The sequence below is a fragment of the Rutidosis leptorrhynchoides genome, chromosome 7 (genome assembly GCF_046630445.1).
Source record: "Rutidosis leptorrhynchoides isolate AG116_Rl617_1_P2 chromosome 7, CSIRO_AGI_Rlap_v1, whole genome shotgun sequence".
In the NCBI taxonomy this organism is placed as follows: Eukaryota; Viridiplantae; Streptophyta; class Magnoliopsida; order Asterales; family Asteraceae; genus Rutidosis; species Rutidosis leptorrhynchoides.
The window spans coordinates 38,443,692-38,515,780 of NC_092339.1; the positions used below are offsets into that span (position 1 = coordinate 38,443,692).

The 72,089-nt window shown below is 33.8% G+C and overlaps 1 protein-coding gene and 1 pseudogene across 1 annotated transcript; one reads left to right on the forward strand and one right to left on the reverse strand.

The window, feature by feature from the left end:
* The first annotated feature begins 28,999 nt into the window (after nucleotides 1-28,999).
* LOC139858553 (pseudouridine kinase-like) lies at nucleotides 29,000-32,007 on the forward strand (annotated as a pseudogene).
* A 3,013-nt stretch (nucleotides 32,008-35,020) lies between these two features.
* On the reverse strand, nucleotides 35,021-40,369 carry LOC139857908 (protein trichome birefringence-like 19). The gene is made up of 2 exons (XM_071846759.1): nucleotides 39,791-40,369; nucleotides 35,021-36,002 (listed from the first exon to the last, which is right to left on the reverse strand). Exons 1-2 carry the CDS (start codon nucleotides 40,313-40,315, stop codon nucleotides 35,190-35,192), a joined length of 1,338 nt encoding a protein of 445 aa, XP_071702860.1. The 5' UTR covers nucleotides 40,316-40,369; the 3' UTR covers nucleotides 35,021-35,189.
* Between the last annotated feature and the right edge of the window lie 31,720 nt (nucleotides 40,370-72,089).

The window sequence follows — 72,089 nt, forward strand, 5'->3', positions numbered from 1 at the left end:
GGTGATCATCCAACCTCAAGAAATCTTTGTTTCTTACAGTAGTTTATCATTCTAATACAAGGTAATAATTATATTCAAACTTTGGTTCAATTTCTATAACTATAACAATCTTATTTCAAGTGATGATCTTACTTGAACTTGTTTTCGTGTCATGATTCTGCTTCAAGAACTTCGAGCCATCCAAGGATCCGTTGAAGCTAGATCCATTTTTCTTTTTTCCAGTAGGTTTATCCAAGGAACTTAAGGTTGTAATGATGTTCATAACATCATTCGATTCATACATATAAAGCTTTCTTATTCGAAGGTTTAAACTTGTAATCACTAGAACATAGTTTAGTTAATTCTAAACTTGTTCGCAAACAAAAGTTAATCCTTCTAACTTGACTTTTAAAATCAACTAAACACATGTTCTATATCTATATGATATGCTAACTTAATGATTTAAAACCTGGAAACACGAAAAATACCGTAAAACCGGATTTACGCCGTCGTAGTAACACCGCGGGCTGTTTTGGGTTAGTTAATTAAAAACTATGATAAACTTTGATTTAAAAGTTGTTATTCTGAGAAAATGATTGTTATTATGAACATGAAACTATATCCAAAAATTATGGTTAAACTCAAAGTGGAAGTATGTTTTCTAAAATGGTCATCTAGACGTCGTTCTTTCGACTGAAATGACTACCTTTACAAAAATGACTTGTAACTTATTTTTCCGACTATAAACCTATACTTTTTATGTTTAGATTCATAAAATAGAGTTCAATATTAAACCATAGCAATTTGATTCACTCAAAACGGATTTAAAATGAAGAAGTTATGGGTAAAACAAGATTGGATAATTTTTCTCATTTTAGCTACGTGAAAATTGGTAACAAATCTATTCCAACCATAACTTAATCAACTTGTATTGTATATTATGTAATCTTGAGATACCATAGACACGTATACAATGTTTCGACCTATCATGTTGTAGTGACCCGAAATTTTCCATGTTTATATATATTAATTGAGATTGATATTTACATGATTAAATGTTTCCAACATGTTAAGCAATCAAACTTGTTAAGACTTGATTAATTAAAATATGTTTCATATAGACAATTGACCACCCAAGTTGACCGGTGATTCACGAACGTTAAAACTTGTAAAAACTATATGATGACATATATATTGATATATATATAGTTAACATGATACTATGATAAGTAAACATATCATTAAGTATATTAACAATGAACTACATATGTAAAAACAAGACTACTAACTTAATGATTTTTAAACGAGACATATACGTAACGATTATCGTTGTAAAGACATTTAATGTATATATATATCATATTAAGAGATATTCATACATGATAATATCATGATAATATAATAATTTAAAATCTCATTTGATATTATAAACATTGGGTTAACAACATTTAACAAGATCGTTAACCTAAAGGTTTCAAAACAACACTTACATGTAACGACTAACGATGACTTAACGACTCAGTTAAAATGTATATACTTGTAGTGTTTTAATATGTATTTATACACTTTTGAAAGACTTCAATACACTTATCAAAATACTTCTACTTAACAAAAATGCTTACAATTACATCCTCGTTCAGTTTCATCAACAATTCTACTCGTATGCACCCGTATTCGTACTCGTACAATACACAGCTTTTAGATGTATGTACTATTGGTATATACACTCCAATGATCAGCTCTTAGCAGCCCATGTGAGTCACCTAACACATGTGGGAACCATCATTTGGCAACTAGCATGAAATATCTCATAAAATTACAAAAATATGAGTAATCATTCATGACTTATTTACATGAAAACAAAATTACATATCCTTTATATCTAATCCATACACCAACGACCAAAAATACCTACAAACACTTTCATTCTTTAATTTTCTTCATCTAATTGATCTCTCTCAAGTTCTATCTTCAAGTTCTAAGTGTTCTTCATAAATTCCAAAAGTTCTAGTTTCATAAAATCAAGAATACTTTCAAGTTTGCTAGCTCACTTCCAATCTTGTAAGGTGATCATCCAACCTCAAGAAATCTTTGTTTCTTACAGTAGGTTATCATTCTAATACAAGGTAATAATCATATTCAAACTTTGGTTCAATTTCTATAACTATAACAATCTTATTTCAAGTGATGATCTTACTTGAACTTGTTTTCGTGTCATGATTCTGCTTCAAGAACTTCGAGCCATCCAAGGATCCATTGAAGCTAGATCCATTTTTCTCTTTTCCAGTAGGTTTATCCAAGGAACTTAAGGTAGTAATGATGTTCATAACATCATTCGATTCATACATATAAAGCTATCTTATTCGAAGGTTTAAACTTGTAATCACTAGAACATAGTTTAGTTAATTCTAAACTTGTTCGCAAACAAAAGTTAATCCTTCTAACTTGACTTTTAAAATCAACTAAACACATGTTATATATCTATATGATATGCTAACTTAATGATTTAAAACCTGGAAACACGAAAAATACCGTAAAACCGGATTTACGCCGTCGTAGTAACACCGCGGGCTGTTTTGGGTTAGTTAATTAAAAACTATGATAAACTTTGATTTAAAAGTTGTTATTCTGAGAAAATGATTTTTATTATGAACATGAAACTATATCCAAAAATTATGGTTAAACTCAAAGTGGAAGTATGTTTTCTAAAATGGTCATCTAGACGTCGTTCTTTCGACTGAAATGACTACCTTTACAAAAACGACTTGTAACTTATTTTTCCGACTATAAACCTATACTTTTTCTGTTTAGATTCATAAAATAGAGTTCAATATGAAACCATAGCAATTTGATTCACTCAAAACGGATTTAAAATGAAGAAGTTATGGGTAAAACAAGATTGGATAATTTTTCTCATTTTAGCTACGTGAAAATTGGTAACAAATCTATTCCAACCATAACTTAATCAACTTGTATTGTATATTATGTAATCTTGAGATACCATAGACACGTATACAATGTTTCGACCTATCATGTCGACACATCTATATATATTTCGGAACAACCATAGACACTCTATATGTGAATGTTGGAGTTAGCTATACAGGGTTGAGGTTGATTCCAAAATATATATAGTTTGAGTTGTGATCAATACTGAGATACGTATACACTGGGTCGTGGATTGATTCAAGATAATATTTATCGATTTATTTCTGTACATCTAACTGTGGACAACTAGTTGTAGGTTACTAACGAGGACAGCTGACTTAATAAACTTAAAACATCAAAATATATTAAAAGTGTTGTAAATATATTTTGAACATACTTTGATATATATGTATATATTGTTATAGGTTCGTGAATCAACCAGTGGCCAAGTCTTACTTCCCGACGAAGTAAAAATCTGTGAAAGTGAGTTATAGTCCCACTTTTAAAATCTAATATTTTTGGGATGAGAATACATGCAGGTTTTATAAATGATTTACAAAATAGACACAAGTACGTGAAACTACATTCTATGGTTGAATTATTGAAATCGAATATGCCCTTTTTTATTAAGTCTGGTAATCTAAGAATTAGGGAACAGACACCCTAATTGACGCGAATCCTAAAGATAGATCTATCGGGCCCAACAAGCCCCATCCAAAGTACCGGATGCTTTAGTACTTCGAAATTTATATCATATCCGAAGGGTGTCCCGGAATGATGGGGATATTCTTATATATGCATCTTGTTAATGTCGGTTACCAGGTGTTCACCATATGAATGATTTTTATCTCTATGTATGGGATGTGTATTGAAATATGAAATCTTGTGGTCTATTATTATGATTTGATATATATAGGTTAAACCTATAACTCACCAACATTTTTGTTGACGTTTTAAGCATGTTTATTCTCAGGTGATTATTAAGAGCTTTCGCTGTCGCATACTTAAATAAGGACGAGATTTGGAGTCCATGCTTGTATGATATTGTGTAAAAACTGCATTCAAGAAACTTATTTTGTTGTAACATATTTGTATTGTAAACCATTATGTAATGGTCGTGTGTAAACAGGATATTTTAGATTATCATTATTTGATAATCTACGTAAAGCTTTTTAAAACCTTTATCTATGAAATAAAGGTTATGGTTTGTTTTAAAAATGAATGCAGTCTTTGAAAAACGTCTCATATAGAGGTCAAAACCTCGCAACGAAATCAATTAATATGGAACGTTTTTAATCAATAAGAACGGGACATTTCAGTTGGTATCCGAGCGTTGGTCTTAGAGAACCAGAAAATTTGCATTAGTGTGTCTTATCGAGTTTGTTAGGATGCATTAGTGAGTCTGGACTTCGACCGTGTTTTCTTTAAAAATGATTGCTTAACATTTTTGTTGGAAACTATATATTTTTAACATATGAATATTATGTGATATATTAATCTCTTATCGTGTTTAATATTATGTGATAGATGTCTACCTCTAGAACAAGTCCCATTGACTCACCTAATAATAATGAAGAGTCAAATGTAAATTGGAATGATTCGTGGACTGATTCACAAGTTCCCGAAGAGGAACCGGAAGAAGAGTCGGAACCGGAAGAAGAATCGGAACCGGAAGAAGAAATAGAACCGGTGGGGGAAATAATAAAATGGTTAAGTAAAAGAGAATCCTCAACCAACCGACCAAGGTTAATTATGGTCAATGGTGTTTCCGCCAAGGAAGCAAAATATTGGGAGGATTACCAATTCTCCGATAAATCGGATTCCGACGAGAATTCCGATGATGTTATAGAAATTACCCCAACCGAATTTAAAAAGGCAAAAGAAAATAATAAGGGAAAGGGCATAAAAATAGAGAAATCTAATTCCAACCCCGATGAACTTTATATGTATCGTCAACCCCCGAAGTCCTTAAGTTGTAACAATGACCCGGGAACCTCTAAACCACCAGGTTTTTCTAAACCAATGTGGATAACGACGGCTCGTATTAGGGGAACATCATATATCCCTAGAAACTTGGCAAAACGAACCAAAACCGAACAAGAAGAAACGAGCGAGTCGGAATAAGATAGTTATATTCGTGTGGTGTAATATATGTAATATAGTGTGCTTATGCTTTATTATGTATGTAAAAATTGCTTGTATTAATAAGTATTTTTTTTATGAATCTAACTCTTGTCTATTTTACAGTATAAAAACACAAAATGGATAGACAACCCAATATTTTAAGAGACTTACCCGGAGACATGATTGATGAAATCTTGTCTAGAGTCGGTCAGAATTTTTTGGCACAACTATTTAAGGCGAGATCAGTTTGTAAGACATTCGAAGAACGTTCCAAGAATGCCTTGGTTTATAAAAGGCTTTCGTTCGGAAGATGGGGAATATCACATTGGGAAATCCATAAGTTACGATGTGTTTACTTTGACGCATATATTGCGGGGAACCCAAATGCTATTTTACGCAACGGGTTAAGAAATTATTTTGACTCAGTATATCCGAATATAGGACTTCGTGATTTAGAAAAAGCGGCTAACATGCAACATAAAGAAGCATGTTATGCTTACGGGTTAGTAATGTTCGCTTCTCACCAAAGTGAGAACAAGAACATCGGGCTACAACTATTAAACAAAACGTTCCCACAAGTGACGGAGTCGGTAATTGGGGTAAGAAATGAGGTTTTTAGGTTATTACGAGACTGTTGGTCATTACGTAACCCTCGTCCCTTTGATGACATTACAACACGCTGTCTTATCAATGGCCATAATGGTTATGTTCCACAAGACCAAGGATGGGAAGTAGTCCTAGTAAAACCAGAATGCATGACTTGTTTCTGGACGTATGAATTACGTGTCTTTATTGCCTTTGCTGAACGACTTGTGTACTAGCTAGAATTATCTTCACAACTATCTTGTATCAAAGTTATTGTGTGCTATATTTCATGCTTTATGTAAAATAAGCGGTATTGTAAGTTTGTAAAATATTGTATAAAAGTTTGAACGCGAAATATTATTACAATCAGTTTTTCATATAGAATTGTAGTAGTTGAATTGTATATTAGCTACTAAGTATGAACTTAACGGGTAGGTACTACCCGAATTTAAACTTATAAAACGCTAATATGAAGAAAAAGCTTTTATAAATGAGTTCATATTATGCTACAAAATACTATTAACTACTCTTAATATTCTGTATGATTAACTTGTTCCATTTGACTATTTTGAAGGAAATGGCACCGACTACTCGACACACCGTGAATATGAATGAAGAGGAATTCCGTACTTTTCTAGCTTCAAACATAGCCGCAGTACAGGCTGCGCTACATACCAACAATAACCTTGGATCTGGCAGTACAGGAAATCGTGTAGGATGCACCTACAAAGAATTCACTGCCTGCAAACCTTTGGAATTTGATGGAACCGAAGGACCGATCGGATTTAAACGGTGGACCGAGAAGGTCGAATCGGTGTTTGCCATAAGTAAGTGTACTGAAGAGGACAAAGTGAAGTACGCTACGCATACCTTCACAGGTTCTGCGTTAACATGGTGGAATACCTATCTAGAGCAAGTGGGACAAGACGATGCGTACGCACTACCGTGGTCAGCATTCAAGCACTTGATGAACGAGAAGTACCGTCCCAGAACCGAGGTCAATAAGCTCAAGACAGAACTTAGAGGGTTACGAACCCAAGGATTTGATATTACCACGTACGAAAGACGATTCACAGAATTGTGCCTATTGTGTCCGGGAGCATTCGAAGATGAGGAAGAGAAGATCGACGCGTTCGTGAAAGGATTACCGGAAAGAATCCAAGAAGATATAAGTTCACACGAGCCCGCCTCCATACAACAGGCATGTAGAATGGCTCACAAACTAGTGAACCAGATTGAAGAAAGAATTAAAGAATAGACTGCTGAAGAGGCCAATGTGAAGCAAGTCAAAAGAAAGTGGGAGGAAAACGGTGATAAGAATCACCAATACAACAACAACAACAACAATTACAACAATAATTGCAACAGTTATCCTAACAATCGCAACATCAATCGCAACTACAACAAACGGCCCAACAACAACAACAACAACAACAACAACTACAACAATCATCCCAACAACAATAATAACCGCAACAACAACAACAATCAGAAGCAGCTATGCCAAAGGTGTGAAAAGTATCACTCGGGGTTCTGCACCAAATTTTGCAACAAGTGTAAAAGAAATGGTCATAGCGCGGCGAAGTGTGAGGTCTACAGACCAGGGGTTAATAGAACGAAAGGAACAAATGGTGTCGGAACGAGTAATGGCGGAGCAAGTAGTGTCAGAGCAAGTTATGCCAATGTAGTTTGTTATAAATGTGGAAAACCGGGCCACATTATTAGAAATTGCCCGAACCAGGAGAACACGAATGGACAAGGCCGTGGAAGAGTTTTCAATATTAATGCGGCAGAGGCACAGGAAGACCCGGAGCTTGTTACGGGTACGTTTCTTATTGACAATAAATCTGCTTACGTTTTATTTGATTCGGGTGCGGATAGAAGCTATATGAGTAGAGATTTTTGTGCTAAATTAAGTTGTCCATTGACGCCTTTGGATAGTAAATTTTTACTCGAATTAGCAAATGGTAAATTAATTTCAGCAGATAATATATGTCGGAATCTAGAAATTAAACTGGTTAGCGAAACATTTAAGATTGATTTGATACCAGTAGAGTTAGGGAGTTTTGATGTGATAATCGGTATGGACTGGTTGAAAGAAGTGAAAGCGGAGATCGTTTGTTACAAAAATGCAATTCGCATTATACGAGAAAAAGGAAAACCCTTAATGGTGTACGGAGAAAAGGGCAACACGAAGCTACATCTTATTAGTAATTTGAAGGCACAAAAACTAATAAGAAAAGGTTGCTATGCTGTTCTAGCACACGTCGAGAAAGTACAAACTGAAGAAAAGAGCATCAATGATGTTCCCGTCGCAAAAGAATTTCCTGATGTATTTCCGAAAGAATTACCGGGATTACCCCCACATCGATCCGTTGAATTTCAAATAGATCTTGTACCAGGAGCTGCACCAATAGCTCGTGCTCCTTACAGACTCGCACCCAGCGAGATGAAAGAACTACAAAGCCAATTACAAGAACTTTTAGAGCGTGGTTTCATTCGACCAAGCACATCACCGTGGGGAGCTCCTGTTTTGTTTGTCAAGAAGAAAGATGGTACATTCAGGTTGTGTATCGACTACCGAGAGTTGAACAAACTTACCATCAAGAACCGCTACCCACTACCGAGAATCGACGACTTATTTGATCAACTACAAGGCTCGTCTGTTTATTCAAAGATTGACTTACGTTCCGGGTATCATCAAATGCGGGTGAAAGAAGATGATATTCCAAAGACTGCTTTCAGAACACGTTACGGTCATTACGAGTTTATGGTCATGCCGTTTGGTTTAACTAATGCACCAGCTGTGTTCATGGACCTTATGAACCGAGTGTGTGGACCATACCTTGACAAGTTTGTCATTGTTTTCATTGATGACATACTTATTTACTCAAAGAATGACCAAGAACACGGTGAACATTTGATAAAGGTGTTAGAAGTATTGAGGAAGGAAGAATTGTACGCTAAGTTTTCAAAGTGTGCATTTTGGTTGGAAGAAGTTCAATTCCTCGGTCACATAGTGAACAAAGAAGGTATTAAGGTGGATCCGGCAAAGATAGAAACTGTTGAAAAGTGGGAGACCCCGAAAACTCCGAAACACATACGCCAGTTTTTAGGACTAGCTGGTTACTACAGAAGGTTCATCCAAGACTTTTCCAGAATAGCAAAACCCTTGACTGCATTAACGCATAAAGGGAAGAAATTTGAATGGAATGATGAACAAGAGAAAGCGTTTCAGTTATTGAAGAAAAAGCTAACTACAGCACCTATATTGTCATTGCCTGAAGGGAATGATGATTTTGTGATTTATTGTGACGCATCAAAGCAAGGTCTCGGTTGTGTATTAATGCAACGAACGAAGGTGATTGCTTATGCGTCTAGACAATTGAAGATTCACGAACAAAATTATACGACGCATGATTTGGAATTAGGCGCGGTTGTTTTTGCATTAAAGACTTGGAGGCACTACTTATATGGGGTCAAAAGTATTATATATACCTACCACAAAAGTCTTCAACACATATTTAATCAGAAACAACTGAATATGAGGCAGCATAGGTGGATTGAATTGTTGAATGATTACGACTTTGAGATTCGTTACCACCCAGGGAAGGCAAATGTGGTAGCCGACGCCTTGAGCAGAAAGGACAGAGAACCCATTCGAGTAAAATCTATGAATATAATGATTCACACTAACCTTACTACTCAAATAAAGGAGGCGCAACAAGGAGTTTTAAAAGAGGGAAATTTAAAGGATGAAATACCCAAAGGATCGGAGAAGCATCTTAATATTCGGGAAGACGGAACCCGGTATAGGGCTGAAAGAATTTGGGTACCAGAATTTGGAGATATGAGAGAAATGGTACTTAGAGAAGCTCATAAAACCAGATACTCAATACATCCTGGAACGGGGAAGATGTACAAGGATCTTAAGAAAAATTTTTGGTGGCCAGGTATGAAAGCCGATATTGCTAAATATGTAGGAGAATGTTTAACGTGTTCTAAGGTCAAAGCTGAACATCAGAAACCATCAGGTCTACTACAACAACCTGAAATCCCGGAATGGAAATGGGAAAACATTACCATGGATTTCATTACTAAATTGCCAAGGACTGCAAGTGGTTTTGATACTATTTGGGTAATAGTTGACCGTCTCACCAAATCAGCACACTTCCTGCCAATAAGAGAAGATGACAAGATGGAGAAGTTAGCACGACTGTATTTGAAGGAAGTTGTCTCTAGACATGGAATACCAATCTCTATTATCTCTGATAGGGATGGCAGATTTATTTCAAGATTCTGGCAGACATTACAGCAAGCATTAGGAACTCGTCTAGACATGAGTACTGCCTATCATCCACAAACTGATGGGCAGAGCGAAAGGACGATACAAACGCTTGAAGACATGCTACGAGCATGTGTTATTGATTTCGGAAAAAGTTGGGATCGACATCTACCGTTAGCAGAATTTTCCTACAACAACAGCTACCATTCAAGCATTGAGATGGCGCCGTTTGAAGCACTTTATGGTAGAAAGTGCAGGTCTCCGATTTGTTGGAGTGAAGTGGGGGATAGACAGATTACGGGTCCGGAGATTATACAAGAAACTACCGAGAAGATCATCCAAATTCAACAACGGTTGAAAACCGCCCAAAGTCGACAAAAGAGCTACGCTGACATTAAAAGAAAAGATATAGAATTTGAAATTGGAGAGATGGTCATGCTTAAAGTTGCACCTTGGAAAGGCGTTGTTCGATTTGGTAAACGAGGGAAATTAAATCCAAGGTATATTGGACCATTCAAGATTATTGATCGTGTCGGACCAGTAGCTTACCGACTAGAGTTACCTCAACAACTCGCGGCTGTACATAACACTTTCCACGTCTCAAATTTGAAGAAATGTTTTGCTAAAGACGATCTCACTATTCCGTTAGATGAAATCCAAATCAACGAAAAACTTCAATTCAACGAAGAACCCGTCGAAATAATGGATCGTGAGGTTAAAAGACTTAAGCAAAACAAGATACCAATTGTTAAGGTTCGATGGAATGCTCGTAGAGGACCCGAGTTCACCTGGGAGCGTGAAGATCAGATGAAGAAGAAATACCCGCATCTATTTCCAGAATATTCATCAACACCTTCAACAGCTTAAAATTTCGGGACGAAATTTATTTAACGGGTAGGTACTATAGTGACCCGAAATTTTCCATGTTTATATATATTAATTGAGATTGATATTTACATGATTAAATGTTTCCAACATGTTAAGCAATCAAACTTGTTAAGACTTGATTAATTGAAATATGTTTCATATAGACAATTGACCACCCAAGTTGACCGGTGATTCACGAACGTTAAAACTTGTAAAAACTATATGATGACATATATATGGATATATATATAGTTAACATGATACTATGATAAGTAAACATATCATTAAGTATATTAACAATGAACTACATATGTAAAAACAAGACTACTAACTTAATGATTTTTAAACGAGACATATACGTAACGATTATCGTTGTAAAGACATTTAATGTATATATATCATATTAAGAGATATTCATACATGATAATATCATGATAATATAATAATTTAAAATCTCATTTGATATTATAAACATTGGGTTAACAACATTTAACAATATCGTTAACCTAAAGGTTTCAAAACAACACTTACATGTAACGACTAACGATGACTTAACGACTCAGTTAAAATGTATATACTTGTAGTGTTTTAATATGTATTTATACACTTTTGAAAGACTTCAATACACTTATCAAAATACTTCTACTTAACAAAAATGCTTACAATTACATCCTCGTTCAGTTTCATCAACAATTCTACTCGTATGCACCCGTATTCGTACTCGTACAATACACAGCTTTTAGATGTATGTACTATTGGTATATAACTCCAATGATTAGCTCTTAGCAGCCCATGTGAGTCACCTAACACATGTGGGAACCATCATTTGGCAACTAGCATGAAATATCTCATAAAATTACAAAAATATGAGTAATCATTCATGACTTATTTACATGAAAACAAAATTACATATCCTTTATATCTAATCCATACACCAACGACCAAAAACACCTACAAACACTTTCATTCTTCAATTTTTTTCATCTAATTGATCTCTCTCAAGTTCTATCTTCAAGTTCTAAGTGTTCTTCATAAATTCCAAAAGTTCTAGTTTCATAAAATCAAGAATACTTTCAAGTTTGCTAGCTCACTTCCAATCTTGTAAGGTGATCATCCAACCTCAAGAAATCTTTGTTTCTTACAGTAGGTTATCATTCTAATACAAGGTAATAATCATATTCAAACTTTGGTTCAATTTCTATAACTATAACAATCTTATTTCAAGTGATGATCTTACTTGAACTTGTTTTCGTGTCATGATTCTGCTTCAAGAACTTCGAGCCATCCAAGGATCCATTGAATCTAGATCCATTTTTCTCTTTTCCAGTAGGTTTATCCAAGGAACTTAAGGTAGTAATGATGTTCATAACATCATTCGATTCATACATATAAAGCTATCTTATTTGAAGGTTTAAACTTGTAATCACTAGAACATAGTTTAGTTAATTCTAAACTTGTTCGCAAACAAAAGTTAATCCTTCTAACTTGACTTTTAAAATCAACTAAACACATGTTATATATCTATATGATATGCTAACTTAATGATTTAAAACCTGGAAACACGAAAAACACCGTAAAACCGGATTTACGCCGTCGTAGTAACACCGCGGGCTGTTTTGGGTTAGTTAATTAAAAACTATGATAAACTTTGATTTAAAAGTTGTTATTCTGAGAAAATGATTTTTATTATGAACATGAAACTATATCCAAAAATTATGGTTAAACTCAAAGTGGAAGTATGTTTTCTAAAATGGTCATCTAGACGTCGTTCTTTCGACTGAAATGACTACCTTTACAAAAACAACTTGTAACTTATTTTTCCAACTATAAACCTATACTTTTTCTGTTTAGATTCATAAAATAGAGTTCAATATGAAACCATAGCAATTTGATTCACTCAAAACGGATTTAAAATGAAGAAGTTATGGGTAAAACAAGATTGGATAATTTTTCTCATTTTAGCTACGTGAAAATTGGTAACAAATCTATTCCAACCATAACTTAATCAACTTGTATTGTATATTATGTAATCTTGAGATACCATAGACACGTATACAATGTTTCGACCTATCATGTCGACACATCTATATATATTTCGGAACAACCATAGACACTCTATATGTGAATGTTGGAGTTAGCTATACAGGGTTGAGGTTGATTCCAAAATATATATAGTTTGAGTTGTGATCAATACTGAGATACGTATACACTGGGTCATGGATTGATTCAAGATAATATTTATCGATTTATTTCTGTACATCTAACTGTGGACAACTAGTTGTAGGTTACTAACGAGGATAGCTAACTTAATAAACTTAAAACATCAAAATATATTAAAAGTGTTGTAAATATATTTTGAACATACTTTGATATATATGTATATATTGTTATAGGTTCGTGAATCAACCAGTGGCCAAGTCTTACTTCCCGACGAAGTAAAAATCTGTGAAAGTGAGTTATAGTCCCACTTTTAAAATCTAATATTTTTGGGATGAGAATACATGCAGGTTTTATAAATGATTTACAAAATAGACACAAGTACGTGAAACTACATTCTATGGTTGAATTATTGAAATCGAATATGCCCTTTTTTATTAAGTCTGGTAATCTAAGAATTAGGGAACAGACACCCTAATTGACGCGAATCCTAAAGATAGATCTATCGGGCCCAACAAGCCCTATCCAAAGTACCGGATGCTTTAGTACTTCGAAATTTATATCATATCCGAAGGGTGTCCCGGAATGATGGGGATATTCTTATATATGCATCTTGTTAATGTCGGTTACCAAGTGTTCACCATATGAATGATTTTTATCTCTATGTATGGGATGTGTATTGAAATATGAAATCTTGTGGTCTATTATTATGATTTGATATATATAGGTTAAACCTATAACTCACCAACATTTTTGTTGACGTTTTAAGCATGTTTATTCTCAGATGATTATTAAGAGCTTCTGCTGTCGCATACTTAAATAAGGACGAGATTTGGAGTCCATGCTTGTATGATATTGTGTAAAAACTGCATTCAAGAAACTTATTTTGTTGTAACATATTTGTATTGTAAACCATTATGTAATGGTCGTGTGTAAACAGGATATTTTAGATTATCATTATTTGATAATCTACGTAAAGCTTTTTAAAACCTTTATCTATGAAATAAAGGTTATGGTTTGTTTTAAAAATGAATGCAGTCTTTGAAAAACGTCTCATATAGAGGTCAAAAGCTCGCAACGAAATCAATTAATATGGAACGTTTTTAATCAATAAGAACGGGACATTTCACATGTCGACAAATCTATATATATTTCGGAACAACCATAGACACTCTATATGTGAATGTTGGAGTTAGCTATACAGGGTTGAGGTTGATTCCAAAATATATATAGTTTGAGTTGTGATCAATACTGAGATACGTATACATTGGGTCGTGGATTGATTCAAGATAATATTTATCGATTTATTTCTGTACATCTAACTGTGGACAACTAGTTGTAGGTTACTAACGAGGACAGCTGACTTAATAAACTTAAAACATCAAAATATATTAAAAGTGTTATAAATATATTTTGAACATACTTTGATATATATGTATATATTGTTATAGGTTCGTGAATCAACCAGTGGCCAAGTCTTACTTCCCGATGAAGTAAAAATCTGTGAAAGTGAGTTATAGTCCCACTTTTAAAATCTAATATTTTTGGGATGAGAATACATGCAGGTTTTATAAATGATTTACAAAATAGACACAAGTACGTGAAACTACATTCTATGGTTGAATTATCGAAATCGAATATGCCCCTTTTTATTAAGTCTGGTAATCTAAGAATTAGGGAACAGACACCGTAATTGACGCGAATCCTAAAGATAGATCTATTGGGCCTAACAAACCCCATCCAAAGTACCGGATGCTTTAGTACTTCGAAATTTATATCATATCCGAAGGGTGTCCCGGAATGATGGGGATATTCTTATATATGCATCTTGTTAATGTCGGTTACCAGGTGTTCACCATATGAATGATTTTTATCTCTATGTATGGGATGTGTATTGAAATATGAAATCTTGTGGTCTATTATTATGATTTGATATATATAGGTTAAACCTATAACTCACTAACATTTTTGTTGACGTTTTAAGCATGTTTATTCTCAGGTGATTATTAAGAGCTTCCGCTGTCGCATACTTAAATAAGGACGAGATTTGGAGTCCATGCTTGTATGATATTGTGTAAAAACTGCATTCAAGAAACTTATTTTGTTGTAACATATTTGTATTGTAAACCATTATGTAATGGTCGTGTGTAAACAGGATATTTTAGATTATCATTATTTGATAATCTACGTAAAGCTTTTTAAACCTTTATTGATGAAATAAAGGTTATGGTTTGTTTTAAAATGAATGCAGTCTTTGAAAAACGTCTCATATAGAGGTCAAAACCTCGCAACGAAATCAATTAATATGGAACGTTTTTAATCAATAAGAACGGGACATTTCAATATTAACCTCAAAAAGATTCTTAATGTACCTAAATACAATCTTACATAAATAACAAGTATAAAAATGGTATTTAAATATGCATAAAAACTCAAAATGCAAAGGTAATAATTATCGAAAAATCTGAAAGTTCAAAATTCACCTTTTAAAAATAGCAAAACAACTTTTTCGACGTTAAAACTATTTCGAATGGAATGAACTCTTTAGGAAGTCTTACTCGTAGTGCCTTTATCTAGTCATCGTGCGAAAATGGATTCAATCTTCAACCAAAATTCTTTTATCTCATGTGCCACATAATTCAGCATAATTATGTGGCAAACGTAATGTGTTCAAAAATGTGTTCGGCGGCAATGAATTATTATCGAAACGAAATTATAGTTAAATATATTCGCATTAGATAAAAAATTTATAAAACAAAAACATTAATAGAGTTATGATTTTGAGAGATATCAAAAAGTGCCACTAAATTATTGAACCATTAAACCAATATGTCGCAAAACGTGTAAGGACTTGTGGCTAGTGTGGTGATATTAACCTTAAAAAGATTCTCAATATACCTAAATACAATGTTACATAAATAATAAGTATCAAAATGGTATTTAAATATGCATAAAAATTCAAATGCAAAGGTAATAATTAACGTAAAATCTGAAAGTTCAAAATTAATCTTTTAAAAATAGTTAAACGACTTGTTCGGCGTTAAAACTTTTTCGAATGGTAGGAACTCTTTAGAAAATCTTGCCCGTAGTGCCTTTCTCTAGTCATCTTGAGAAAATGGATCCAATCTTCAACCGAAATTGTTTTATCACATGTGCCACATAATTCAGCATAATTTTGTGGCAAACATAATGTGTTTAAAAATGTGTTCTGCGACCATGAATTATTATCGAAACGAAACTATAGTCAAATATATTCGCATTTAATACGAAATCTCAAAACAAAAACAATAATACAGTTATGAATTGAGAGATATCAAAAAGTGCCACTAAATAATTGAACCATTAAATCAAAATGTCGCAAAACGTGTAAGGATCTGTGGCTAGTAGGGTGATATTAACCTCAAAAAGATTTTCATTGTAGCTAAATACAATGTTAAAATAAAAACAAGTATCAATATGATATTTAAATATGCATAAAAATTCAAATACAAATGTAACATCCCAGGTAACACGTTCCCCGTAGCATGATATTGTCCGCTTTGCCCGTAGGCGCACGGATTTTTCTTGACGACCAAACACGACGACCACTTTCCCAGTAGGTTACCCATTCTGGTAGTGCTCTCGCCTGAACACGCTTAACTGCAGAGTTCTCGTGGGATCTGCTGCGCTTGTGGTCCCAAAACGAGTCATGCTAGGAAAGGTCTCCACACCCTTATAAGGCATCGTTCCCCTCTTCAACCGATGTGGGACGGATGTAACACGGATGTTACGATCCTCCCCTTAATGGGACACAGCGTCCTCACTGTGCACGTTTGGTCCGAGGCCTGGCTCTGATACCATCTGTAACATCTCAGGTAACACGTTCCCCGTAGCATTATATTGTCCGTTTTGCCCGTAGGCGTACGGATTTTTCTTAGCGACCAAACACGACGAGCACTTTCCCAAGAGGTCACCCATCCTGGTAGTGCTCTCGCCTGAGCACGCTTAACTGCAGAGTTCTCGTGGGATCTGCTGCGCTTGTGGTCCCAAAATGCGTCATGCTAGGAAAGGTCTTCACACCCTTATATGGCATGCTTCGTTACCCTCACCAACCGATGTGGGACGGATGTAACACGGATGTTACAACACAGGTTATAATTACAGTAAAATCTGAAAGTTCAAAATTCACTTTTTAAAAATAGCAAAACGACTTTTTCGGCGTTGAAACTATTTCGAATGGAAGGAACTCTTTAGGAAGTCTTGCTCGTAGTGTCCTTCTCTTGTAATCGAGCGACAATGGAACCAATCTTCAACCGAAATTGTTTTATCACATCTGCCACATAATTCAACATAATTATGTGGCAAACGTAATGTGTTTAAAAATGTGTTCTGCGGCCATGAATTATTATTTAAAAGAAACTATAGTCAAATATATTCGCATTCGATACGAATTTTTAAAACAAAAATAATAATAGAGTTATGAATTGAGAGATATCAAAAAGTGCCACTAAATATTTGAACCATTAAACCAAGATGTCGCAAAACGTGTAAGGATCTGTGGCTAGTGGGGCGATATTAACCTCAAAAAGATTCTCAATGTACATAAATACAATGTTACATAAATAACAAGTATCAAAAAGGTATTTAAATATGCATAAAAACTCAAATGCCTAGGTAATAATCATCGTAAAATCTGAAAGTTCAAAATTCACCTTTTAAAAAAAGTAAAACGACTTTTTTGACCATAAAACTATTTCAAATGGCAGGAACTCTTTAGGAAGTCTTGCTCGTAGTGTCTTTATCTAGTCATAGTGCGAAAATGGATTCAATCTTCAACCAAAATTGTTTTATCACATGTACCACATAATTCAGCATAATTATGTGGCAAACGTAATGTTTGCAAAAATTTGTTCTACGACCATGAATTATTATCGAAACAAAACTATAGTATAATATATTCAAATTCAATACGAAATTTTAAAACAAAAACAATAATAAAGTTATGAATTGAGAGATATCAAAAAGTACCACTAAATTATTAAACCATTAAATCAAGATGTCGCGAAACATGTAAGGATTTGCGGCTAGTGGGGTAATATTAACCTCAAAAAGATTCTCAATGTACCTAAATACAATGTTACGTAAATAAAAAGTATCAAAATGGTATCTAAATATGCATAGAAATTCAAATGCAAAAGTGATAATTATCGTAAAATCTGAAAGTTCAAAATTCACCTTTTAAAAATAGTAAAATGACTTTTTTGACGTTGAAACTATTTTGAATTGCAAGAAATCTTTAGGAAGTCTTGCTCGTAGTGCTTTAATCTAAGCATCGTGCGAAAATGGATCCAATCTTCAACCGAAATTGTTTTATCACATGTGCCACATAATTCAATATAATTATGTGGCAAACGTAATGTGTTTAAAAATGTGTTCTGCAGCCATGAATTATTAACGAAATGAAACTATAGTCAAATATATTCGCATTCGATATACAAAATTTTAAAACAAAAAAAATAATAGACTTATGAATTGAGAGATATCAAAAAGTGCCACAAAATAATTGAACCCAAACCAAAATGTCGCAAAACGTGTAAGAATTTGAGGCTAGTGGGGTGATATTAACCTTAAAAAGATTCTCAATGTACCTAAATACAATGTTTATCAAAAGGGTATTTAAATATGCATAAAAATTCAAATGCAAAGGTAATAATTATCGTAAAATCTGAAAGTTCAAAATTAATCTTTTAAAAATAGTAAAACGACTTTTTCGGCGTTAAAACTTTTTTGAATGGTAGGAACTCTTTAGAAAATCTTGCTCGTAGTGCCTTTCTCTAGTCATCTTGAGAAAATGGATCCAATCTTCAACCGAAATTTTTTTATCACATGTGCCACATAATTCAGCATAATTTTGTGGCAAACGTAATGTGTTTAAAAATGTGTTCTGCGACCATGAATTATTATCGAAACGAAACTATAGTCAAATATATTCGTATTTAATACGAAATTTTAAAACAAAAACAATAATACAGTTATGAATTAAGGGATATCAAAAAGTGCCACTAAATAATTGAACCATTAAATCAAGATGTCGCAAAACGTGTAAGGATCTGTGGCTAGTAGGGAGATATTAACCTCAAAAAGATTTTCAATGTAGCTAAATACAATGTTAAATTAATAACAAGTATTAATATGATATTTAAATATGCATAAAAATTCAAATACAAATGTAACATCCTAGGTAACACGTTCCCCGTAGCATGATATTGTCCGCTTTGCCCATAGGCGCACGGATTTTTCTTGGCGACCAAACACGACGACCACTTTCCCAGTAGGTCACCCATCCTGGTAGTGCTCTCACCTGAGCACGCTTAACTGCAGAGTTCTAGTGGGATCTGCTGCGCTTGTGGTCCCAAAACGCATCATGCTAGGAAAGGTCTCCACACCCTTATAAGGCATCGTTCCCCTCTTCAACCGATGTGGGACGGATGTAACACAGATGTTACAATCCTCCCCCCTAATGGGACACAACGTCCTCACTGTACACGTTTGGTCTGAGGCCTGGCTCTGATACCATCTGTAACATCCCAGGTAACACGTTCACTGTAGCATGATATTGTCCGTTTTGCCCGTAGGCGTACGGATTTTTCTTGGTGACCAAACACGACGAGCACTTTCCCAAGAGGTCACCCATCCTGGTAGTGCTCTCGCCTGAGCACGCTTAACTGCAGAGTTCTCGTGGGATCTGCTGCGCTTGTGGTCCCAAAACGCGTCATGCTAGGAAAGGTCTCCACACCCTTATAACGCATGCTTCGCTCCCCTCTCCAACCGATGTGGGACGGATGTAACACGGATGTTACAACAAAGGTTATAATTACAGTAAAAATCTGAAAGTTCAAAATTCACTTTTTAAAAATAGCAAAACGACTTTTTCGGCGTTGAAACTATTTCGAATGGAAGGAACTCTTTAGGAAGTATTGCTCGTAGTGTATTTCTCTAGTCATCGAGCGACAATGGAACCAATCTTCAACCGAAATTGTTTTATCACATGTGCCACATAATTCAACATAATTATGTGGCAAACGTAATGTGTTTAAAAATGTGTTCTGCGGCCATGAATTATTATTTAAACGAAACTATAGTCAAATATATTCGTATTCGATACGAATTTTTAAAACAAAAATAATAATAGAGTTATAATTGAGAGATATCAAAAAGTGCCACTAAATATTTGAACCATTAAACCAAGATGTCGCAAAACGTGTAAGGATATGTGGCTAGTGGGGCGATATTAACCTCAAAAAGATTCTCAATGTACCTAAATACGATGTTACTTAAATAACAAGTATCAAAAAGGTATTTAAATATGCATAAAAACTCAAATGCCAAGGTAATAATTATCGTAAAATCTGAAAGTTCAAAATTCACCTTTTAAAAAAAGCAAAACGACTTTTTCGAACTTAAAACTATTTCGAATGACAAAAACTCTTTAGGAAGTCTTGCTCGTAGTGTCTTTATCTAGTCATCGTGCGAAAATGGATTCAATCTTCAACCAAAATTGTTTTATCACATGTGCCACATAATTCAGCATAATTATGTGGCAAACGTAATGTGTGCAGAAATTTGTTCTACGACCATGAATTATTATTGAAACAAAACAATAGTATAATATATTCAAATTCAATACGAAATTTTAAAACAAAAACAATAATAAAGTTATGAATTGAGAGATATCAAAAAGTACCACTAAATTATTAAACCATTAAATCAAGATGTCGCGAAACGTGTAAGGATTTGCGGCTAGTGGGGTAATATTAACCTCAAAAAGATTCTCAATGTACCTAAATACAATGTTACGTAAATAAAAAATATCAAAATGGTATCTAAACATGCATAGAAATTCAAATGCAAAAGTGATAATTATCGTAAAATCTGAAAGTTCAAAATTCACCTTTTAAAAATAGTAAAACGACTTTTTCGGCGTTGAAACTATTTTGAATTGCAAGAAATCTTTAAGAAGTCTTGCTTCTAGTGCTTTAATCTAAGCATCGTGCGAAAATTGTTCCAATCTTCAACCGAAATTGTTTTATCACATGTGCCACATAATTCAGCATAATTATGTGGCAAACGTAATGTGTTTAAAAATGTGTTCTGCAGCCATGAATTATTAACGAAATGAAACTATAGTCAAATATATTTGCATTCGATACAAAATTTTAAAACAAAAAAAATAATAGACTTATGAATTGAGAGATATCAAAAAGTGCCACAAAATAATTGAACCCAAACCAAAATGTCGCAAAACGTGTAAGGATTTGAGGCTAGTGGGGTGATATTAACCTTAAAAAGATTCTCAATGTACCTAAATACAATGTTACATAATTAATATGTATCAAAATGGTATTTAAATATTCATAAAAATTCAAATGCAAAGGTAATAATTATCGTAAAATCTGAAAGTTCAAAATTAATCTTTTAAAAAATAGTAAAATGACTTTTTCGGCATTAAAACTTTTTCGAATGGTAGGAACTCTTTAGAAAATCTTGCTCGTGGTGCCTTTCTCTAGTCATCTTGAAAAATGGATCCAATCTTCAACCGAAATTGTTTTATCACATGTGCCACATAATTCAGCATATTTTTGTGGCAAACGTAATGTATTTAAAAATGTGTTCTGCGACCTTGAATTATTATCGAAACGAAACTATCGTCAAATATATTCGCATTTAATACGAAATTTTAAAACAAAAAAATAATACAGTTATGAATTGAGAGATATCAAAAAGTGCCACTAAATAATTAAACCATTAAATCAAGATGTCGCAAAACGTGTAAGGATCTGTGGCTAGTAGGGTGATATTAACCTCAAAAAGATTCTCAATGTAGCTAAATACAATGTTAAATTAATAACAAGTATCAAAATGATATTTAAATATGCATAAAAATTCAAATACAAATGTAACATCCCAGGTAACACGTTCCCCATAGCATGATATTGTCCGCTTTGCCCGTAGGCGCACGGATTTTTCTTGGCGACCAAACACGACGACCACTTTCCCAGGAGGTCACCCATCCTGGTAGTGCTCTCGCCTGAGCACACTTAACTGCAGAGTTCTCGTGGGATCTGATGCGCTTGTAGTCCCAAATACGCGTCATGCTAGGAAAGGTCTCCACACCCTTATAAGGCATCGTTCCCCTCCCCAACCGATGTGGGATGGATGTAACACGGATGTTACAATCCTCCCTATAATGGGACACAGCGTCCTCACTGTGCACGTTTGGTCCGGGGCCTGGCTCTGATACCATCGGTAACATCTCAGGTAACACGTTCCCCGTAGCATGATATTGTCCGTTTTTCCCGTAGGCGTACGAATTTTTCTTGGCGACCAAACACGACGAGCACTTTCCCAGGAGGTCACCCATCCTGGTAGTGCTCTCGCCTGAGCACGCTTAACTGCAGAGTTCTCGTGGGATCTGCTGCGCTTGTGGTCCCAAAACGCGTCATGCTAGGAAAGGTCTCCACACCCTTATAAGGCATGCTTCGTTCCCCTCTCCAACCGATGTGGGACGGATGTAACACGGATGTTACAACAAAGGTTATAATTACAGTAAAATCTGAAAGTTCATAATTCACTTTTTAAAAATAGCAAAAACGACTTTTTCGGCGTTGAAACTATTTCGAATGGAAGGAACTCTTTAGGAAGTCTTGCTCGTAGTGCCTTTCTCTAGTAATCGTGCGGCAATGGAACCAATCTTCAACCGAAATTGTTTTATCACATGTGCCACATAATTCAACATAATTATGTGGTAAACGTAATGTGTTTAAAAATGTGTTATGTGGCCATGAATTATTATTTAAACGAAACTATAGTCAAATATATTCGCATTCGATACAAATTTTTAAAACAAAAATAATAATAGAGTTATGAATTGAGAGATATCAAAAAGTGCTACTAAATATTTGAACCATTAAACCAAGATGTCGCAAAAACGTGTAAGGATCTGTGGCTAGTGGGGCGATATTAACCTCAAAAAGATTCTCAATGTACCTAAATACAATGTTACATAAATAACAAGTATCAAAAAGGTATTTAAATTTGCATAAAAACTAAAATGCCAAGGTAATAATTATCGTAAAATCTGAAAGTTCTAAATTCACCTTTTAAAAATAGCAAAACAACTTTTTCGGCCTTAAAACTATTTCGAATGGCAGGAACTCTTTAGGAAGTCTCGCTCGTAGTGTCTTTATCTAGTCATCGTGCGAAAATGGATTCAATCTTCAACCAAAAATGTTTATATCACATGTGCCACATAATTCAGCATAATTATATGGCAAACGTAATGTATGCAAAAATTTGTTCTACGACCATGAATTATTATCGAAACAAAACAATAGTATAATATATTCAAATTCAATACGAAATTTTAAAACAAAAACAATAATAAAGTTATGAATTGAGAGATATCAAAAAGTACCAAAAAAAACTATTAAACCATTAAATCAAGATGTCGCAAAATGTGTAAGGATTTGCGGCTAGTGGGGTGATAATTATGGTATCTAAAAAGTATCAAAATGGTATCTAAATATGCATAGAAATTCAAATGCAAAAGTGATAATTATCGTAAAATCTGAAAGTTCAAAATTCACCTTTTAAAAATAGTAAAATGGCTTTTCGGCGTTGAAACTATTTTGAATTGCAAGAAATCTTTAGGAAGTCTTGCTCGTAGTGCTTTAATCTAAGCATCGTGCGAAAATGGATCCAATCTTCAACCGAAATTGTTTTATCACATGTGCCACATAATTCAGCATAATTATGGGCAAATGTAATGTGTTCAAAAATGTGTTATGCGTCCATGAATTATTATTGAAACGAAACTATAGTTAAATATATTCACATTCAATAAGAAAATTCAAAACAAAACAGTAATAGAGTTATGAATTGAGAGATATCAAAGTGCCACTTTATAATTGAACCATTAAATCAAGATGTCGCAAAACGTGTAAGGATTTACGGCTAGTGGGGGTGATATTAACCTCAAAAAGATTTTCAATGTATCTAAATACAATGTTACATAAATTAAAAGCATCAAAATGGTATTTAAATATGCATAAAGATTCAAATGCAAATGTTATAATTATCGTAAAATCTGAAAGTTCAAAATTTACCTTTTAAAAATAGCAAAACGAATTTTTCGGCGTTAAAACTATTTTGAATGGCAGGAACACTTTAATAAATCTTGCTCGAACTGCTTTTCTCTTGTCATCGTGCAAAAATTGATCCAATCTTCAACCGAAATTATTTTATCACATGTGCCACATAATTCAGCAAAATTATGTGGCAAACGTAATGTGTTTAAAAATGTGTTCTGCGGCCATGAATTATTATCGAAACGGAACTAGAGTCAAATATATTCGCATTCAATACAAAATTTTAAAACAAAAACAATAATAAAGTTATGAATTGAGAGATATCAAAAAGTGCCATTAAATAATTGAACCACTAAATCAAGATGTTGCAAAACGTGTTACGATTTGTTGCTAATGTGGTGATATTTACCTTTAAAAGATTCTCAATATACCTAAATACAATGTTACATAAATAACAAGTATCAAAATGGTATTTAAATATGCATAAAAATTCAAATGCAAAAGTAATAATTATCGTAAAAACTGAAAAAGTTCAAAATTCACCTTTTAAAAATAGCAAAATGACTTTTTCGACGTTAAAACTATTTCGAATGGAAGGAAATCTTTAGGAAATCTTTTTCGTAGTGTCTTTCTCTAGTCATCTTGAGAAAATGTATCCAATCTTGAACCGAAATTGTTTTATCACATGTGCCACAAAATTCAGCATAATTATGTGGCAAACGTAATGTGTTCAACAATGTGTTATGCGGCCATGAATTATTATCGAAACGAAACTATAGTCAAATATATTCACATTCGATACGAAATTTTAAACCAAAACAATAATAGAGTTATGAATTTAGAGATATCAAAAAGTGCCACTAAATAATTGAACCATTAAACCAAGATGTCGCAAAACGTGTAAGGATTTGTGACTAATGGGGTGATATTAACCTCAAAAAGATTCTCAATGTACCTAAATACAATGTTACATAAATAACAAGTATCAAAATGGTATTTAAATATGCATAAAAATTCAAATGCAAAGGTAATAATTATCGTAAAATCTGAAAGTTCAAAATTCACCTTTTAAAAATAGAAAACGACTTTTTCGGCGTTTAAACTATTTTGAATGGCAGGAACTCTTTAGGAAATCTTGCTCGTAGTGCCTTTCTCTAGTCATCTTGTGAAAATGGATCCAATCTTCAACCGAAATTGTTTTATCATATGTGCCACATAATTCAGCATAATTAAGTTGCAAACCTAATGTGTTTAAAAACGTGTTCTGCGGCCAAATATGTTTATCGAAACGAAACTATAGTCAAATATATTCGCATTCAATACGAAATTCTTCAAAACAAAAACAATAATAGAGTTATGAATTGAGAGATATCAAAAAGTGCCACTAATTAATTGAACCATTAAATCAAGATGTCACAAAACGTGTAAGGATCTGTGGCTAGTGGGGTGATATTAACCTTTAAAAGATTCTTAATGTACCTAAATACAATGTTATGTAAATAACAAGCATCAAAATGGTATTTAAATATACATAAAAATTCAAATGCAAAGGTGATAAATATAGTAAAATCTGAAAGTTCACCATAAACAAGCATCAAAATCTAGGGTTTGTGTTTTGTTTCATCCAAATTCCGTTTCACCAAATTCACCTCAATTCCCACATGAAACTGCTAAACACATATCAAATAATAGTTTTATTCCTCTGATTTCTAAATCTTCGATTTGTTTTTTACTCGATTGATAAGAGCATTGGGTGTGGTGACGCGTCAGTTCAGTGTTAGTTCAGTGTCTTGCTGATGACTGGACGCTGACTGGACTGACACTAAAAACTGAAATTTGTGAAAAAACATGGGAATTGGGAAGATGGTCAGTTCAGTGTCTTGGAGAGAGAATATATTTATTTTTTATTATATTTATTAGTATTATTATTATTATTATTATTATTATTATTATTATTATTATTATTATTATTATTATTATTATTATTATTATTATTACTAGGTGCATTTCTCGTGCGTTGCACGAAGATGGTTATGGTTCGTGTTTTTAGTAATATATGAAACAAATAGTTCTATACATTAGGTGGATATAGTAATACTTGTTACACATGATTGTTGATGCATGTTCATATATCCATACAAATCATAAGAGATAAGCAATAACTTTCAGATACGAAAAAAAGAACCACTAAGCTCCAACTTCGACAAAAGGAGTCTTCTTCTTCCCGTCATGACTCTAACAAAAGTGAAGAAACATCTACTCCTTCATCTGAAACTAAACATAATGAGAATAGTATCATTGTTGATGTAAAAAATTTGATAAGATGATAATTTTACCTTTTAAGTGTATAGATTTTCGATCACCTCTTTTTAATTGGTCCCAACAATTGATAAGCGCTTAAAGTTCAGTTATATCTTACGTCCGTAGGTTAAACATTTAAGGAAGGGTCAACTTGATACCATCAACTATAATTGGTAGAACATTCTATCAGCATTCACCGGGATATAACATTGAGCAAGTGAATATATTAGGAGAATGTCAATTAGGAAAATAAAATGTACATAAATAATATTTTAAAGAAGTGCTAATGAAATATATTTTCATCTTTCATGTGATAGATGATAATCGTCATTTTTATAACTCTATCAATTATCTATCAATTATTTCATTTGAAAAGTGTAATTAATGTGAAAAATGAAAAAGTAGTATTTATAGACAACAATAACTATCAATATAATTTTAATTAGATACTTGATAAGAAAAGTGAAAAGTTTAAAACTATTATTATTATTTTTGACATAACATAAAGTTATTATGAATTATGAATACTTATGGAAAATGAAAAGTTTAAAACTGTTACTATTATGTATAACATGCATCAATATTTGTCGTTATTAAGAATGATTACTCGAGGTTTTACCTTCTATGGGGGAGTCAATGTACCCGTTCATAGGGGGCTTCTTTGCTTACAAAAAAAAAAGAATATTTAGGATCAAATGTATGATAATAACTTAATATTAATAATCAAACTAAAAGACTATATACACAACATTTAATTAATAATTTTTTAGTTCAAAATTATCTCATCCTGTGTAATTGATCAACTATCTAGCATCTTATATTTTAATTTTCTTAAACTCATCTATTATAATAAATTAGTAATTATAATAATATTAAAACTCATGATTTTATACTTAGTAAGTATTTACTTAATATTTATTAAGCATTTAATATTGAACTTGATGTAAAAATGGTAATAATTATATGCTAATAAACTAATATACTACTCGACCAAACATATAATGTAGTTGATTTATTCACTTTCTTTAATATCGTGCATGTTAAATTATCTTTGTCACTCAAGAATCAATAACTTTTTTTACCATCATTAGTCACAATAATAATCATTTTACTATAATCTATCATAATGTTATTCATCATTATCATATGGATTAAAAATCAGAATCATCATTTAGTGTTTTTAACCATCATTTATTTAGGATTAAAATTGAAAAACGTTGTTTACTATCTTCAACCATCATTTATCGACGATTAAATCATACGGAGTAAGTATTATCCATGTATAATGTATTACATGCATACTTTTTTTTTATCACATAATCTATCAAAGAACTATATAATATAAATGATTATTAGAAGATAACATTTAATAATACAACATCAAAAGGAAATGTTAAGAATCAATATAAACGACAAATTAAACAAAATGTACATACAATTCAATACAATAGTAGAACAACTTGCATTCTTTAATATCTATAACTTATAACCATAACAAATATGATATAAAAAAGAAGGCGTAATTTCTTTTACATTATCAAAGAACTATATGATGCAAATAATTGCTAAAGAATATATTTAATAATACAACGTCAAAAGAAAATGTTGAACCTCAAGAGAAAAGCTAAATTAAACAAAACATACTTACACTCGAATACAAAAACAAAACAATTTGCATTCTCTAATATGCGTGCGTGTATCTTGTAAATGAATATGAATATTGACGTCTACATGCATCATACAATTAAACTTGCTATCAATCATGACATTTCTTTCGCTCGTAGTTTCTTATCATCACACGATTTTGTAAGAAGTGTTTTGTATGCAATGTATGAATGAAAATAAGGTATATATAGTAGATAGTGTGAAGTAAGTAACTCTTTTTATCGCCTTTCATATTTAAGTATCATTTATTATATTTAAGAATTACAATTAAAAATCATAATTGATAAATGAAGGGTTGTAACTCACATTATGTTCTTATCAAAGGTTCTCATAAGTTACCTTTCCTCTTCAATAATTAATGTATGGTTGATATTGTGACCATCCAACGTATGTTTTGTTTAACAGATTAGAAAATGTGAATGAAAAGTAATTAATTTATATATATTTATCGCAATATATTAAAGAGTAAATAATAATTTATAGTTATTTTTTACCATTTACTTACAATGGGTGGATGAGGTTTTTAACTTTTTGACCATTATAATAAATTACTAATTCAATTTTCTAGTTAAAGGAAAATATATTTAATGGTGGCTCATTTATAGCAATGGGAGTCACTATTATATTATATATAGAAGATATAGATTATATTATTATTATTATTATTATTATTATTATTATTATTATTATTAATTAAATGATGATTTTGTAATTAAAAAATAAACTTTCACTACCATATCTACCCACTTTTCACCTACTTCTCTACCACACTTTTCACCTACCTTCTCTACCATATATGCAACTCTTTTTTCTTTGGGAGTTGATATTTCCAAAATTAATTTTGATAGATCCAACTCAAATTGGTGTAATGTTCCCAAAATACCCTCATATAAATACTAGCATTAAAATTGTTTAAACTATCATTTAAGGGTATATTTATACATTTATGTGGATCTATCAAAAATAGATTTGAAAATATCACTAGCCTTTTTCTTTGTCAAAAAAACTTGCAAAGAAGATCTCATCAACCAAAAGGGAAAAATGAAGAAATGGAGGAAAAGGAAAAAAAACAAGACCAACGGATCTAAAATTTGAATTGGGACCCCACAAAACCGATTGAAACCAACGTCGTGCAGACGACTTTGAAGCTTGAGACGCCGGACCGACACCGAAAAGGTGTGGTCCGACCTTCGGTTGGTGAAGATGAGATGCCGACGCCGAGCTGATTGATTACCACACCTGATGCTCTAATTAATCAACAATTAAATTTTTTATTTTTTTGATATTTTATTACTAACATGTTTGATATCTCTTGTTTTCCATCATCATCGCTTTCTTTATTCGTAATCAAGCTTTGTTTTCTTACTCCTAGATTGAATCCATTTGCTCCGTACATCATGGGTATTCATTCCTCACGCTAAATTAGGGTTTTTTTAGTTCAAATTAAGGTTTTATTCTTCGTAAAAAAGAAGCTTTTTAAGTGTGTTGAAACACAGACATCTGTTCTGTAGTGTTTTTTGGAAGTGAAACGTAAATTGGGGTGATTAATAATGAGTGAAGACTTGGTATTGGGTTCGAAGACTTGGTATTGAAACACAGACATCTGTTCTGTAGTGTTTAGTTGGGTCTGTTAGTTTTTGAAAATGATAGGGATGATAAAGGGTGGAGTTTACTTCATGTTGGTGCTACAAAATGAGATCTTAAAGAGGTCAGCTTATAGATTGTTTAAAGATTCAATTTTTTTTATGTGAAATTGTTAGTCATGTTAATGGTTATGATGTTTTGGACTTCTGCTTACAAATAGTTCTTTTAGATAAATACATATATTATTTTTTTTTTTTTTTTTTTTTTTTTTTTTTTTTTTTTTTTTTTTTTTTTTTTTTTTTTTTTTTTTTTTTTTTTTTTTTTTTTTTTTTGAGTACATATATTACAAATAGATAAATACATATATTATTTGAAGTTAAATTTGAGTAGCTTGGTTAATTTACTATAAAATTATAGGGCAGTGTGTTTTTCTAGTTATTTAGAGGTTAAAACAATATGATTTGGATAAAAAAAATTAAGATGTATGATTATCGACGACGAGACTTACATGATCTCATTTTCTAATTTTAAAATTCACAGACTTTTCACTATTTTGAAATTTTGGAAGTAATTTGCTGTTGGAGTACTGGAAGTCTGCAGGATTATTAATGAAAGGTAGAGTTTTTAGTACTATTTTAAAAAAAAAAAAAAAAAAAAATCATGGTACATTTGTGTAACCAAGAAAAGGTTTTGAATTATGGTATCATTGTGTATGTTTATGTTTATGTATTTAAGGCATTCAAATGGGCCATGAGATAGAGACTCCAGTTGTATGTGATATTTTTGATACAGACAGTGAATTAAGTGCTGCTGTTGTAAGTGTTGAGTCCGTTGTAAGTCAATTATTCGTATTTTAAAGGTTTTTGCGTATCATTTATTTACAAATGATATTCGAATACAAAAAGTTTAATAATTGTTGATCTGTTACAGGAAAGTTTTGTTACATCCAAGTGGATTGTACAATTTAAGTCTGATATTGCATCAGCTCCTATCGTGATGGTTGACGCTAACTTAAGTTCTGCGGCCCTTGAAGCTTCTTGTCAATGTATGTTCCACCATCACCTGCCACCTGGCATTCCACCCTTCAATTATTTTCCATTTTTCCTCAACTTTTTTTTTTATATTTTTTATGAGTGTCTGTATGGCTTCGTTTACTTGCAGTAGCGACAGAGGTTGGTACGCCAGTGTGGTTTGAGCCCGTATCTGTAGCAAAGTCAAAAAGAGTCGTTTCGGTTGCCAAGTATGTGAGTCTCCTCTTTTTGAAACTCAGGTTCTCAATATAATTAGCTCGAAAAATTATTAAAGTGATTAGAGCTTAGACGTGTAAAGATGGGTGAGTATTCAGGATGGGGTAAAACGGACCATTTTTTGAATGGGTCGAATGGAGCTGGTCCGGGTTGGATCGGGTCAACATGGAAATTATATGTGTCAATTGTAAGAGCAGATAACAATCTGATAATGTTTATATAACAAGTAGAGATTTGGACCTTCTAAGATATACAACCCAGCTGACCCGTTCCGAGTAGTTCAATTCGGATAACTTTTTCAATCTAACCTGCTTCTGATAAATTTACATCCCAATTCAATAAACTGATAACTATAATGAGGACGGTATTTAATGAACTTAGCCAACACACACACAAATATATGCAACTCTGCATGATTTATAATAACGCAAAGATACTTTACAGATAACGTTTACTTCACCTAACGAAGACGAGCTAATTGCCATGGCCAATGCTCTATCTTGCAAAGACACGTTTGCTCCAATTCAAAAGGATAGCAGTACAATAGCATCTCTATTTCAACAACTAAAACCCGCAATCTGGATTTTTCTTGAAATAGGGATTAAAGTGGTTGTGCTAAGTCTTGGGTCGAAAGGAGTGTTGTTATGTTCCAAAGGTCGTCTCGACTCTCGACTTTCAACATATCGGACCAAACATAAAATAAGTGTCACGATATTGGCAAAAAGCTGCACGAAACCATAAGTCAAGTCTGCCCATCTGACCGATTTTTGAGTGGTTTAAGGGTCGAAGAAAGCTCTAATAGTAGCCCGTATGTGGTGCATTTTTCATCTGTATCATATGTTTCGGTTAGAAGACTTACAGGAGCTGGTGATTGTTTAGTTGGTGGATCGATTGCTTCGATTTGTGCAGGTTTAAAAAATTAGGCTTTTTTGCTTATACTTGGGTAAGAACATTTATTGCATTATTTTCAGTTCATTCGATGAAATTAATGAGGTCATTTGTTCTGAAGGTTATAATGTTACCATACAACAATTTTATTTGCTTAGTTGATTCTTAAAGTTACAATTGTCTGTAGCTCATTCGGGAAGAAGTGATGGTAGTAGTACGTTTGTATCCGATTTCAGCAGGAACAATTGACCGTATATATACTGAAAACCTAATTATGTAAGCATTTTAATATTTTGTTCACACGTACTTTAACTCAATGACATCTTGTAATTTTTCAATTTTCCACTTTGTTACTGTCTTTTGCTTTTGATTACTTAATTCCTTGATGATATCTCATACGAATGTCTACATGCGTAAACTTTTTTATCTCAGAATAATGCTTATGATTTATTAGTGACGAATCAATTTGATAATCATGGCATCTTGTATAATTTATTATTATCATTTTTTGTACTGCCCAATCTCAAATTATATTTCTATGACACACTGTACTTTTCATCTCATAGTATTTTAATGTGCATTATTTTAATAGTTTCTTATCAAATTATATTTATGTAATCGTGAGCGAAGGGCTTTGAAATATGTTGTGCATCGTTTCGTGTAAAGATGTGGTAACAGAAGATCACGTTCAACAAGAAAAGTTTCATGATATTGTAAGTTGTACAACTCGACCCATATTGGCTAAAGGTGGTAATTATGTTCCATTTACTTTTAATTGGGCGATTCTGGTTACTTCGCATCTGTAATGGGTCACATAGGTCAAACATGTCAAATTAAAAATATAGTTAGATGTTTAAAGAGTAAACGGGTCAAAATGGGTCAAACATTACGCAAAACAGTACGCATTGCTTATTTTCAGCATATTACGTTGTTTCAGTAAAAGGAATAGACCCATCATTGAGTTATTATCCTTTATGTATATTATATTCGAACAAAAGGCGTTACTTGTCAATCTAATACTACTCGACCCATTCCATGAGTTATTATCCTTTGTGTGTATTATATTCGAACAAAAGGCGTTACTTGTCAATCTAATACTACTCGACCCATTCCAAGATTTAAATTTTTATCCAAACCTATTTTTGTACTCGCCTATTTTGAATTTTTTTTCTCTATATATCAGGATTAAAATGGCAAACAATTATTAATACATGCTTAATATTGAAGGAATTGAAGATAACAGAAGATTTGGTGGATAACAAGAAGCTGAAACAACATTCATCTTTACAAGATCAAATGGCAACCAAAAATGGTGTAGACATAGGTATCCTTCTAAATTCCCCCACAATAAAAGAAATCATAAATACTGAAGAAAAAAAAAAAGAACCATCTTGATCGTGTTACAACACATGCAACACCTCATACAGGGTAAAAAGTGTTTTACATCGGTCTCTGCCTATTGTAGTTTTATACGATAAAGGTACAGGGTTGCTAAAGAAGCTTCTGTTTACACGTATAAAGAACAGAAACACGAAACAACTACCACTAATAAATCCTAATATCTAGTTTCATGTGATTTTATGCAGGTGAGGAATTATTCTCTTCTTTGAAATGACATTTTCTGCTATTTATTTCGGAAGCAACCTTACTGACAACGTTTACATAATTTTTTTTACAATGCACCTTCTATTTAATTTAACGTTTAATTGTCAATGTACCTCGCATTTTTCATAGTAAAACGTTACATAAATAACACTGGTGTATTTTATCATTAATGATTTATGATGTTTATGAAAAATGCGTTAATTAATATATTGTAAGTTGTTGATAACAATTTTGATTCAACCGTGCAACGCACGCGCTACTAAGCTAGTGTGAATACTATTTTAGTGGTTGTTTACCTTTAAAAACTACAAATTCGAAAAATATGTAGTGTCCTAGTAGTTGAAATTTAGTCGTATTCAGGGCCGGCTAAGGCTATGGGCGAAGTGGGCGACGGCCCGGGGCATCACGCGGTTAGGGGCATCATTTCGAAAAAAATTATTAATACACATAATTTAAATCTCATAAAGATATATGTTTGCGTAACTGTTGGGGGCATTTTATAATTATTTCGCCCGGGGCATGCAAAATTTTTGACCAAAGTTTGACCGGCCGTGGTCGTATTCTATATATTTTAAAAGAAAAACTATAAATTCAAAAAACATATGAGATCCTACACTCAAATTTAGTGGTGTCTTATACAATTTAAATGATATTTTATACAAAAAAAAAATGAGACTAACGGTGTCACATGACTCCACAAGTAATAGCATAGAGTCGCCCCTCGGTAATTATCATTTCATTGTCATTGTTAGTGTTATTGTTATTGTTATTATTATTGTTATTGTTATTGTTATTGTTATTGTTAGTGTTACTATGCACTAAAGGAAAACAAATTTAGTGTTGTTTTAATTTTAAACTGTCTTTTTAATTTAACGTGTTCACACATAAATTATTAAAGTATATTTAATTAACATGGGAAGTTAATTACTAAGAGAGCCATTATGTTGAAATTCAAGAATGATTAGTGTAATAAATTACTAAGAGACAAGTATCATAGGTATAATTACATGTAAAGTACCGGAACGATGAATGTAATTTATTCTTTTTATTTCTCCTGAAGTTATAAAGTAAATTATCAAGGATATTTCGACAACATTAACCACTGATCAAACTGCTCTATAACGTAACATAACATTAACCATTAATTAATCGGTTTAATTTAGGAGTATTTATTTTACTTCCATGAATAAATCAATGTTCTTCCGCCATCCAATGGGAAGTACGTTATACTGATCGAATAATTACCAAGTACATAATCACCGAGCTTTTGGCTAGGTGGTTATTTTTTTTTTTTTCTTTTCTTTTCTGGGTTCGATGAGTGTTTGTTTATCTGTGAGGCTGAACTTTGTGAGATGCACATGGCATCCCGGGTTCGAATCCCATTGGAGGCTAAACTTTGTGGATTTTTCCCGGGTTCGAATCCCACCAGAGGTTTCACCACCTATTTTGTTTCAGGGACGAATAGGTTTTCTCCAGAACATGTGTGGGTAGAATATGATCGGGTGGGTGATTTCTGTCTCATTAGTGATTCTAAACCCTCCGTTCAGGAAAAAAAAAGAACTAAGCACATCTCTAAAGATTAGGCCCACTTTTTAACGGATGAATCTTTATCCTCAATATAGAAATTCATATTCGTTCATAACTATTATTATAAAAGAAAAAAAAAAACAGTTGGTCACGAAACATTTTACCATCTACAAATTTTAGCACGTATTTTAACGTATAAATCGATTACAAACATTCCTTATAAAACCTTACAAGAAAAATGAACTATAAATTTATAGGGTTTACCTTTTTCTATCCCTTTTGTCTTTCAACAAATTGAAAAACGGTTGAAGAAAAAAATAACTATCTCCCTTTGACAAATCTTGAAGGCTTCTCTTGGGCAGATCTTCTACCCTCCATTTTCACCATGTGAAGCAAAAAATCACTTAAAGTGTCAATAGGGCCAGGAAGGCACCAATGCACACAATCATTATACAAAGTAACATTCTCACTGGGCCAATGCCCATATCTACTTGGATGCCCATCGGGCCTTAACAACAATGATTGAGTTATATCCATAACCCTAAACTTTAGCCCATTTTCTACTGCCTTCTTTTGGGCTTTTTTGAATTCTTCCATTTGGATCAAATACAACTCCAAATTAGTACCCTCCAACCTTATGTCATTACTATTAAATGGTTTTTTCCTTGTACAATCTCCCCCTTCATTCCATTCTCCACCCTCGAAATGAGTTGGCGCGAACGATCGTAACATCATTACACCCTTGAAGTTTTTTCGACTCATGAACCCTTTGAATGCTGTCCTTAACGCACGTCGATAGCCATATGTCATTGGGTAGTCGGGGATGTTTTCTTTTTGACAAAATTTGCAACCAACCACCTTTCGTTTTTCATAGTAAAATGCGGGCCGTGAGAACCAATGGCCTCCGTTTAGGATTAGGTAGTTGAACTCGTCGATATGATTTGTCCATTTCTCATCAAACTCGTCTAGGTAAAGACTAAAGAGGCCTGTGTGAGTTGGGCCATCGGTTTCAGGCTGGGTTGCTTTTACCAAAAATGGTGACCAAAATGTGGCCATTGTAAAATTGTATGAGACATAGTACCAACGTTTGAAGTCCTCATCTTTTGTTGTTGAAACATCAATCGGATACTCAACCTGAAAATTTAATTACAACACACACTAAAGTTACTAAAATTGTTTGACTTTATCAAGTGTAGGGGGATGCACATGCAAGTGTGTAACTGCAGAACTATATAGTATTATCATGTTTTTGGTGAAAAAAGACAACGAAAGTGACGAGATTTGTAGAATTAATACAAGTTATGGTCGAAGAATCCACACATATTGCCACCAGAATCTATTCCCATAATTTTGGCACCGAGTATAAAGTATTATTAGGTGTTTTATCTTTTGGAAAAGGAAAAAGGCACTATCTTTTTCCGAAGCATCAAAATAAAAATTAGCTTAGATGCTATTATTATAATCTAGAAGTACATCCTTATCACAATTAAAGTTTACACATTGATTGTACATACATTTTACTGATTATATTTTTAACCAAACTAATTTCATCAAAGTAACAAGACTAGCTTCAAGCCGTTGGTGTATTGATATCGAAGGAAAACATCATACAAATCGGAGATGGACGTCTTGCGTTTGAATCTCACCGGATGGGGTTTTACCACGTATAGATTCGTCGTGGGGTTTTCTCCTGAGGGACGGTAGGATTGTATTGGTTCGTCCCGAGAAATAATCTGGTGGGTGTGTTCCGACACCGCGTTCAGAAAAAACAAAGTAACACGACATCGACCACCAAAAAGACACTATCTAGTCAACACTACTTTTGGTACCTGTTTAGAACTTCCTAACTTTCACTTGAACTCACATCTTCAAAGTTTATGAGTTATTTTATTTCGACTAGCTTCCGACCATTTTAAACTCGGAGGAAAACATCATAGAAATTGCTGCAAATTTCGGTAAGGCTATCCATGTGGCAAGTTCATCTTCTTATCTCAAGCAATTTGGGGTTGACTATGTATTTATGGAGATGGAAAGCCCGTCATTGATTGATGACGCGGTCAAAGAAGTTAGAACAATTTGGGCCCGGAATCTTTTGCTATTCGGGTTCTTGAAATTTTTCCAGTTGACCTCGATTGTGTCGTCAATGACGTTTTTTCTTTGTTGGATTTGACAACTTCGAACCGGGCCGTTTGTGAGGGTGATACTTGGCCGATGGGTGTTGGTGTTTGTCCCGGTGTCATTGGTTTGGATTCGGGCAATCTGGGCATCGATTCGTCCTACCCCATTAATCAGAATAGTGTTTCAATGAAAGTTAAAAAGGCTATGGTGGAAATCAACTTACATTCGTCTTCCACTGTTGATCACAACGATGATACTGTTTGCCCCTGTTTCAGTCAACCTTGTGAGAAGAAGTGTGTTTGCTCTTGGAATGTTTGCCGGAGGAACAGCATAGCGTTTGAATGTTTGGTTCGTAAATCGCCTAATTGCGCTGAGCAAGTTGAAGATTTTGTTCCCCCAGGTCCGATGCGATTAATGAATTATTCGTCGGGAGTGATTTAATTCCTACTATGGTGACTATTGGTTCGGAATCGGTGACTGTTAACACAGGAGTAACTTCGCCAATAGTGTTTAATTTGTCGGCTTTTGATTCGGTTGAGGAACTGGATGTTGATTTTGTAGATAGCGTTACTGGTAAGGTTTCGAATCAGGGTTTAACTATTTCATATGTTCGTTTATTTGAGAAAGGGCCGGTTTCGGGTTCTGGTGGTATTCTTTATGCTAATGGGACGGTTTCTGCTTACCCATTGGGCACATCGAGTCCTATTAATGTGGTCACAAATGATCCGAACCTCATCCCGATGAAGCGCCCATCTCGTTTTTTGTTTCGGTGGTGTCTAAATTCGACGAGTCTATCGGTAAAAAGCATATTGCCTAAGTTTCTAGCGATGTCGATAAGGTCGGTTCCTTTGCGGCTTTTTGCAATGTGATGGATGTTATGGAGGAAGTTCAACTAGGTACCGTCGTTAATTCAGGTGATCCCCCGATCGAATCGGTGCAAGTCAAAAAGCCGAGATTAGAAAGAAAAAAGAAATTGACTCATGAAGTAGAGTTAAAGGTTTTCGGCGATTTCATCAGACACTTGGCGTCCTTGTTTCGTGTTATGGCGGTGTTCTGTGTCGTCTTTAGATGAATCTTAATCTTCCGGTTATTCGGGTAGATTGGATTTCATCTTTTCGTGTATTTCTTGTTTAGTTTCATAGGGCTTTCGACTTTCTTATTGATTTTTGAGCTTTGAATATATTTTGTTTAGTTAAGTTTGGTTCTTGTTTTAGTAAGTTAAAGGAGTTATCATTCTTTGATGATTCTTCTTTTGTTATATAAAAGTTTGTGTTTTACGGGAGGGGGGGAAGGTCAAAGCTTTTAGTTAAATGTACAGAAATAATAATTAATAATTTAATAATTAAATAGTTCAGTATTCTATTTTGGGATGTCTCAAATTAATAGTTCACTTTCATAAATAGAAAAGAATAAGAATGTTAAGTTCTATTATGCCCTTAATATATGTGGATAGGATTAAAGGAGAAAAAAAATGTAAGGGTAAAACTAAAAAGTAAATAAAAAATACAGTACTTTTATGACATTTTCTTAAACTGTATGTTTTTTTGTCGGTGGACTATTAATATGGGACAGATGGAATATTACAATTTCAAAATATAATTATAAATTAATCATCTAAATAATAGTCGGCCACCTACTTTATAGCCAACAGCTAATTTTCTACTCGTAACACGTTATCTATTTTTTCACATCTCGAGGTACACATTTATCAAAGAAACTAAATGAAGCACTCAATTTTACTGTATATTGTTGCAAAAACATGTGTATCGGCAGGACATGTTAGCCCTGTGTTGACTTTGTCAACCCATCCAGCGGTCCCCGGTAGCCCACTGGAGCCTGGCGAAACACCATCACCAATTACCCCACAGCATGCCAGGCCCGAAATTCGAACCTGCATTGTTATTGTTGCAATCTTCGCATGCGTGGGACCAAGGGATCATATGAGCCCGGTAAGAATGGTTTTTGATCCAATTATTTGAAAAATCCTCATCTAGTGGGAATCGAACCCTCACCTCTCCTAAGTGAGAGTGAGTCATTCACCAACTAGGCAGTAAGCACTATATCTATATCTACTCTTTACAAAACGTTATCGCCCTCTTCGTTACCAATAGTATTTTACTACGGAGTATTTGAATCAGCTTTATTAACAGGCAATTTTTACCAAAGGATTTATGGACTATGGTCCAATAATATTTAAGGAGCTTTTCAATTAAAGAGATTGAAGTTAAGCTCAGTCATTAACATATTTGTTCATAAGTTCGTTTTAAATGTGTGATTTGACATTCTAAAATATTAGATTTGAATTAAAATTATTTGTATTTAATTGAATGATGCATAAATTTAATAATTAAATGAATATATAGATTTTTTTTATTACTGTACAAGACGTGAAAAAGAAAAGTCCAAACTGTTATCAACGACTTTTGTTCCCACATTTCCGAATCTCGTTTTATTTTTGATTTTTACTCTAAAAGCAATACACTGGAAAATAGACACCCAAAAAAAATAAAAAAAAATTCATCTTACTCTAAGGCTCGATGCACCATTTTTCACAAAAGATTAAATAAATAAAAAAAAATTACTCCAGGGAGTATTATTAAAAAACACCAAAAACAGTGATGTAATCGAGACTCTTATATAAAAACAAATCTTTTACATAAAAACAAAGATAAAGACTTTTCATAAGAATCCAAGATTTAAAACAATCATGTGATCTTGAATCAATAATTTTTAAAAATAAGCATCAATTACTGTTAACTTAAAATTGGAAATGAAAAATAATAGAAGGAAAATTAATCACATACCCTGGATAACATGCAAATCAAGGATTGCATTTGATTTCTACCAACAGAATCACCAACAAAAGCCAAAGATTTATCCCTAACAATTTCCAAAAACTGATAAGGATTAAAAATGGGTAAATCACACTCATCTGGTTTCCACCTCCACTTCATGAAATCCAAATCGGGTCGACCATATTTCTGGCAGTTTTGGTGTTCATGGATAGCCCAACATGTTGTATTTTGATAATATGGGGCATTAGGGTTTGGTACCCACTCACCGGAAAACACATCACATTTATGGTGGTTATCATCGATAGTAATGAGTGTGTCTTGACGGTGGTTCACCGGAGAAACGATGTCCTCCGGCGAAGTAGAAGAATGGGTAGAAGGGGAAAGAGATGGGAATTTGTGGAAAGGGAAATAAAGAGGAATGATGGTGAATATGATTAGGGTTAGGGTTACAAGTAAGAGTATTTTGGATGTAGATTTATGTGTGGTTGTTGTAGCTTGATTGATTTTGCCATGAACACTGGTAGTATGTTTCATGAGGAAGATTGAATAGTTAAAGAATGTGAAAGAAATTCAAGTTTCAAAGATGTAAGGTGGTCATGTTTGGATTGAATTCTGTATATGGTTATGACTTGAGGTTTTTTTATTCGGTTACTGTATAACTGTATAACTTGAGCTTTATTTTTTCCAAATACAGTGTAAACATTTATAAATTAACAATGTCGGAACAAAAATATTTTATTAATTTATCTAAATATTATTACATTAATAAATTAATAAATTATTAATTTGAAAAATTATATTATATTATATTATATTATATTATACCTATATCTAAAAGCCATAGGGTAAATGAATAGTACTCAGGGGTACTTTCGACTTTTCGCATTTTATTTTTTTTCAAATTGAACAACAAAACCCCACACTTTATTCAAAAAATCAAACTCACCCCCAAACAAGGGGATAAATGTCAAATAACCATTCTCATTTAAAATCTTAAACAAACTTCACCCAAATATTCAACGGGTCATATCTTCGCTCTCGCAACGAGTTAAATTTTTTCGCCACCATCGTTAAACTCGAAATAATTTTAGGAACACAATGTCACTAGCTATACGCAAAACGAACGCTTTTTAAAAAACGCTAAATATTTGGGGTACTTTTCATACACGTTAATTCTCCGTTAAATTTTTAAAAGTCGACAATTCCATAGCAAAACGCGGAGATGCACATATATTGTTAATTTAAAATAACAATTAAATCTTTCACGGGTTATACCTTTTAGTTCGACTCGAGTTGCGTTTCAACGACATCATCGTTAACCACAAAATGATTTTACAAACTAAACGCAATAAAATACATTGAAAACCGAACCCCCGCCGCGAAGCGAGGGCTCGAACACTAGTTAACTTCTATTTATGAACAAGTCTCTAATGCATCAAAATTTGAATTACCATGTTCGTTCTCTTTATCTATTTGAATGAAATATAAACAAAAATCTTCAAATTGCTCGTGTGTACATTCACACATTAATAAACTTGTTAAATTCGATGTACATTGGAATTTAAAAAAAATAGTAATTATTAATGTATAGTTTTACTGGGACCAATATATTTACATTTGGGTTTTAAAAAAATTAATACCTTATTATTTTATCGATTAGGATCCAATTTTGTACTGGTCCCAAGTTAGGACCGGACACATTATTAATTTTATCGAGATTATTAATTTATCAAAAATGGTGACACTTAGAGATATAATAATATATATACTCGTAATATACACCAAAAATCGACTTAGAATAATTTGAAATATTTAAAAAGCACAATTTTTTCCTTATTAACAAAAAACAAAACAATTCGAATAACGCTAATATAGAAAAACATGTGAATTTTCGATGATTTTTAGTCAAATTTGATATATGTAAAACAATATAAGAATTGATTTAAAAAAATAATCATTTTAACAAATCAATTTAAAATTTTACTGGTAAGAAAAAACAAATCATTTTAAAAAAATAAATGGCCAACATAATCAAAACTATAAACGTGATTGACCTTCGTATCATATATATATATATATCATATATATAATAAAAATGAAACATATACTCCGTATAAAACTAAATGGACTTTCATAAAAGATGAAAGAATCTAACAAAATCAACATCATCATAAATCCCGACAAGGCTCGAAGCTAGATAATGAAACTCAAAATAAATGACGCGAAAACTACACCTAAACAAAACACCTAAACAAAACGCAAACCTCACTTAACCACAAGGGACCTAAACCAAACGGAAACACAATTCTACTAAAAATAGCAAGAAACTAGAAAAAAATTCGACTGCGCGTTGCTACGGTTGTATTCAACGCGCGGTCGAATTTGGATATACGTTGTTTGGTACCTAATATGTCTAGTAGGTTGGGTTGTTTGTTGGACATGTATGTATATGTATGAAATACAACCCGAAATATTTAGTGTTTTTTTAACGATGTTCGTTTCGCGTATAGTTAGCCTCGTTGTGTTCGTAAAATTATTTCGAGTTGAACGGTGGTCTCGGAAAAATTTAACTCGCACCGAGCGAGAATATAGGGCCCGTTATTTAGTGTTTTTTAACGATGTCTTTTTCAAGTATAGTTAGTCGCATTGTGTTCATCAAATTTTTTCGAGTTGAACGGTGGTCTCGAAAAAATTGAACTCGCACTGAGCGAGAAGATCGGGCCCGTTAAAAATTCGGGTGGAATTAGTTTCTTTTATTTTAATAAAATTATATAATTACGTTTTCTACCCTCGAATAAATAAAAACTCGAGGGGTCGTTGTGTAAAGTAAGCCGAAGTTGAGGGACCGGTTGTAGTGTGAACGTAAACTCAAAACGACATTTCGATATAACTGAAACGACGAATCTGACCACGCATTTTAGTATATAGGATAGGGATAGGGATAATAATAATAATAACCAAATCATACAAAAACAAAACAATGAACACATTAGTTAAAACAATCAAGCCCATAGAACAAACTAAGAACCACATAGATACAAAAACATTCAGCTGCCGTTAATCAAGCAGCACTGACCTTGTCCATAGCAAGTACCACAAAATTTGATAGATTCACCAAACCTTTACATAGTTTTCCAAAGTACCTTTAATATTTGTTTCTCTCACTTGTATCTAATTATTGTACACTAACGCTGTATTCTCGAGTTTATTTTTCAACGGAAAGGAATAGAAAAGAAAGGGGATGAGAGTATTTTACTATCCTTCCTAATCCGTTCAAATATGGGCGGAGAGTGTTATTAACAAAATATAACTGTATTATCATTTCGAATCCTTTACTCTCTTATCCTTTCCACTTAAAATAAAAACTCGATAATCACTATTATATTTTAATCTGTCGGTTTTTTTTCCTTTCTGTTAAAAAAACCCGAGAATGCAGCGTAAGGGTGTTGGGGGAGAATGTGGGTTAACATGTGATATGCTATTAACGGACGGTTTTATTTGTGCGGTGTCGTTAGGTTGCAGGATGTCCAGTTCGGTAGCACAGAGTGTCTTCGTTTATTTATAATGTGTGGGGCCTAAATTTACTTTTACTTTCTAAGGTGTAGAAGGTGTAAGTTAACCTAGTGTCGTGTTTTTTTTATGGATTAATGAATTGAAGATCAAGTGGATAATTGTCTTTTAGTTAAATTACCTGGATAACAGATAGTAGTTGGTTTAAGCTAAAAGTCCTAAGTGCGAAAAAGTAAATAAGTGGAAGGATATCCGGAGTATGCAGATCAGAAAAATGTTGACCAAGATATCAGTGTTGGGTTAGGGAAAGGTAATTATGCTTATGTTAAGATTATGCTTGAAATGATGTAGATCTGGTTGGATGAGCCAATTACATAGACCTACTTGTCTCTGAACTCTCGGAGTTCTCTTTGAGCAGCGAGAAGTATGTCACTTGGTCGTATAATTGAAAGGTAGCAATACCTCGGAGGTTATCCTCGGTAAAGTAATAGGTTTATTAGTGAGTTAAGCTCTAATCCTAACCCTCGTTATTAGTTTAGTTAACTGAATAACAACGTGCCGTGTTGATTGAACAGTGATCACAAACGGAAGGAATCCGTCGGTTTAAGTTGGCAAAGCCTTAAATGAAAACTAACAACCATTCCATCATACTAATGAGATCATATCAATTCAAACATTATACAACATCACAGTTGATATACTGATAGTAAAGCAGATAGAAACTTAATGAGTACCTAAACAGTTGATATGACTAAGACCTAGGACAACAATCAAACAAGAACATTCAATAGGCTTGGGTCACACAGTGAAGGCACTAACTATATCTTAACAGCTCCTAAGAAGTCTCTTTGGAACAGTCAATAGGCATACTAGGTCATTCATGTCTCAATTCCTAAGTTCCATGTCCTAAAAGCGCATCAATTGCCTCTCGGGAACTCCGGCCATACCGAGTTCATAGAATCTTTAGATACAGTATAACCAGGGGTCTTAATCCTATGAAGTAGCTAATTTCATATAGGTAGACAAGTCCTGATCACAACCTAGGTTGGTCAATCCTTAAGATGCTAGCATACAAATCTATTAGACTTCCTAGTTCAGTATTATAACAGTAATCGTACTAATTTAACATAATTACGCTAACCCAAACTTCTATCATGGCAACATACAGATTAATTAAGCTATCATGGTAATATCGAAACGCATTATTAAACATAAAAAGTAAGAACACATGTTTAATACAAAAAACAAGCGTTTCGGATAAAAACCTGAAAAGGCCGAAGAAATCTGCCCGAGATCGCAGGGACTCGCCAGGATATCCTCTGAAAAATAAAAGCTAAGCTAACAACTACTAAAAACTAACTAAAAGCTTGAAAATATGAAATGAATTACAAATTGAGTGTGTGTTGAAATGGATGGAGAAAGCCCTTTAAATAGACTTGGAATTTGCCTGCAAACGGCTGGCAGGCCATTTGGCAATCCGTTTGGCAAGCCGTTTGCAAGGCCCGTTTACTAAGGCAAGCCGTTTAATGAGGCCGTTTGATCTGGGCGTTTAACAGGCCGTTTGTCATACTGGCAGGCCGTTTGGCAGCCCGTTTGGAAAGCCGTTTGGCTTGCTGATTTGCTGTATCGTAACTTGATTTCTTGTCTTTCACCGTTTTCGCTCCAGAATCTTCGTTTTAGCTCCGTTTTGCTTGATTCTTTTTGCATCACCTTCATAATTACTTAATCTATAAAATCAACCGAAAAAGCGATAATTTTGCCGGCAAAGTTTAAATCTTTATTGTTCTAGAGCTTAATATTGGGGATAAAAATGTGACTTTTTGGCCGATATCAAATACCCCACACTTGGCTTTGCTTGTCCTCAAGCAAAAAGCGGGAATAAAATGATCTTTCTAATAGACTCTCCCTTGACCCACCCGTAGATCTTTTTATTATGCCTTCATCAGAAGTCGGCACATCTTTCGAAAGTATTAGAAAAAGTTTCGAGCTTCTATGATTTGGTCGCTAGATTTCAATCGCGTCCATAGTGAAAAAGGTGTACTTTTCAACTCTCAGATGTAGAGTATACATGATCAGGCTCCTCACTAGCAGATCACTCGTATCACTCAAGTGTTTAGGGTGTTCTATTCTAATTGTATTGTCGCTCAGAAGCCAGTCGTGTAACAGTTCTTATCATAGGCTTGGTAAAGCATCGATATCTCCACCGGTTAAGTAAGGACGGCACTGATCTTCTTCCTAGGCATTCTTGCAAGAGGAACACGGGTTGTAAGGGTTTGGTCGGGAAATTTATGGATCGGTGAAAGGTATCCAGATCTTTTAATTTTGAGAGAATTGATAGACTTTGATTCTTCAGAGTATCCATTTTTGGATAAAGAATGGCCTGGAAGCCTTAAAAGTTTTCTTTGGAAGAGGCGGATTTTGCTAAGACTTTGTCTAGAATTTTATTCGGCTCTTCCGGCATCCTTCTTTTGGGCAACTTTCTCGGGTTTTTCTTTGCCTTATTCATAGAGACTTTGCTCTTTCACACATTTTTTTCCGGCATACCCTTTCTTCATAACTTTTGTTTTTCGTTCCTGGTGCCCAGAAAGGAAGTGATAATTTACTGAAAATAGGTCTTTGACCTATCAAAAACAATCAGGAGTTCGGAATCTTTCAACGAGTGCTTTTGAAGCAAATTTGATCGATCTATCTCTTTACTAATCTCTGGATCTTTTGATGAATGGAAAGGGGAGTGATGGTGAATGGTGTATTTTGGGAGTGAATTTGGGGTGAATATTTCTGATTCATCAACTCTTTATGTGAGTTGGTTGGTTTAAATTGCGTGGAGTGGAAACGAAAACGGATGGCTTTTTGTCTTCTCTATTCAAAATGATTTCGGAAGGAGTATCGCACATGCACCATGTATGGCGCTTACTAACCATTGGTCTTGAAACGTATGTCAGAACCAAGTTCTAACTTGAACCGTACACCAGCACGCTCATCAATGAAATGACAAAGTACTGTAGATTTGATGGGTCGTACAGATACTTTTGGTCCAAGATTCCTCACCTTTTGGGAGTAGGGGTCATGCTTGATCATGCGTAGCCTTTTACATATTTTCTTAAAATAAATCTTTTGACACAAAACATAAGTTTCAGCTTAATCGTTTCGTTCTAATAAATGTTCCGAAAACCGATTTTTAGCAATTTTATTAGATCTTTTGGGCAAAAACAAGGTAAGAATTTTTTGAAATCACCCAATATCCATTGCTTAATTGCTTTTTGGACAAAAGAATTTTTCAAAACTTGGCATTTTACGGTTACTCGACCTTTAAAACCTTTACCCATTACCCCACACTTAGAAGAACATTGTCCCTAATGTTCTCTAGAAAGAATACTTTATAAATTAAGGACATTGACTTCTAAAATTTCCAAGTTAGTTGCGGGGGTTACCCCACACTTAGATATTTTAGTGCGTAATAATCGAAATAGGTTTGAGGAAGGATTACTTCTCTATGATCGTGTTACTTTCCTAGTGCTGGGCCTTCCTACGGTCAGTCTCCTAATTGCTGGAAAGGACCAGTCTCTTTTGATAAGATTTCTGCATGAAGAACAAAAAGAGAAAGGCAGCATTTCCACTATATATAACTTTTTAGTACAATGCTTCAAAAAGATAAAACTAAAATAAAGTAAAGTAGTCTATGGAATACTATCCTGGTCAATGTGCTGAGTCGGCGCTGCGAAGTATCCAAAGAGATCATCATCCTCTAGTCTCGGCAAGTACTCAAGTGGTTACCCTATATCCAACTCAGGGCCTAGTAGTGAATCCAGACATAGGTCTAACGACAACTCCAGGTGAGATAGGCTTGGGAAAGGCTCCTCGTCAGGTATGCTCCCGGTGATCTCAAATGCTTGGGCCGTTGGTGGCTCAACTGATATGGGAATAGTGACTAGCTGACAACCCTCAGGTAGCTCAGTGACTGGAACTGGCTCAGTGACTGGAGCAGGTGGCGTGATGTGAATAGGAGTAGCATGTGCAGGCATGGCATCTGAGGCAACTGAGTGAACTGAGGCCGGTGTGGAACGCCTGGGGGTAGCTTGTAGTGTTAGCTGAACACGGCGCGCTAGCCTAAATGACGATGGGCCCAGAGTACTGCGCTACATTCCGTCACGCTAAAGGTATGCTCTAAGAGCTCGGTAGAGCTTCTACTAGTCTCTGAGTATCGCCCATGTAACGTCAGGGTCATTTAATGTGGCTCCATAGTGTATCACCGTCTGTGGCTCATGTGTCTCTGGTAGCTGTGTGTGCTCGGCAGGTCTCCTGACTAGAAGTCTAGATCATCGAACGGGAGGACCTGCCAGTGCTGTGCCAATATCCTCCTCAACACTCTTCAATATCAGTCGCCTTGGGCCTAATTGCCCTGTTGATGGCCTGTTCTGATCAGCACTGCTTCCGGATGAGTAAACTCTAGGAGTCCTCCTCCTGCGAACTGGGATGTAAGCTGAAGCTCCTGAACTTGGCATTTTTGCCTGAACACATTCAACAAGCTTGTAAGTACTAAGCGCAAGTATGGCGCTTAGTTGTTAGTACACAGAGATAATATTTTAAGACTGAAAAAATAATTGAAATAAAAATAATAATAAAAAGGATAAGCAAGGGATGCCTCCCAAGAGCGCTTTGTTTATCAAGTCGTTATAGCTCGACTTTTCTTTGCCAGATCTTCAGAATGGATCAAATAAGAAAAGGTGCTCCTCGTTATCGTGGTCTTCTAAATAAGCTTTCAGGCGGTGGCTGTTGACTTTGAAGTTACCAGTAGGTCGTTCCAATTCCATTGCTCCGTGTGGAAAAACATATACAACTTTGTATGGGCCACTCCATCTTGATCTAAATTTTCCTGCGAACTTCTTGAACCGAGAATTAAAGAGCATAACTTTATCTCCAGGAACGAACTTTGTAGGAATCAATTTTGCGTCATGCGTTAGCTGTAGTGACCCGAACTTTTCCATATTTATATATATTAATTGAGATTGATATTTACATGATTAAATGTTTCCAACATGTTAAGCAATCAAACTTGTTAAGACTTGATTAATTGAAATATGTTTCATATAGACAATTGACCACCCAAGTTGACCGGTGATTCACGAACGTTAAAACTTGTAAAAACTATATGATGACATATATATGGATATATATATATATATATATATATATATATATATATATATATATATATATATATATATATATATATATATATATATATATATATATATATATATAGTTAACATGATACTATGATAAGTAAACATATCATTAAGTATATTAACAATGAACTACATATGTAAAAACAAGACTACTAACTTAATGATTTTTAAACGAGACATATATGTAACGATTATCGTTGTAAAGACATTTAATGTATATATATCATATTAAGAGATATTCATACATGATAATATCATGATAATATAATAATTTAAAATCTCATTTGATATTATAAACATTGGGTTAACAACATTTAACAAGATCGTTAACCTAAAGGTTTCAAAACAACACTTACATGTAACGACTAACGATGACTTAACGACTCAGTTAAAATGTATATACATGTAGTGTTTTAATATGTATTTATACACTTTTGAAAGACTTCAATACACTTATCAAAATACTTCTACTTAACAAAAATTCTTACAATTACATCCTCGTTCAGTTTCATCAACAATTCTACTCGTATGCACCTGTATTCGTACTCGTACAATACACAGCTTTTAGATGTATGTACTATTGGTATATACACTCCAATAATCAGCTCTTAGCAGCCCATGTGAGTCACCTAACACATGTGGGAGCCATCATTTGGCAACTAGCATGAAATATCTCATAAAATTACAAAAATATGAGTAATCATTCATGACTTATTTACATGAAAACAAAATTACATATCCTTTATATCTAATTCATACACCAACGACCAAAAACACCTACAAACACTTTCATTCTTCAATTTTCTTCATCTAATTGATCTCTCTCAAGTTCTATCTTCAAGTTCTAAGTGTTCTTCATAAATTCTACAAGTTCTAGTTACATAAAATCGAGAATACTTTCAAGTTTGCTAGCTCACTTTCAATCTTGTAAGGTGATCATCCAACCTCAAGAAATCTTTGTTTTTTATAGTAGGTTATCATTCTAATACAAGGTAATAATCATATTCAAACTTTGGTTCAATTTCTATAACTATAACAATCTTATTTCAAGAGATGATCTTACTTGAACTTGTTTTCGTGTCATGATTCTGCTTCAAGAACTTCGAGCCATCCAAGGATCCGTTGAAGCTAGATCCATTTTTCTCTTTTCCAGTAGGTTTATCCAAGGAACTTAAGGTAGTAATGATGTTCATAACATCATTCGATTCATACATATAAAGCTATCTTATTCGAAGGTTTAAACTTGTAATCACTAGAACATAGTTTAGTTAATTCTAAACTTGTTCGCAAACAAAAGTTAATCCTTCTAACTTGACTTTTAAAATCAACTAAACACATGTTCTATATCTATATGATATGCTAACTTAATGATTTAAAACCTGGAAACACGAAAAACACCGTAAAACCGGATTTACGCCGTCGTAGTAACACCGCGGGCTGTTTTGGGTTAGTTAATTAAAAACTATGATAAACTTTGATTTAAAAGTTGTTATTCTGAGAAAATGATTTTTATTATGAACATGAAACTATATCCAAAAATTATGGTTAAACTCAAAGTGGAAGTATGTTTTCTAAAATGGTCATCTAGACGTCGTTCTTTCGACTGAAATGACTACCTTTACAAAAACGACTTGTAACTTATTTTTCTGACTATAAACCTATACTTTTTCTGTTTAGATTCATAAAATAGAGTTCAATATGAAACCATAGCAATTTGATTCACTCAAAACGGATTTAAAATGAAGAAGTTATGGGTAAAACAAGATTGGATAATTTTTCTCATTTTAGCTACGAGAAAATTGGTAACAAATCTATTCCAACCATAACTTAATCAACTTGTATTGTATATTATGTAATCTTAAGATACCATAGACACGTATACAATGTTTCGACCTATCATGTCGACACATCTATATATATTTCGGAACAACCATAGACACTCTATATGTGAATGTTGGAGTTAGCTATACAGGGTTGAGGTTGATTCCAAAATATATATATAGTTTGAGTTGTGATCAATACTGAAATACGTATACACTGGGTCATGGATTGATTCAAGATAATATTTATCGATTTATTTCTGTACATCTAACTGTGGACAACTAGTTGTAGGTTACTAACGAGGACAGCTGACTTAATAAACTTAAAACATCAAAATATATTAAAAGTGTTGTAAATATATTTTGAACATACTTTGATATATATGTATATATTGTTATAGGTTCGTGAATCAACCAGTGGCCAAGTCTTACTTCCCGACGAAGTAAAATTCTGTGAAAGTGAGTTATAGTCCCACTTTTAAAATCTAATATTTTTGGGATGAGAATACATGCAGGTTTTATAAATGATTTACAAAATAGACACAAGTACATGAAACTACATTCTATGGTTGAATTATCGAAATCGAATATGCCCCTTTTTATTAAGTCTGGTAATCTAAGAATTAGGGAACAGACACCCTAATTGACGCGAATCCTAAAGATAGATCTATTGGGCCTAACAAACCCCACCCAAAGTACCGGATGCTTTAGTACTTCGAAATTTATATCATATCCGAAGGGTGTCCCAGAATGATGGGGATATTCTTATATATGCATCTTGTTAATGTCGGTTACCAGGTGTTCACCATATGAATGATTTTTATCTCTATGTATGGGATGTGTATTGAAATATGAAATCCTGTGGTCTATTATTATGATTTGATATATATAGGTTAAACCTATAACTCACCAACATTTTTGTTGACGTTTTAAGCATGTTTATTCTCAGGTGATTATTAAGAGCTTCCGCTGTCGCATACTTAAATAAGGACGAGATTTGGAGTCCATGCTTGTATGATATTGTGTAAAAACTGCATTCAAGAAACTTATTTTGTTGTAACATATTTGTATTGTAAACCATTATATAATGGTCGTGTGTAAACAGGATATTTTAGATTATCATTATTTGATAATCTACGTAAAGCTTTTTAAACCTTTATTGATGAAATAAAGGTTATGGTTTGTTTTAAAATGAATGCAGTCTTTGAAAAACGTTTCATATAGAGGTCAAAACCTCGCAACGAAATCAATTAATATGGAATGTTTTTAATCAATAAGAACGGGACATTTCAGTTGGTATCCGAGCGTTGGTCTTAGAGAACCAGAATTTTGCATTAGTGTGTCTTATCGAGTTTGTTATGATGCATTAGTGAGTCTGGACTTCGACCGTGTTTACTTGAAAAATGATTGCTTAACAAATTTTGTTGGAAACTATATATTTTTAACATGTGAATATTATGTGATATATTAATCTCTTAACGCGTTTGATGTTATGTGATAGATGTCTACCTCTAGGACAAGTCCCATTGACTCACCTCATAATAATGAAGAGTCAAATGTAAATTGGAATGATTCGTGGACTGATTCACAAGTTCCCGAAGAGGAACCGGAAGAAGAGTCGGAACCGGAAAAAGAATCGGAACCGGAAGAAGAATCGGAACCGGATGAAGAAATAGAACCGGTGGGGGAAATAATAAAACGGTTAAGTAAAAGAAAATCCTCAACCAACCGACCAAGGTTAATTATGGTCAATGGTGTTTCCGCCAAGGAAGCAAAATATTGGGAGGATTACCAATTCTCCGATGAATCGGATTCCGACGAGAACTCCGATGATGTTATAGAAATTACCCCAACTGAATTTAAAAAGGTAAAAGAAAATAATAAGGGAAAGGGCATAAAAATAGAGAAATCTAATTCCAACCCCGATGAACTTTATATGTATCGTCAACCTCCGAAGTCCTTAAGTTGTAACAATGACCCAGGAACCTCTAAACCACCAGGTTTTTCTAAACCAATGTGGAAAACGACGGCTCGTATTAGGGGAACATCATATATCCCTAGAAACTTGGCAAAATGAACCAAAACCGAAGAAGAAGAAACAAGCAAGTTGGAATAAGATAGTTGTATTCGTGTGGTGTAATATATGTAATATAGTGTGCTTATGCTTTATGATATATGTAAAAATTGCTTGTATTAATAAGTTTTTTTTTATGAATCTAACTCTTGTCTATTTTACAGTATAAAAACACAAAATGGATAGACAACCCAATATTTTAAGAGACCTACCCGGAGACATGATTGATGAAATCTTGTCTGGAGTCGGTCAGAATTCTTCGGCACAACTATTTAAGGCGAGATCAGTTTGTAAGACATTCGAAGAACGTTCCAAGAATGCCTTGGTTTATAAAAGGCTTTCGTTCGAAAGATGGGGGATATCACATTGGGAAATCCATAAGTTACGATGTGTTTACTTTGACGCATATATTGCGGGGAACCCAAATGCTATTTTATGCAATGGGTTAAGAAATTATTTTGACTCAATATATCCGAATATTGGACTTCATGATTTAGAAAATGCGGCTAACATGCAACATAAAGAAGCATGTTATGCTTACGGATTAGTAATGTTCGCTTCTCACCAAAGTGAGAACAAGAACATCGGGCTACAACTATTAAACAAAACGTTCCCCCAAGTGACGGAGTCGGTAATTGGGGTAAGAAATGAGGTTTTTAGATTGTTACGGGACTGTTGGACATTACGTAACCCTCGTCCCTTTGACGACGTTACAACACGCTGTCTTATCAACGGCCATAACGGTTATGTTCCACAAGACCAAGGATGGGAAGTAATCCTGGTAAAACCAGAATGCATGACTTGTTTCTGGACGTATGAATTACGTGTCTTTATTGCCTTTGCTGAACGACTTGTGTACTAGCTAGAATTATCTTCACAACCATCTTGTATCAAATTTATTGTGTGCTATATTTCATTCTATATGTAAAATAAGCGGTATTGTAAGTTTGTAAAATATTGTGTAAAAGTTTGAACGCGAAATATTATTATAATCAGTTTTTCATATAGAATTGTAGTAGTTGAATTGTATATTAGCTACTAAGTATGAACTTAACGGGTAGGTACTACCCGAATTTAAACTTATAAAACGCTAATATGAAGAAAAAGCTTTTATAAATGAGTTCATATTATGCTACGAAATACTATTAACTACTCTTAATATTCTGTATGATTAACTTGTTCCATTTGACTATTGTGAAGGAAATGGCACCGACTACTCGACACACCGTGAATATGAATGAAGAGGAATTCCGTACTTTTCTAGCTTCAAACATAGCCGCAGTACAGGCTGCGCTACATACCAACAATAACCTTGGATCTAGCAGTACAGGAAATCGTGTAGGATGCACCTACAAAGAATTCACTGCCTGCAAACCTTTGGAATTTGATGGAACCGAAGGACCGATCGGATTGAAACGGTGGACCGAGAAGGTCGAATCGGTGTTTGCCATAAGTAAGTGTACTGAAGAGGACAAAGTGAAGTATGCTACGCATACCTTCACAGGTTCTGCGTTAACATGGTGGAATACCTATCTAGAACAAGTGGGACAAGACGATGCGTACGCACTACCGTGGTCAGCATTTAAGCACTTGATGAACGAGAAGTACCGTCCCAGAACCGAGGTCAATAAGCTCAAGACAGAACTTAGAGGGTTACGAACCCAAGGATTTGATATTACCACGTACGAAAGATGATTCACAGAATTGTGCCTATTGTGTCCGGGAGCATTCGAAGATGAGAAAGAGAAGATCGACGCGTTTGTGAAAGGATTACCGGAAAGAATCCAAGAAGATATAAGTTCACACGAGCCCGCCTCCATACAACAGGCATGTAGAATGGCTCACAAACTAGTGAACCAGATTGAAGAAAGAATTAAAGAACAGACTGCTGAAGAGGCCAATGTGAAGCAAGTCAAAAGAAAGTGGGAGGAAAACGGTGATAAGAATCACCAATACAACAACAACAGCAATTACAACAATAATCGCAACAATTATCCCAACAATCACAACATCAATCGCAACTACAACAAACGGCCCAACAACAACAACAACAACAACAACAACAACAACAACTACAACAATCATCCCAACAATAATAATAACCGCAACAACAACAACAATCAGAAGCAGCTATGCCAAAGGTGTGAAAAGTATAACTCGGGGTTTTGCACCAAATTTTACAACAAGTGTAAAAGAAATGGTCATAGCGCGGCAAAGTGTGAGGTCTACGGACCAGGGGTTAATAGAACGAAAGGAACAAATGGTGTCAGAACGAGTAATGGCGGAGCAAGTAGTGTTGGAGCAAGTTATGCCAATGTAGTTTGTTATAAATGTGGAAAACCGGGCCACATTATTAGAAATTTCCCAAACTAGGAGAACACGAATGGACAAGGCCGCGGAAGAGTTTTCAATATTAATGCGGCAGAGGTACAGGAAGACCCGGAGCTTGTTACGGGTACGTTTCTTATTGACAATAAATCTGCTTACGTTTTATTTGATTCGAGTGCGGATAGAAGCTATATGAGTAGAGATTTTTGTGCTAAATTAAGTTATCCATTGACGCCTTTGGATAGTAAATTTTTACTCGAATTAGTAAATGGTAAATTAATTTCAGTAGATAATATATGTCGGAATCGAGAAATTAAACTGGTTAGCGAAACATTTAAGATTGATTTGATACCAGTAGAGTTAGGGAGTTTTGATGTGATAATCGGTATGGACTGGTTGAAAGAAGTGAAAGCAGAGATCGTTTGTTACAAAAATGCAATTCGCATTATACGAGAAAAAGGAAAACCCTTAATGGTGTACGGAGAAAAGGGCAACATGAAGCTACATCTTATTAGTAATTTGAAGGTACAAAAAACTAATAATAAAAGGTTGCTATGCTGTTCTAGCACACGTCGAGAAAGTACAAACTGAAGAAAAGAGCATCAATGATGTTCCCATTGCAAAAGAATTTCCCGATGTATTTCCGAAAGAATTACCGGGATTACCCCCACATCGATCCGTTGAATTTCAAATAGATCTTGTACCAGGAGCTGCACCAATAGCTCGTGCCCCTTACAGACTCACACCCAGCGAGATGAAAGAACTGCAAAGCCAATTACAAGAACTTTTAGAGCGTGGTTTCATTCGACCAAGCACATCACCTTGGGGAGCTCCTGTTTTGTTTGTCAAGAAGAAAGATGGTACATTCAGGTTGTGTATCGACTACCGAGAGTTGAACAAACTTACCATCAAGAACCGCTACCCACTACCGAGAATCGATGACTTATTTGATCAACTACAAGGCTCGTCTGTTTATTCAAAGATTGACTTACGTTCCGGGTATCATCAAATGCGGGTGAAAGAAGATGATATTCCAAAGACTGCTTTCAGAACATGTTACGGTCATTACGAGTTTATGGTCATGCCGTTTGGTTTAACTAATGCACCAGCTGTGTTCATGGACCTTATGAACCGAGTGTGTGGACCATACCTTGACAAGTTTGTCATTGTTTTCATTGATGACATACTTATTTACTCAAAGAATGACCAAGAACACGGTGAACATTTGAGAAAGGTGTTAGAAGTATTGAGGAAGGAAGAATTGTACGCTAAGTTTTCAAAGTGTGCATTTTGGTTGGAAGAAGTTCAATTCCTCGGTCACATAGTAAACAAAGAAGGTATTAAGGTGGATCCGGCAAAGATAGAAACTGTTGAAAAGTGGGAAACCCCAAAAACTCCGAAACACATACGCCAGTTTTTAGGACTAGCTGGTTACTATAGAAGGTTCATCCAAGACTTTTCCAGAATAGCAAAACCATTGACTGCATTAACGCATAAAGGGAAGAAATTTGAATGGAATGATGAACAAGAGAAAGCGTTTCAGTTATTGAAGAAAAAGCTAAGTACGGCACCTATATTGTCATTGCCTGAAGGGAATGATGATTTTGTGATTTATTGTGATGCATCAAAGTAAGGTCTCGGTTGTGTATTAATGCAACGAACGAAGGTGATTGCTTATGCGTCTAGACAATTAAAGATTCACGAACAAAATTATACGACGCATGATTTGGAATTAGGCGCGGTTATTTTTGCATTAAAGACTTGGAGGCACTACTTATATGGGGTCAAAAGTATTATAAATACCGACCACAAAAGTCTTCAACACATATTTAATCAGAAACAACTGAATATGAGGCAGCGTAGGTGGATTGAATTGTTGAATGATTACGACTTTGAGATTCGTTACCACCCGGGGAAGGCAAATGTGGTAGCCGATGCCTTGAGCAGGAAGGATAGAGAACCCATTCGAGTAAAATTTATGAATATAATGATTCATAATAACCATACTACTCAAATAAAGGAGGCGCAACAAGGAGTTTTAAAAGAGGAAAATTTAAAGGATGAAATACCCAAATGTGACGACCCGAAAATTTCCGACCAAATTTAAACTTAATCTTCATATGATTTCGATACGATATTATATTTTTGACACGATAAGCAAAGTCTGTTAGGTTGGATCTTGAAATTTTGAACTGTTTCATTTATTCATTTGACCTCGACCAGTTTCGACGATTCATGAACAATTATTTGTAATTAGATATGTGTGTATATATATATATAAATAATAATTAAAAATGTAATTTGAAATATTATATGTTGTTGTTATATGTAATTATGTGAAATAAAATAAAAATAAGATATTATAATAATTATTATTTAAAATATATCTCTAAATATATATAAAGTGTATTAAAAATAAATATTAACTGATTGTAATAATCGTTTGACATTCGATTGATACTAAACAAGTTAAAATACGAAATTATGAAAACTTAATAATAAGTGTAGTCTGTAATTAAGATATATAAATTTTAGACTCACCAAAAATATATTTAAATACATTAAGTTAAATTTTAACACTCCGTATATGTTACTTGGGATTGGGCGCTATTAATTGATCTATTTTTTTAAATGAGTGATGATTGAGATAAATAAATGTATTAAAAATATGAGAGTTTTCTGGATATTTTTATCCTCCACTAAATAATGAAGCACGAAATCTCATCCGTGAAGAAACTGACAAAGAGAGGCGGTTAAATTAAATATCTGTTACTGTGTTTGAATGATTCAATTGATATTATTATTCGTTACTTTTTCAATTCAGTTACACAGCTGTTCTCAATTGATTTGTGAATGATTGAGGAAAGATATTGTGTTTGATTTATTACGCTACTAGATATTTATATTATATACTTATACATATCTACATGCCATGATCACTTATATAAAACCATCTACCTATTTTTGTCGAAAAGGGTACAACACACTTTGCCTTCTCTTTCTCTTCTTGATCGACTAAACCACCACCACCGACACTCAAACTCGTCATCACCAAGAGCACCACCACCATGCCATCCACGATCACCACACATCACCCTATTTATCACCACCCAACCCCGGTCACCTTTTACAACCACACCCGCCACCAGTCACCTCCGAGAATCACCACAGTCCAACCATCATCACCCCGTCCATCTCTCTCTCTCTTCCTTTTTCCTCTTCGTTGAAACACCATCTCTACGCCACCCTCCACTGTCCTGTTGATCAACACCCACCGCCACTAACCACCGCAAGACACCCACTTCAAACTAACTATCTCACCACCTTTGATCATCACCTTCATCAACATCATAAACCTATTTGATCATTTTATGGTTACTAGTATGCTACTACTATTTCTGGTTCATTGATCACTATTAAAACCCACCAAATTATTAACCTGCTATTGCTCGCTGTACTATTCGGAAAAAAAAACATTTACTACCCTTAAACATCCGACTGCTATTTCTATTTGGTTTCAATTTCTATTTCCTACTCCACTTACAACTCGAACACCATCATCACCTATAAGTCGTTCCAGCTCATGTGTGATTTTGTTTTGTACCGAGACCCAAACCACCTCGTACCTGTATGAATCTCCACCTTCACACCCATTGTAACTGATTCTGTTTCAGCCCGTACACCTTCCTCTCTCTACTTTCTTTCTTCCTTCATAAACCCACATACACGTACACCAATCTTGTTCAACCTACTGCTCGAACGGCTTATATTTGTTGTTGCAAGTTAGTTTTCAATAACCTGCGTTTTATATTTTTTTTTCTGTTTCTTTGTCAATCGACACCCTCACCATCTACCATGGTAATAACCGGCACCACCATCGAGCTTATTATCCTGATACTGTGGGTTTCTTTTGTTCCTATTCGAAACGCGAAACCCACTTCAACCGTTTCATTTGTTTTCCCTCGTAGCTGTAATATTTCCACAGTTGATTGTTCCTGTTATGTTAGATAAAGAAGATGACGATGATTGCTAGGCGATAATGATGATATACAATTACAGTGCACGCCTAAATGGTTTATTATTTCTGTCTCGATCGAATTGTTGAAGACCCCACCTTTGTTTCCTGTTGCGGCTGCTATCAATTTTTTTTTATAACCGTAAACCTTTAAAGTTATAAGGGCTTAGATAATTTGGGCCGAGATATATCATCTTGCTTGTTGGGCTTCTGCATTTCTGTTGGGCTTCTAATCCTGTTGGGCCGAGAACTAATTCGTTTCAGTTGGGCCGAGAATTAAATCTTTTCAGTTGAGCCGAATCTTAATTAATTGAACCGTGAACTTTGAATTAGATGTTGAGCAAGATTATCTATATAGACGACGGGTTATATAGTTTAGGATACAAGTTAAAACAGAAATGCAATGGACAGAAGAGTGGCTATGGGTGTTTGGGTTTAGATGAGAGGTTGCGGGTTCGAGTATAGGCAAAAGCATTTTTATATTTTTGGAGCTTTTTCTTGAGGAGGTAGTTATTATTATTATTATTATTGTTGTTATTATTATTATTATTATTAAAAAGTAATTATTTTTAGTAAACTATTATTTTTACTTTATTATTATTAGTAAAAATATTATTTTTATTAAAATTTCTATTATTATTATCATTATTATTATTATTATCCTTAACCTAGTAATACTACAACTATTTATTTTACAAAACAACATATGTATATATATAAAATTATATTTTACATAAGGTATACCAATATTACATAAATTTTGATTTAACTAATATTATTAATATATCATTAACTAAATATCAAGTAAGTATTATAATGTATTATAAGTATTAATAAAATTATATATAAGAACATTAATCTTAATAAATAACAAAATACATAAACTTAATTGATTTATATTATAATGTGTTAATATATATAAATGATATAGGTTCATAAATCCGAGATCAACTCCACACTTGTTTAATGACGTCATATGTATTTTTACTACAAAATACAGTATGGTGAGTTTCATTTGCTCCCTTTTTAATTGCTTTTGCAATATATATTTTTGGGCTGAGAATACATGCGCTGCTTTTATAAATGTTTACGAAATAGACACAAGTACTTAAAAATATATTCTACATTGAGTTGTACCACTGGCATACTTCCCTGTAGCTTGGTAACTAATATTTACATAGGTATTGTAAACGCGAATCCTGTTGATAGATCTATCGGGCCTGACAACCCCAACCGGACTGGACGACCAGTATTCAACGGTTGCACAGTACTTCGTTTCGGTGACTACACTTGGTACGGTGTAGTGAGATTTCATAATAAAGGGAATATGCGACGTGATTAAATGTTAAGTATGGTTACCAAGTGCTCAACCACTTAGAATGCTTTACATACACTTGCGAGTGTATTATGTTTATAATTATGAAATCTTGTGGACTATTAATATATTAAAAAGATTGTTATGATAAACCTATGAACTCACCAACCTTTTGGTTGACACTTTAAAGCATGTTTATTCTCAGGTACGAATTAAGTCTTCCGCTGTGTATTTGCTCATTTTAAGGACATTACTTGGAGTCGATCATCGCAATGGGACCAAATGTTGATGACTTCGTTCAGGTGGATAAGGACGGGTCGTTACAGGTGGTATCAAAGCGTTGGTCCTAGCGAACCAGGTCTTGCATTAGTGTGTCTAACTGATAGTTGTTAGGATGCATTAGCGAGTCTGGACTTCGACCTTAGCTGCATATTATAAGTATTGTTTATCATTCCTAGTGGAAAATTACCTGCTTATCATTCCTAAGTCTAGACACGACTTCCTGCACTTATTTGATAGATAGTGTACAGATAAATTCATATCTTGGCGTATCTGCTAATTCATATCTTAGCGTATCTATTACGATAAACTTTGCCTGATATCTCCCGTAAATTTCTCCGCAATTTAAGGAATCCTGGTACTATATATATCTATGCATATTATGCATTGAGAATACCATCCAACAATTAGTTGCTGTCACTAAACGTTTCATACCAAAAATATTTTTCTGTGATCGCGAAAGATGGCCTCTACGAATCGTCCAAGTTCCTCTGACTCCGAAGACAGTGTGACGGGAGAACACCAACCAATCAACTACCGTGATTACTGGAGAAGATGGGGGTGGGTTCGCGACATACTCACCCTATGGAGAAGGGAAGAAGGTACTCCATATCATGAACCGAATCTACCACCTAACCTTGGAGTACTCGACCCGCTCACCGGCGAACGTGTTCGCAACACCGTTTATACCCTTTTTGCGAGAATTTTTCGTCTTGAGACTACCATTAACGGAACTAGAGAAGATATCCGATCTCTACCTCACACTGATAACCAACCAGGGTTAGTAGAAGAAGTTAAAGAACTTCGAGCTCGAGTGCTAACCTTGGAGAATATGGTTCAAAACTTACAAACACCAGCAGCATCACCGGCACTAACAGTACCACCAACAACAACATCCGCATCACCAGCTTCGACATCTCATTCTGTATCTCGAGTATAATCATCGTTCTACATATCATTCTACATCGATTATCTTCGCTCAACATGGTGATTACGTAATTTCTAAAGTTTTAGAGATTATGTAATCTAGTATTAACGATAAATCAAATGAGTTTAATATCTTATTGACTCATTAAATCCATGATTACATCTGAAGAAAATATATATGTATATATGTTTTTATAAAGAATGTAATTAATAATTCTTTTGTACAAATTGTTAATGGTGAAAATATTTTAACGGGTAGGTAATACCCGAGGAATATTTAGATTTCACATTAATAAGTTACACTGTACATTCTTTCAAATCTGATTCAACAGTCATTTACTATCCTGTTTACATCTACAGATATACGTATCCATTCACCGCAGAATAATCATGTTCATCCAATTTCATATTTAGATTTTGATTTATCAAAAATCAAGTGGCTTAATGAAGGAAACATTTGACAAAATAAAATTTGTTAGAAACAAACAAATTAACTATGAGAAATTTTGTTAAGAATCCACGCTAACTGTTCCTAGCTAATTGTTCTCAGCTAACTGATTACACTTTATTTATCGCAATTTACATTCTCGCAATTTTATTTATTGTCATTTAATTTCTGTTATTTACTTTACGCATTTTATTTATCGTCATTTAATTTCTGTATTTATTTTACGCACTTTAAATATCGGGACACGTATACAAGGTTTTGACATATCATATCGACGCATCTATATATATTATTTGGAATCACCATAGACACTCTATATGCAGTAATGATCGAGTTCTCTATACAGGGTTGAGGTTGATTCTATAATAATATATATACTTTGAGTTGTGATCGAGTCTGAGACGTATACGGGTCACGACACGTATTAATTAATTCGAATATAATATAATAAACTATATATGAATTACTGGACTGTTAACTGTGGACTATCGACTGTGGACTAATAACATTGGACAATTATAATGAATTAAAATATTGATTATAACATATGAAACTAAACAATTCTTCAAGTTTGCCACTTGAATTCATCTTAAACCTCATTTGTATCTCAACAATTACAACTTGCGTTCAAACCTTTCATGATTCTTGAAAACACCTCGATCGAAAAGATGAACCAACCTCACTTCATCTACGGAAGAAAAGATTTATGCATATAGTTTTGCACCTGAAAACACTCAGAACCTGAGTAAACGTTTAACACGTAGCCGTGCTAATTCCTTAGTGTTATTATTACCCAAAATAACATAATAATTCCTTTCAAAGTTACAAATTTTGTAACAGCTTCAGCAAGACAATTTCGACTTTTCGTTCGAAACAACCTTATTATACCTTTGATATATATGCGTGCTCTTTTATTGTTACCAGGGAACCTTTCATATTCCACCATATTACCATCAGCGTTTAATCATCTAAAAACACAATTCTCTTGAAATCACCTCGGATTGATAACCGATGATTCAGATACAGCTGCATTAAATGCAGAGGAAACAGTAAAATTATAGATGGCCTAAATGGTCAAGAATTTGATGATAAAGAATGGAGTGTTGGAAACGCTCGATAGAAAATTTGGTACTGAAAAACGGATTTAGCTAACCATGAAGGAAACAAAGAACAAATACAAGGACCAAACTCTATAAAATCCAGGAAAATCTGGATCCGATGAAATCTTTGAAGAATATTTTGCTCCGTGCCCATGTTAAAATCTAGCGGAAAATTTTTCTTCAGCAACCTTCGAACTTAGAAATTCCAAAATATCATCATAAATATCTTCGATATTTCTGAGGATATTTTCATAAATATTCTTGTCCGAAATTATCTACCTCTTCGTGTTTTCTGTATTTCATTATATGGGAAACTCTGTAAAATCTAAGTATAAATTATGAAGGAATTGTGGAGAAGTGTTGGGAATTGAAGCATGAGTTAGTATAATATAATGACGCCCGGCCAACGTGATTATATTACAGTAAGTCATGCTGAGTTTCTAATGAAAAGCGATGATGTTTCACAGTAGATTATACCATCATCATGTGTCATGTTACATAACTCTTTCATTCTACTTAACCTCTGAACATAACAAGAAAAATATATTCTTGATAGTTCCATCCTCAGGGATTATGGTAATATGATAAATCAAATCGTACTAATACATTCCTTCCTGCTTAGAACATTATAATCATTCGAAATTCTATATCTACGAATTCTGGACCATTATTCGCTTGATTTGAAGTCGGAAAGAGAAAACAAAAGCATAGAGCTTCGAAATATAAGGGAGAATATAAAGCCCGATAACAACGCATAATTTACAAACCGTGTATGTCAATGTTTATCGCAACATAAAGACACGGGAGAATTAAAAACACTAAAACTCCAAAGGTGAAGTAGAAGAAAGTGGATTCCTCTGGTGAAAGTTGGAAAAGGAGAATGAATGTTGCGATAGTAAGGACGAGGACAAGGATCAGAACTGGATTAAGCATTTTCACAATCGTTTGAAAGTATGGATCGAGAAAGAAAGAACTGGAGTGGTGGAAATAATGGAAAGAAGGAAATTCATTTATAGAGAAGATACCAGACAAACCAATCGAGATAGATAATCGCATTAAATTAAAGAGGATCCTAATTTTCCATAAATCCCGAAGAATCAAATCCTATAGATTTCCAAGATTTCTTTTAAATTCCATGAATTCCGGAAATTCACAATGACTACGTCAAAAGTTAAATCTCTATCTCGATCCTTTGTGATAACTCCACTCATACGCTTCAAGTAATCGAATTGTTTTATCCATATTACTCAACGGTGATAAAACTATATTTATCAACTCATATTCGTAATGAAAACATTTTTAATATTAGCCATGACGATCTCGATCAAATTTCGGGACGAAATTTCTTTAACGGGTAGGTACTGTGACGACCCGAAAATTTCCGACCAAATTTAAACTTAATCTTCATATGATTTCAATACGATATTATATTTTTGACACGATAAGCAAAGTCTGTTAGGTTGGATCTTGAAATTTTGAACTGTTTCATTTATTCATTTGACCTCGACCAGTTTCGACGATTCATGAACAATTATTTGTAATTAGATATGTGTGTATATATATATATATATAAATAATAATTAAAAATGTAATTTGAAATATTATATGTTGTTGTTATATGTAATTATGTGAAATAAAATAAAAATAAGATATTATAATAATTATTATTTAAAATATATCTCTAAATATATATAAAGTGTAGTAAAAATAAATATTAACTGATTGTAATAATCGTTTGACATTCGATTGATACTAAGCAAGTTAAAATACGAAATTATGAAAACTTAATAATAAGTGTAGTCTGTAATTAAGATATATAAATTTTAGACTCACCAAAAATATATTTAAATACATTAAGTTAAATTTTAACACTCCGTATATGTTACTTGGGATTGGGCGCTATTAATTGATCTATTTTTTTAAATGAGTGATGATTGAGATAAATAAATGTATTAAAAATATGAGAGTTTTCTGGATATTTTTATCCTCCACTAAATAATGAAGCACGAAATCTCATCCGTGAAGAAACTGACAAAGAGAGGCGGTTAAATTAAATATCTGTTACTGTGTTTGAATGATTCAATTGATATTATTATTCGTTACTTTTTCAATTCAGTTACACAGCTGTTCTCAATTGATTTGTGAATGATTGAGGAAAGATATTGTGTTTGATTTATTACGCTACTAGATATTTATATTATATACTTATACATATCTACATGCCATGATCACTTATATAAAACCATCTACCTATTTTTGTCGAAAAGGGTACAACACACTTTGCCTTCTCTTTCTCTTCTTGATCGACTAAACCACCACCACCGACACTCAAACTCGTCATCACCAAGAGCACCACCACCATGCCATCCACGATCACCACACATCACCCTATTTATCACCACCCAACCCCGGTCACCTTTTACAACCACACCCGCCACCAGTCACCTCCGAGAATCACCACAGTCCAACCATCATCACCCCGTCCATCTCTCTCTCTCTTCCTTTTTCCTCTTCGTTGAAACACCATCTCTACGCCACCCTCCACTGTCCTGTTGATCAACACCCACCGCCACTAACCACCGCAAGACACCCACTTCAAACTAACTATCTCACCACCTTTGATCATCACCTTCATCAACATCATAAACCTATTTGATCATTTTATGGTTACTAGTATGCTACTACTATTTCTGGTTCATTGATCACTATTAAAACCCACCAAATTATTAACCTGCTATTGCTCGCTGTACTATTCGGAAAAAAAAACATTTACTACCCTTAAACATCCGACTGCTATTTCTATTTGGTTTCAATTTCTATTTCCTACTCCACTTACAACTCGAACACCATCATCACCTATAAGTCGTTCCAGCTCATGTGTGATTTTGTTTTGTACCGAGACCCAAACCACCTCGTACCTGTATGAATCTCCACCTTCACACCCATTGTAACTGATTCTGTTTCAGCCCGTACACCTTCCTCTCTCTACTTTCTTTCTTCCTTCATAAACCCACATACACGTACACCAATCTTGTTCAACCTACTGCTCGAACGGCTTATATTTGTTGCTGCAAGTTAGTTTTCAATAACCTGCGTTTTATATTTTTTTTTCTGTTTCTTTGTCAATCGACACCCTCACCATCTACCATGGTAATAACCGGCACCACCATCGAGCTTATTATCCTGATACTGTGGGTTTCTTTTGTTCCTATTCGAAACGCGAAACCCACTTCAACCGTTTCATTTGTTTTCCCTCGTAGCTGTAATATTTCCACAGTTGATTGTTCCTGTTATGTTAGATAAAGAAGATGACGATGATTGCTAGGCGATAATGATGATATACAATTACAGTGCACGCCTAAATGGTTTATTATTTCTGTCTCGATCGAATTGTTGAAGACCCCACCTTTGTTTCCTGTTGCGGCTGCTATCAATTTTTTTTATAACCGTAAACCTTTAAAGTTATAAGGGCTTAGATAATTTGGGCCGAGATATATCATCTTGCTTGTTGGGCTTCTGCATTTCTGTTGGGCTTCTAATCCTGTTGGGCCGAGAACTAATTCGTTTCAGTTGGGCCGAGAATTAAATCTTTTCAGTTGGGCCGAATCTTAATTAATTGAACCGTGAACTTTGAATTAGATGTTGAGCAAGATTATCTATATAGACGATGGGTTATATAGTTTAGGATACAAGTTAAAACAGAAATGCAATGGACAGAAGAGTGGCTATGGGTGTTTGGGTTTAGATGAGAGGTTGCGGGTTCGAGTATAGGCAAAAGCATTTTTATATTTTTGGAGCTTTTTCTTGAGGAGGTAGTTATTATTATTATTATTATTGTTGTTATTATTATTATTATTATTAAAAAGTAATTATTTTTAGTAAACTATTATTTTTACTTTATTATTATTAGTAAAAATATTATTTTTATTAAAATTTCTATTATTATTATCATTATTATTATTATTATCCTTAACCTAGTAATACTACAACTATTTATTTTACAAAACAACATATGTATATATATAAAATTATATTTTACATAAGGTATACCAATATTACATAAATTTTGATTTAACTAATATTATTAATATATCATTAACTAAATATCAAGTAAGTATTATAATGTATTATAAGTATTAATAAAATTATATATAAGAACATTAATCTTAATAAATAACAAAATACATAAACTTAATTGATTTATATTATAATGTGTTAATATATATAAATGATATAGGTTCATAAATCCGAGATCAACTCCACACTTGTTTAATGACGTCATATGTATTTTTACTACAAAATACAGTATGGTGAGTTTCATTTGCTCCCTTTTTAATTGCTTTTGCAATATATATTTTTGGGCTGAGAATACATGCGCTGCTTTTATAAATGTTTACGAAATAGACACAAGTACTTAAAAATATATTCTACGTTGAGTTGTACCACTGGCATACTTCCCTGTAGCTTGGTAACTAATATTTACATAGGTATTGTAAACGCGAATCCTGTTGATAGATCTATCGGGCCTGACAACCCCAACCGGACTGGACGACCAGTATTCAACGGTTGCACAGTACTTCGTTTCGGTGACTACACTTGGTACGGTGTAGTGAGATTTCATAATAAAGGGAATATGCGACGTGATTAAATGTTAAGTATGGTTACCAAGTGCTCAACCACTTAGAATGCTTTACATACACTTGCGAGTGTATTATGTTTATAATTATGAAATCTTGTGGACTATTAATATATTAAAAAGATTGTTATGATAAACCTATGAACTCACCAACCTTTTGGTTGACACTTTAAAGCATGTTTATTCTCAGGTACGAATTAAGTCTTCCGCTGTGTATTTGCTCATTTTAAGGACATTACTTGGAGTCGATCATCGCAATGGGACCAAATGTTGATGACTTCGTTCAGGTGGATAAGGACGGGTCGTTACACCAAAGGATCGGAGAAGCATCTTAATATTCGGGAAGACGGAACCCGGTATAGGGCTGAAAGGATTTGGGTACCAAAATTTGAAGATATGAGAGAAATGGTACTTAGAGAAGCTCATAAAACCAGATACTCAATACATCCTGGAACGGGGAAGATGTACAAGGATCTCAAGAAACATTTTTGGTGGTCGGGTATGAAAACCGATGTTGCTAAATACGTAGGAGAATGTTTGACGTGTTCTAAGGTCAAAGCTGAGCATTAGAAACCATCAGGTCTACTTCAACAACCCGAAATCCCGGAATGAAAATGGGAAAATATTACCATGTATTTCATCACTAAATTGCCAAGGACTGCAAGTGGTTTTGATACTATTTGGGTAATAGTTGATCGTCTCACCAAATCAGCGCACTTCCTGCCAATAAGAGAAGATGACAAGATGGAGAAGTTAGCACGACTGTATTTGAAGGAAGTCGTCTCCAGACATGGAATACCAATCTCTATTATCTCTGATAGGGATGGCAGATTTATTTCAAGATTCTGGCAGACATTACAGCAAGCATTAGGAACTCGTCTAGACATGAGTACTTCCTATCATCCACAAACTGATGGGCAGAGCGAAAGGACGATACAAACGCTTGAAGACATGCTACGAGCATGTGTTATTGATTTCGGAAACAGTTGGGATCGACATCTACCGTTAGCAGAATTTTCCTACAACAACAGCTACCATTCAAGCATTGAGATGGCGCCGTTTGAAGCACTTTATGGTAGAAAGTGCAGGTCTCCAATTTGTTGGGGTGAAGTGGGGGATAGACAGATTACAGGTCCGGAGATTATACAAGAAACTACCGAGAAGATCATCCAAATTCAACAACGGTTGAAAACCGCCCAAAGTCGACAAAAGAGCTACGCTGACATTAAAAGAAAAGATATAGAATTTGAAATTGGAGAGATGGTCATGCTTAAAGTTGCACCTTGGAAAGGCGTTGTTCGATTTGGTAAACGAGAGAAATTAAATCCAAGGTATATTGGACCATTCAAGATTATTGATCGTGTCGGACCAGTAGCTTACCGACTTGAGTTACCTCAACAACTCGCGGCTGTACATAACACTTTCCATGTCTCGAATTTGAAGAAATGTTTTGCTAAAGAAGATCTCACTATTCCGTTAGATGAAATCCAAATCAACGAAAAACTCCAATTCATCGAAAAACTCGTCGAAATAATAGATCGTGAGGTTAAAAGACTTAAGCAAAACAAGATACCAATTGTTAAGGTTCGATGGAATGCTCGTAGAGGACCCGAGTTCACCTGGGAGCGTGAAGATCAGATGAAGAAGAAATACCCGCATCTATTTCCAGAAGATTCGTCAACACCTTCAACAGCTTAAAATTTCGGGACGAAATTTATTTAACGGGTAGGTACTGTAGTGACCCGAACTTTTCCATATTTATATATATTAATTGAGATTGATATTTACATGATTAAATGTTTCCAACATGTTAAGCAATCAAACTTATTAAGACTTGATTAATTGAAATATGTTTCATATAGACAATTGACCACCCAAGTTGACCGGTGATTCACGAACGTTAAAACTTGTAAAAACTATATGATGACATATATATGGATATATATATATATATATATATAGTTAACATGATACTATGATAAGTAAACATATCATTAAGTATATTAACAATGAACTACATATGTAAAAACAAGACTACTAACTTAATGATTTTTAAACGAGACATATATGTAACGATTATCGTTGTAAAGACATTTAATGTATATATATCATATTAAGAGATATTCATACATGATAATATCATGATAATATAATAATTTAAAATCTCATTTGATATTATAAACATTGGGTTAACAACATTTAACAAGATCGTTAACCTAAAGGTTTCAAAACAACACTTACATGTAACGACTAACGATGACTTAACGACTCAGTTAAAATGTATATACATGTAGTGTTTTAATATGTATTTATACACTTTTGAAAGACTTCAATACACTTATCAAAATACTTCTACTTAACAAAAATGCTTACAATTACATCCTCGTTCAGTTTCATCAACAATTCTACTCGTATGCACCCGTATTCGTACACGTACAATATACAGCTTTTAGATGTATGTACTATTGGTATATACACTCCAATGATCAGCTCTTAGCAGCCCATGTGAGTCACCTAACACATGTGGGAACCATCATTTGGCAACTAGCATGAAATATCTCATAAAATTACAAAATATGAGTAATCATTCATGACTTATTTACATGAAAACAAAATTACATATCCTTTATATCTAATCCATACACCAACGACCAAAAACACCTACAAACACTTTCATTCTTCAATTTTCTTCATCTAATTGATCTCTCACAAGTTCTATCTTCAAGTTCTAAGTATTCTTCATAAATTCTACAAGTTCTAGTTACATAAAATCGAGAATACTTTCAAGTTTGCTAGCTCACTTTCAATCTTGTAAGGTGATCATCCAACCTCAAGAAATCTTTATTTTTTATAGTAGGTTATCATTCTAATACAAGGTAATAATCATATTCAAACTTTGGTTCAATTTCTATAACTATAACAATCTTATTTCAAGTGATGATCTTACTTGAACTTGTTTTCGTGTCATGATTCTGCTTCAAGAACTTCGAGCCATCCAAGGATCCGTTGAAGCTAGATCCATTTTTCTCTTTTCCAGTAGGTTTATCCAAGGAACTTAAGGTAGTAATGATGTTCATAACATCATTCGATTCATACATATAAAGCTATCTTATTCGAAGGTTTAAACTTGTAATCACTAGAACATAGTTTAGTTAATTCTAAACTTGTTCGCAAACAAAAGTTAATCCTTCTAACTTGACTTTTAAAATCAACTAAACACATGTTCTATATCTATATGATATGCTAACTTAATGATTTAAAACCTGGAAACACAAAAAACACCGTAAAACCGGATTTACGCCGTCGTAGTAACACCGCGGGCTGTTTTGGGTTAGTTAATTAAAAACTATGATAAACTTTGATTTAAAAGTTGTTATTCTGAGAAAATTATTTTTATTATGAACATGAAACTATATCCAAAAATTATGGTTAAACTCAAAGTGGAAGTATGTTTTCTAAAATGGTCATCTAGACGTCGTTCTTTCGACTGAAATGACTACCTTTACAAAAACGACTTGTAACTTATTTTTCCGACTATAAACCTATACTTTTTCTGTTTAGATTCATAAAATAGAGTTCAATATGAAACCATAGCAATTTGATTCACTCAAAACGGATTTAAAATGAAGAAGTTATGGGTAAAACAAGATTGGATAATTTTTCTCATTTTAGCTACGTGAAAATTGGTAACAAATCTATTCCAACCATAACTTAATCAACTTGTATTGTATATTATGTAATCTTGAGATACCATAGACACGTATACAATGTTTCGACCTATCATGTCGACACATCTATATATATTTCGGAACAACCATAGACACTCTATATGTGAATGTTAGAGTTAGCTATACAGGGTTGAGGTTGATTCCAAAATATATATAGTTTGAGTTGTGATCAATACTGAGATACGTATACACTGGGTCATGGATTGATTCAAGATAATATTTATCGATTTATTTCTGTACATCTAACTGTGGACAACTAGTTGTAGGTTACTAACGAGGACAGCTGACTTAATAAACTTAAAACATCAAAATATACTAAAAGTGTTGTAAATATATTTTGAATATACTTTGATATATATGTATATATTGTTATAGGTTCGTGAATCAACCAGTGGCCAAGTCTTACTTCCCGACGAAGTAAAAATCTGTGAAAGTGAGTTATAGTCCCACTTTTAAAATCTAATATTTTTGGGATGAGAATACATGCAGGTTTTATCAATGATTTACAAAATAGACACAAGTACGTGAAACTACATTCTATGGTTGAATTATCGAAATCGAATATGCCCCTTTTTATTAAGTCTGGTAATCTAAGAATTAGGGAACAGACACCCTAATTGACGTGAATCCTAAAGATAGATCTATTGGGACTAACAAACCCCATCCAAAGTACCGGATGCTTTAGTACTTCGAAATTTATATCATATCCGAAGGGTGTCCCGGAATGATGGGGATATTCTTATATATGCATCTTGTTAATGTCGGTTACCAGGTGTTCACCATATGAATGATTTTTATCTCTATGTATGGGATGTCTATTGAAATATGAAATCTTGTGGTGTATTATTATGATTTGATATATATAGGTTAAACCTATAACTCACCAACATTTTTGTTGACGTTTTAAGCATGTTTATTCTCAGGTGATTATTAAGAGCTTCC

What these genes read in the sequence shown, in the direction of transcription:
- LOC139857908 (XM_071846759.1), bottom strand. Translation starts at nt 40,315, where the DNA reads ATGAAACATACTACCAGTGTTCATGGCAAAATCAATCAAGCTACAACA. An exon ending in TGATTTGCATGTTATCCAGG is followed by an intron (nt 36,003 to 39,790) that starts GTATGTGATTAA and finishes TTAAATTTTCAG; the next exon opens with GTTGAGTATCCGATTGATGT.